At 36.8% G+C, this 69013-nt stretch overlaps 8 protein-coding genes and 1 pseudogene across 15 annotated transcripts; 7 read left to right on the top strand and 2 right to left on the bottom strand.

Annotated features, from left to right (window-relative positions):
• The first annotated feature begins 4420 nt into the window (after positions 1-4420).
• LOC103946238 (squalene monooxygenase SE1-like) lies at positions 4421-7664 on the top strand. Its single transcript, XM_009356893.2, has 7 exons — positions 4421-4975; positions 5534-5823; positions 5948-6116; positions 6220-6438; positions 6527-6802; positions 6914-7192; positions 7318-7664. The coding sequence occupies exons 1-7, from the start codon at positions 4757-4759 to the stop codon at positions 7498-7500; spliced, it is 1635 nt and encodes a 544-aa protein (XP_009355168.2). The 5' UTR covers positions 4421-4756; the 3' UTR covers positions 7501-7664.
• Positions 7665-11161: 3497 nt separating this feature from the next.
• LOC103946237 (squalene monooxygenase SE1-like) lies at positions 11162-14494 on the top strand. Its single transcript, XM_009356891.2, has 7 exons — positions 11162-11431; positions 12425-12714; positions 12840-13008; positions 13112-13330; positions 13419-13694; positions 13884-14162; positions 14288-14494. The coding sequence occupies exons 1-7, from the start codon at positions 11213-11215 to the stop codon at positions 14492-14494; spliced, it is 1659 nt and encodes a 552-aa protein (XP_009355166.2). The 5' UTR covers positions 11162-11212.
• A 2527-nt stretch (positions 14495-17021) lies between these two features.
• LOC103946193 lies at positions 17022-26463 on the top strand (annotated as a pseudogene).
• An 866-nt stretch (positions 26464-27329) lies between these two features.
• LOC103946192 (mediator of RNA polymerase II transcription subunit 15a) lies at positions 27330-32609 on the bottom strand. 3 transcript variants are annotated; one of them, XM_048572647.1, is made up of 11 exons: positions 32347-32609; positions 32127-32258; positions 31848-31959; positions 31673-31769; positions 30853-30903; positions 30724-30785; positions 30095-30169; positions 29288-29811; positions 28493-28554; positions 28134-28208; positions 27330-27859 (listed from the first exon to the last, which is right to left on the bottom strand). In XM_048572647.1, the coding sequence occupies exons 2-8, from the start codon at positions 32246-32248 to the stop codon at positions 29665-29667; spliced, it is 666 nt and encodes a 221-aa protein (XP_048428604.1). In that variant the 5' UTR covers positions 32249-32258; positions 32347-32609; the 3' UTR covers positions 27330-27859; positions 28134-28208; positions 28493-28554; positions 29288-29664. The 3 variants fall into 3 exon arrangements, with proteins under 3 accessions (XP_048428604.1, XP_048428603.1, XP_048428602.1); XM_048572646.1 differs by having other exon boundaries at positions 32127-32253; XM_048572645.1 differs by lacking the exons at positions 30095-30169; positions 30724-30785; positions 30853-30903; ... (2 more) ...; positions 32127-32258; positions 32347-32609 and having other exon boundaries at positions 29288-29655.
• Positions 32610-39476: 6867 nt separating this feature from the next.
• On the top strand, positions 39477-45202 carry LOC103946190 (KHG/KDPG aldolase-like). Of its 3 annotated transcripts, none has more exons than XM_048572785.1 (12): positions 39477-39915; positions 40639-40693; positions 41350-41385; positions 41479-41523; positions 41947-42030; positions 42556-42621; positions 42834-42872; positions 43304-43403; positions 43835-43985; positions 44352-44463; positions 44625-44698; positions 44830-45202. In XM_048572785.1, the coding sequence occupies exons 1-10, from the start codon at positions 39722-39724 to the stop codon at positions 44392-44394; spliced, it is 813 nt and encodes a 270-aa protein (XP_048428742.1). In that variant the 5' UTR covers positions 39477-39721; the 3' UTR covers positions 44395-44463; positions 44625-44698; positions 44830-45202. The 3 variants fall into 3 exon arrangements, with proteins under 3 accessions (XP_048428742.1, XP_048428741.1, XP_048428740.1); XM_048572784.1 differs by having other exon boundaries at positions 44625-44724; positions 44839-45202; XM_048572783.1 differs by having other exon boundaries at positions 44625-44724.
• A 1376-nt stretch (positions 45203-46578) lies between these two features.
• Positions 46579-49364, top strand: LOC103946189. Of its 4 annotated transcripts, XM_048572592.1 has the most exons (5): positions 46579-46810; positions 46922-46964; positions 47044-47085; positions 47959-48333; positions 48420-49364. In XM_048572592.1, exons 4-5 carry the CDS (start codon positions 47968-47970, stop codon positions 48987-48989), a joined length of 936 nt encoding a protein of 311 aa, XP_048428549.1. In that variant the 5' UTR covers positions 46579-46810; positions 46922-46964; positions 47044-47085; positions 47959-47967; the 3' UTR covers positions 48990-49364. The 4 variants fall into 4 exon arrangements, with proteins under 4 accessions (XP_048428549.1, XP_009355123.2, XP_009355122.2 ...); XM_009356848.3 differs by lacking the exon at positions 46922-46964; XM_009356847.3 differs by lacking the exon at positions 46922-46964 and having other exon boundaries at positions 46965-47085.
• A 517-nt stretch (positions 49365-49881) lies between these two features.
• Positions 49882-53327, bottom strand: LOC103946187 (cytochrome c oxidase assembly protein COX11, mitochondrial). The gene is made up of 7 exons (XM_009356842.3): positions 53071-53327; positions 52473-52809; positions 52325-52377; positions 51904-51976; positions 51669-51773; positions 50404-50484; positions 49882-50328 (listed from the first exon to the last, which is right to left on the bottom strand). The coding sequence occupies exons 1-7, from the start codon at positions 53151-53153 to the stop codon at positions 50227-50229; spliced, it is 834 nt and encodes a 277-aa protein (XP_009355117.2). The 5' UTR covers positions 53154-53327; the 3' UTR covers positions 49882-50226.
• A 153-nt stretch (positions 53328-53480) lies between these two features.
• LOC103946188 (angio-associated migratory cell protein) lies at positions 53481-58114 on the top strand. Its single transcript, XM_009356845.3, has 11 exons — positions 53481-53738; positions 53886-53915; positions 54038-54085; positions 55083-55202; positions 55354-55499; positions 55577-55724; positions 55918-56001; positions 56853-56968; positions 57075-57133; positions 57382-57472; positions 57618-58114. The coding sequence occupies exons 1-11, from the start codon at positions 53636-53638 to the stop codon at positions 57843-57845; spliced, it is 1173 nt and encodes a 390-aa protein (XP_009355120.1). The 5' UTR covers positions 53481-53635; the 3' UTR covers positions 57846-58114.
• Positions 58115-59149: 1035 nt separating this feature from the next.
• On the top strand, positions 59150-62473 carry LOC103946236 (receptor-like protein EIX2). The gene is made up of 2 exons (XM_009356890.3): positions 59150-62088; positions 62221-62473. Exon 1 carries the CDS (start codon positions 60606-60608, stop codon positions 61662-61664), a length of 1059 nt encoding a protein of 352 aa, XP_009355165.3. The 5' UTR covers positions 59150-60605; the 3' UTR covers positions 61665-62088; positions 62221-62473.
• Positions 62474-69013: the final 6540 nt, after the last annotated feature.

Below are 69013 nucleotides of genomic sequence, written 5' to 3'. Positions count from 1 at the left end.
TTATATTATACATACATAAGGACAATTGAATCACATACTGTCATGAACCAGAAGTTCATTGATTCAAAGGTTTACATGCTTTGGCATGACCGTCTGGGTCATCCAGGATCTACCATGATGCGTAGGATCATTACCAACTCTAATGGACATCCATTAGTGAGCAGACACATTGCTGCCTCAAATGATAACCCTTGCAAAGCTTGTTCTCAAGGGAAGTTGGTAATTAGACCATCACAACTAAAGGTTGATGCTGAATCCCCATCATTTCTGCAAAGAATTCAAGGGGATATTTGTGGGCCTATTCAACCATCATGTGGACCATTTCGATATTTTATGGTTTTGGTTGATGCATCTACCCGATGGTCACATGTTTGTCTCTTGTCTACTCGGAATGTAGCCTTTGCGAGACTTCTTGCTCAAATAATTAAGTTACGAGCACAGTTCCCAGATTATCCTATTAAGTCAATCCGACTTGATAATGCTGGTGAATTTACGTCTCAAACCTTTGATGATTATTGCATGACATTGGGCATTGATGTTGAACACCCTGTTCCTCATGTCCATACTCAAAATGGTTTAGCAGAAGCATTGATTAAGCGGCTTCAGTTAATAGCTCGCACTCTGCTCATGAAAACCAAATTGCCAGTCTCTGCATGGGGACATGCCATCCTACATGCTGCATCATTGGTTCGATTGAGACCTATAGCCAACCATCAATACTCTTCAGTACAACTCGTGTTTGGACATCAGCCCAACATTTCCCATTTACGAGTTTTTGGTTGTGCTGTTTATGTGCCTATTGCACCGCTGCAACGCACTAAAATGGGACCTCAGCGTAGACTGGGAATTTACGTGGGTTTTGATTCACCATCTATCATTAGATATTTGGAACCCTTGACAGGTGATATGTTTACAGCTCGTTTTGCTGATTGTCATTTTGATGAGACAATTTTCCCGTTGTTAGGGGGAGAAAAGACCGTTCCAGAAGAACGGAAAGAGCTGACATGGGTTGTTCCCACCTTGTCTCATTTTGATCCTCGCAACATTCAATGTGAAAATGAAGTGAGAAGGATCGTTCATCTTCAAAGCATTGCCAATCAAATGCCAGATGCATTTAATGATGCTATGAAAGTGACAAAATCAAATATACCAGCTGCAAATGCACCTGCAAGAATTGATGTCCCTGTTGGACAAAATAAAGTGGCAGCAAATGATTCATCTGGTGCACGCCTGAAGCGTGGTAGACCTCCAGGTTCAAAAGATTCAGCTCCTCGAAAGAGAAAGTCGAGGGCACAACTGAATCCAAATGAAATCATTCAGGAAGAGAAAATGAATGATACATCCACAATTCATAATTCTGGACTTCCAGAAAAAGAAAATGTCCTTGATGAGACATCTGTCCCTGAAGAGACAGAAGTACATGAAAGCAAAGAAATCTCCATAAATTATGCATGTACAAATGAATTGTGGGATCGGAATGAAATAATCATTGATGATATGTTTGCATTTGCAGTAGCCACTGAAATCATCTTAAGTGATGATATTGAGCCCCGCTCTGTTGATGAATGCAAACAGAGACAGGATTGGCCTAAGTGGAAAGATGCAATCCAGGCAGAATTAAATTCATTGGAAAAGCGGAATGTTTTTGGACCAGTAGTCCAAACCCCGCCTAGCGTAAACCCCGTGGGTTACAAATGGGTATTCACAAGGAAACGTAATGAGAAAAACGAGATCGCAAGATACAAAGCACGACTCGTTGCACAAGGTTTTTCTCAAAGACCTGGAATTGATTATGAGGAGACATACTCTCCTGTAATGGACGCAATTACGTTCCGTTACTTAATAAGTTTAGTGGTTTCAGAAAGACTTGACATGCGACTTATGGATGTCATCACTGCGTATCTATATGGAGAATTAGATACTGACATCTATATGAAAGTCCCAGAAGGACTTAAGTTGCCTGAAACAAGTAATAAACCACGAGGTATGCTCTCGATCAAATTAAGGCGATCATTGTATGGTCTGAAACAATCTGGACGAATGTGGTATAATCGTCTCAGTGAGTATTTGATCAAAGAAGGGTATATCAACAATGTTATTTGCCCTTGTGTGTTCATTAAGAAATCCAATTCTGGATTCGCTATAGTGGCAGTATATGTTGATGATATGAATCTAGTTGGGACTCCTGAAGAGCTCAATAAAACTGCTGAATATCTGAAAAGCGAATTTGAAATGAAAGACCTTGGAAAAACAAAATATTGTCTCGGCCTGCAGATCGAGCATTGTGCTAGTGGAATTTTGGTCCACCAATCAGCTTACATTGAAAAAATTCTGAAGCGATTTGGTATGGACAAGGCTTATCCACTAAGCACGCCAATGGTTGTTCGTTCTTTGGACATTAAGAAAGATCCATTTCGTCCAAAAGAAGATGATGAGCTGGTCCTTGGTCCATAAGTACCATATTTGAGTGCAGTAGGTGCTTTGTTGTATTTAGCACAATGTACTAGACCAGATATAGCTTTTTCAGTTAATTTGTTAGCAAGGTATAGCTCTGCTCCAACAATTCGCCATTGGAAGGGTATAAAAGATGTATTGCGATACCTTCGTGGGACAACAGACATTGGTCTCTTCTACTCAAAGAACTCCACAGATGACCAGGTCCTTGTTGGATATGCAGATGTTGGCTTCCTCTCTGATCCGCATAAAGCACGCTCACAAACTGGATATGTGTTTAAGAATGGAGATACAGCAATCTCATGGCGCTCAACCAAGCAAACATTAGTTGCTACATCTTCAAATCATTCAGAAATACTTGCTTTACATGAAGCAAGTCGTGAATGTTCTTGGTTAAGATCAATGATCCATCATATCCGGAATTCATGTGGTCTAACTTCGAAGACAGACAATCCAACTGTCATCCATGAAGATAATGCAGCCTGTGTTGCCCAAATGAAGGAAGGATTCATCAAGGGCGATAAGACTAAACACATATCTCCAAAGTTTTTCAGTGCTCATGAGCTTCAGAAGGCTAAAGTTATTGAAGTCAGACAAATCCGTTCAAATGAAAATCTGGCAGACTTGTTCACCAAATCTCTACCAAAGTGCACATTTCAGAAGTTAGTGCAAGGCATCGGATTACGTCGACTTACCAAACAGCTAAATTTGAAGAATGCGGAATCAGGGGGAGATACATATCAGGGGGAGTATCCATGATACATGCTTGTTGTACTCTTTTTCCTTCGATTAGGATTTTTCCCACTGGGTTTTTCCTATCAAGGTTTTAACGAGGCAACATAAGCATACTTGACACTATATCAACAATCCAGGAAAAGTTGTACTCTTTTTCCTTCGCTATGGTTTTTTTTTTCCCACTGGGTTTTTCCAAGCAAGGTTTTAACGAGGCAACTCATGTTGATATGTGGGCATCCAAGGGGGAGTGTTGAAAAGTCTCAAACTTCTGTTGGCAATGAATGCCCACAAAGCTAGTCATCTGCATGGGCAAAGTTTTCAATGCCCATACTGAATGAAAGTGTCAGAGGTACATTTTAATTTTCAAGATGCATTAACTGCATCAGTTCGAATTGCTCTATAAATAGAGCACTCGCATGTAACAGATGATAGATGAAGAAGAAATACAAGAGAGAAATATCAATAACATCATATTTTCCTCTGCCTTTTATTATCTGTCTGTGCTATAGTTTTTGTGTGGCATTTTACATCTACCTTGCACCTACCACTTAAAAGGTTATCTCTCAAACTTTAACCCTTTTATAACATTCGGAACATTTTCATGTATTTTAACGACCTAATTGTTTACTTTGTATGTCTTCTTTCAAATATTATTTATATAAAAAATTATTTAAATTCAAAACGGTATGACCTTTAAATTAACTTGCAGTCATTTAATGTTTCATTGTAGGAAAGCGATTCGGATCGCTTCCTCCTAATCCACCAAGTTTGAAGGTCCGAGCCGTTGAAATTTGATCTAATAGGTACAAACAAGAGGCCACTTTAAAAGATATAATAATTTTAGCGGTTGGATTAAATTTCAACGGTTTGAATCCCCGAACTTGGTGGATTAGGAGGAAGAGATCCAGAGATGATCCGTTTCCTTCATTGTATAATCTTATTCATTTATTTTTTTTCACTATAAATAAGTGATGAATTGAAATATAGACAATCCGCATTTAAAAAATAAAAAATTACTAAATGAGAACTACAAGAAACAAAATATGTAACAAAACATGTGTAAACTCCTAATACAGACCTTATATATGTATATATATAATGATTATATAAACCTTGAACATGTAAATTGAAAAAGATTAGCCGTAATCAAAATGCAATCCGAATGCAATTTAATATAATATAAAGGCTAAATTTTTTATATAACATAATGTATGATTGAGTGTGACACCATTAAATTGTCCCAAAGTGACTATCATCGTCCTCTATCCCACAATATTTTCACATAATCCGCACACTAACAAAAATTCATTCAATAAAAGAAGCACTACAGTATCAAAAATACATTCAATAAAAAAACACCCGAGGCACCAAAAATTCATTCAATAAAAAAAAGCACCCGAAACACCGCAGCAGGTGCCTACCAACTGCAGTATCCCATTCCTATATAATTGCCCTTCAGCGTCCAGCATAAGCATTAAGCACTTCACATTCACAAATCAAAATATTCACAACCAAATTCCAGCCGTAAAAAAAGCACTAACTGTAGAGATTAATAACTTAAATTAAGATGGTTTATGAGTATGTTCTTGCTGGCGTCTTGGTTTCTTTGTTGAGTTCTGTTTTCTTTGTCTTCATAAACACCACCTACGGCGACAAGAAGGACGAAGACATCTCGAATGTTTCAGCAACCGGTGTTTTTCTGACGCCGGAGATTGAGAAAAGTACGGATGTTGTCATTGTCGGTGCTGGAGTTGCTGGTGCTGCTCTTGCTTACACTCTTGGGAAGGTGATCATTATTTCTCACTTTATGTATCTTCATAATCTTCATTTTCTAGTTTTTATTTATTTTTGTTTATTTTAAGACGATCGAATATTGCCGCATGCGTAAACTTGTGGCTACAAGTTAGTTTTTTCCTTAATTAGAACTTAATTTCAGAGTTACAATTACTTGGAGCATCATTTTCAACGGGGGAAAAAAATTAATAAATCTGACTATTAGCCCTAAACTCGCTTTTAAATGATTCTCACCAACATTTGTCCAAGAGAGTAAAACTAATTAGCATTTTAAATAAACTACATAAATGAGGATTTTAGATGATTTTGTCAAAGCCAATTTATTTATTTTTTGTCTTTTTGATTTGGCTCTAATATGGCGAGCTAATTCCAATAGTGTAATCAATATTAATCTTGTTCACACTGATAAACTCTGGTTTTGGGGCAGTTTGTATTTGTCATTAGTTTGGCTAATTAAGCATTCGGATCTTGTTGTCCTGGTGGAGCTCAAAGTTGTAATTATGTGGCCTTTTAAGTTGATCAGGAGTTTTGCTTCTTGATAAATATGTAGGAAGGACGGCGGGTACATGTGATCGAAAGAGACTTGAGCGAGCCGGACAGAATTGTTGGTGAACTCTTGCAGCCTGGAGGCTATCTCAAGTTGATTGAATTAGGTCTTGAGGATTGTGCTAATGACTCCATTGATGCTCAGAAAGTGTTTGGCTATGCCCTTTACAAAAATGGCAATGACACAAAACTGTCATATCCCTTGGAAACATATAGTTCAGAGATAGCAGGGAGAAGTTTTCATAACGGGCGTTTCATCCAAAGAATGCGCGAAAGGGCTGCAGCTCTTCCAAAGTACGTAATTTCCATTTTCCTTTAGAATATAATGATGCGAAGATCATTTCCATGTTTCTTGGTTTTGATTGTTTTGATGTAATCTGTTTTGTACCTCTTACTTATCACAATGTTTTCTCTACAGTGTGAAACTGGAACAAGGAACAGTTACTACACTTCTTGAAGAAAAGGGCACCATCCAAGGAGTGATGTACAAGAACAAGGCAGGAGAGGAGATGAGAACATGTGCTCCCCTAACAATAGTATGCGATGGCTGCTTTTCAAATCTGCGCCGCTCTATCTCTTCTCCAAATGTAATTTATTCGGTCTTTAGAAACTCGAGCATTTCCTTCAAGTTTTAGCATGGATTTGTTTGCTCTTTCATGAGACCAAGCCTAAATTGTCTAAATACTGCAGATTGAAAATCCGTCCTGCTTTGTCGGATTGATCTTGGAGAACTGTGAGCTTCCTCATGCAAACCATGGACATGTGATCTTGGGAGACCCTTCACCTATCCTGTTTTATCCTATTAGTAGCACCGAGGTTCGTTGTTTGGTAGATGTGCCCGGCACAAAAGTACCTTCGGTAGCTAATGGCGAAATGGCTCAGTATTTGAAAACTGTCGTGGCTCCTCAGGTATCTATTATTTTACATGACTTAATTAAGTTCCTATTTCCAGTCAATTCGAATAAAAGGTACTAATCTGAGGAATTTCTTATTTCAGGTTCCCCATCAGCTCTTAAAGGCTTTTCTAGCAGCGGTTGATAAAGGAATCATCAGAACAATGCAAAATAAAAGCATGCCTGCTGCTCCTCAACCCACACCTGGTGCAATTTTATTGGGGGATGCATTCAACATGAGACATCCTTTAACCGGAGGAGGAATGACTGTCGCTCTTTTCGACATTGTTCTTCTAAGGGATCTCCTAAGACCGCTAAGTGATTTCAATGATGCACCTGCTTTGTGCGATTATCTCGAATCATTCTACACATTGCGTAAGGTATATAACCATAGTTGCAATATGAAATTAAATTTTTCTCTTATGAGACAGTCTGACATGTTATCAAGCATTTAAAAATGTGTCTGATGGAATTGATTAATTTCATTGCAGCCTGTGTCGTCTACCATAAACACATTGGCCGGTGCCCTTTACAAGGTGTTTTGTACGTCGCTTGACCCTGCAAGACAAGAAATGCGTGAAGCTTGTTTTGATTATTTGAGCCTCGGAGGCGTCTGTTCAAACGGCCCAATATCTCTACTCTCCGGTCTTAATCCTCGTCCGCTCAGCCTGTTTCTCCATTTCTTTGCTGTTGCTGTGTATGGAGTCGGCCGCTTAATGATTCCATTCCCTACGCCAAAACGCCTGTGGTTGGGGGCTCGATTGATTTTGGTATGTTTACTGATGATCTTCCCAGTATTGTCTCATCAGCAAGCTTGTTACTTAAGACATATTACAAATGACACAAATATGAATTTCTACTTAATGAAACTAATGTTTCGGTTTTCATTTTCCAGAGTGCATCAGGAATCATATTCCCAATTATTAAAGCTGAAGGAGTTAGACAAATGTTCTTTCCTGCAACAATGCTGGCATATTACAGAGTTCCACCCGTTCGTACAAAAATCGAAACAAGCACGAAGTATACACTACGATCAACTAATTTATATCGAATCAGCAGTTGTCCTCACAAAAATTAAAAATCAAGACGAGGGTCATTGCTGAAATTAGGAGAGAAAGCAGAGAAATTATGTTCCTCAATCCTTTTTAGCATTCATTGTTCTGCAAGAAACTTGTATCAAACTCTTGCAGTTCGTAGTTAATCTACACACAATTTTATCTATTTTTGACTTAATTTGTTATACATATGAAGGCTTCCAACTCTTGCAAGTTTCTTCAACTTTCAACTACTTTTCTTATGGACAAAATCTTGGGTAAAATCTTGGAGGCATTATGTTTTGTTTGGAATTCATTAGGGCGGTGTTCAACTATGTTGTCCACTCATATTATAATTAAAGTATCACACTTGTATTTGCTTTTTATTAATCTACTATAGAAGTGAGACATATCAATTATGTCGTTCATTCATATTATAACACGTTCATGAATGAGAATTATTGTGTTTCATAGGGAGTTTCAATGCTTGAAACTTCAAAATTTAACATGTAACATGCATGACAAAATCTAACAATTAAATCAACGTGCAATGCTAGATATGGCAAGTGGAAGCAACTTTGTTTAAGGCCTATGTAGGTGTTCTACCAATGCCTCTCACCCAAACGCTAGTACTTGGTTTCAATTTGTTTAGATTCTCCTTTAAGAAATTTATCAAAAGTCTCCACACCTCCTAGTGTTTGAGATGAAAGATGAACCCAATGGTGGAGTTAAAGCGAGTTCACTCTTTCTTTGATAGGAGGAACGAGGAGTTGGAATTTTACTCTTTTGAGTTCAAGCTTGATGGAGCTTGAACTTCTCTGTAGAAAAACTCTTTTTGGTAAAATGGGTTAGTAAGCCTTTTGGGTCATTTTGTACTTAGTCATCTTATAACTCAAATTAAACACCATGGGTTAGTGCCCTATGTGCTCAGCCAATACAAAAACTATTCTGAGACCCATTTTAAAGGGACATTTTGAATTAGATGTCTCGTTTTTAAATGTTATAGACTAAGCATCTATTCCTTTTGCAAATTTGTTAAACATTTTCTCTACAATTTTGGTCCTTTTGCAAATCAATAAAGCGCCATACAAGCGCGCGCGCGCACATACATATATTCGTATATAGGTAGAGAACTTTGGGAACTCTCAACTTTCCCTCAGCCGCTGCTTGTGAATATTTAGATTTTTAAAAATAATTTTCAATTTTTTTTCATTTTTCTAAAAAAAAAATATCCGAAATTTAACCAAACCGAACTGAAATAAAACCGAATCGCAAAAAAAATGAACCAAACCAATTTGAACCGAACCCAGCCCTGGTCCTTATCATTAAGGCAAGGGAAGAACCTTGATTTGGGCTACTTCCACTTAACGTTACAATCTCTTGGTTAGAAGTCAAGGTGCAATCTCAATCATTTAAATCCCGTCTACTAACGGCAACTAATAGTGGCACACTCACAATCATTAATTTCTTGTTCAAGTAAATTTCCACGAGACCCATGACGAATTTGGAAGGCGAACACCTACCTAAAAAATTTCTAAACTTTACAATCCACACAAAATTTCAATTGTAAAACAGTAAAATTCAATAAAAACCCAAAATCAAAAGGAGATTTGTACAACTTTGAATTGATTCTAGAGAGAAGGCTAGAGAGAGAGAGAGAGAGAGAGAGAGAAAGAAAGGGGGAGAGAGTGGAGGAGCGACTGGGCAATTACCTGGAGGAAGGAGCTTCGATCTGAGACTGCGACCACACACGCGAGGTGGAGGAGCGAATGGTAAATTACCTGAGCTGATGCGGATTAAAAACAGAAATCCTGAAAAAGAAAAAAGAAGTTCTAAAAAGCAGAAAATTGTACAACCTAACTGTATTTGTGCATTCAAAAAGAAATATACCACAAAATTTTGGATCTTTATGGAAATGCATCAACAGTCAACCCTGAAGTACAAAATTTTAAATTATCGAACGTAGTGCATATGCATAAATAAAAGTGTGCGTGTGTGTGTATCATACTTCTTAAAAAAATTCATCTTTTCTGTGGCATAATACTAGGAACAAAGCCAGAAATTTAATTAAAAGGGAATATTTAAAAAAATTTAAGCTCATTTTTTGGATAAAGATAGTATGTTTACAAATGCTGAAAAATATAGCTATAAAATGCCTAATTTTATTACTCTATTGTCTATTTTTATTTATTATTTTGATAATATAATGCTCATTCGTACTAATTAACCAATTATGCAACTCAACAAAGTTTAGACATTAGTACGAGGAGAAGAAAAAAAAGAGAGAAGGGGCATTTAAAAACTAAAAGAGAAAATTTCACTATTTTAATATGATTAATGAAGTAATTTTTAATGAAAAAAAAATGGGTGAGGCATGTGCCCCCTAGGCCTTAACTCCTTCCGGCCCATGCATAGTAGCTTGTATTTTAGGTACTAGAAGAGTCATTCTCTACAGAATTGTATTATTTGGATGACAAACAATTCTACCTAATTTACTATAAATAAAGATACAAGATTTAAAAAATCAATCCTGGTACAATTCACTTTATCTTTTATTTTGTCCTTATCATTAAAACTCAAAAATTTTAAACTCTTTTAATTAATTTTCCGTAATTTTTTATGCGTCGGTCATCTTAATGCCCTCATACCAAACTTAGACTCAATGGGAGTGCAAGCAAGCGGTCTCAGTGGCAATGCCACACTCTTTGACCCGGTCATCATGCTATGTCATTGTCATATGTTACCTTTAATCCACTCATGTGTTATTTTAATAAGTTCTAACATTTTCATGTATTTTAACGACCTAATTGTTTACTTTGTGCGTCTTCTTTCAAATATTATTTATATAAAAAATTACTTAAATTCAAAACGATATGATCGTTAAATTAAATTGTAGTCATTTAATGTTTCATTGTAGGAAAGGGATCCGGATCCCTTCCTCCTAATCCACCAAGTTTGAAAGTTTGGGTCGTTGAAATTTGATCCAACAGCTACAAATAAGAGGTCATTTTAAAAGTTATAATAATTTTAGCAGTTGAATTAAATTTCAACGGTTCGAATCCCCGAACTTGGTGGATTAGGAGGAAGGGATCCAAAGAGGATCCCTTTCCTTCATTGTATAATCGTATTCATTTATTTTTTTCACTATAAATAAGTGATGAATTGAAATATAGACAATTCAAATTTAAAAAAATAAAAAATTACTAAATGAGTACTACAAGAAACAAAATATGTAACAAAACATGTGTAAACTCCTAATACAGACCTTATATGTGTATATATATAATGATTATATAAAACTTGAACATGTAAATTCAAAAAGATTAGCCGTAATCAAAATGCAATCCGAATGCAATTTAATATAATATAAAGGCTAAACTTTTTAAATAACATAATGCATGATTGAGTGTGACACCATTAAATTGTCCCAAAGTGACTTATCATTGTCCTCTATCCCACAATATTTTCACATAATCCGCACACTACCAAAAATTCATTCAATAAAAGAAGCACTACAATACCAAAAATACATTCAATAAAAAAACACCAGAAGCACCAAAAATTCATTCAATAAAAAAAAGTACCCGAAACACCGCAGCAGGTGCCTACCAACTGCAGTATCCCATTCCTATATAATTGCCCTTCAGCGCCCATCATAAGCATTAAGCACTTCACATTCACAAATCAAAATATTCACAACCAAATTCCAGACGTAAAAAAAACACTATATCGTAGAGATTAATTACTTAAATTAAGATGGTTTATGATTATGTTCTTGCTGGCGTCTTGGTTTCTTTGTTGAGTTCTGTTTTCTTCGTCTTCATAAGCACCACCTACGGCGACAAGAAGGACGATGACATCGCGAATGTTTCAGCAACCGGTGTTTTTCTGACGGCGGAGATTGAGAAAAGTACGGATGTTGTCATTGTCGGCGCCGGAGTTGCTGGTGCTGCTCTTGCTTACACTCTTGGGAAGGTGATCATTATTTCTCACTTTCTTTATCTTCATAATCTTCATTTTCTAGTTTTTATTTATTTATTTTTTATTTTAAGACGATTGAATATTCTATAAGAAACAATTTTTTACTAGTTTTTCTTATTTCTTGTTGATTCATCTCAATATAGGAAGAAGACCAATTTAGTGAAACTTTCAGTAATACCAAAAAGTGTCCCTCTTTTTTATACATGTTGGAGAAGACATAAGAATTAAAGGGTAAAATAATAAATTAATACATTTTAATGAAATCTTAAAAGTAACAAAAGGGTTGAAATGCTTTTGTGAGTCTTCTCAGTCCTCGGAAGAGGTGGATTAACGTGACTTGCCACCACCAGTTGTCTCCTTTTTTTTTTAAAAAAAAAAAAGAAAAAAGTAACACAACTCCTACTTTGGGTAGTTATTGTAATTTTAAATTTAATTTTTCATTCTTTTAAATTATAAAAAAAAAATTGAGAAAAAATTATACAAATTTTAATTAATATTTTTAAGTAAAATAATTACAAAAGAGTTAATTGCCTCATGCAGGTTAGTTTTTTCCTTAATTAGAACTTAATTTCAGAGTTAAAATTACTTGAAGCATCATTTTCAACCATGGAAAAAATAAATAAATCTTACTATTAACCCTAAACTCGCTTTTAAATGATTCTCACTAACATTTGTCCAAGAGAGTAAAACTAATTAGCATTTTAAATAAACCACACAAATGAGGATTCAGTCAATAGATGATTTTGTCAAAGCCAATTTATTTGCTTTTTGTCTTTTTGATTTGGCTCTAATATGGCGAGCTAATTCCAATAGTGCAGTCAATATTAATCTTGTTCACACTGATAAACTCTGGTTTTGGGGCAGTTTGTATTTGTCATTAGTTTGGCTAATTAATCATTCGGATCTTGTTGTCCTGGTGGAGCTCAAAGTTGTAATTATGTGGCCTTTTAAGTTGATCAGGAGTTTTGCTTCTTGATAAATATGTAGGAAGGACGGCGGGTACATGTGATCGAAAGAGACTTGAGCGAGCCGGACAGAATTGTTGGTGAACTCTTGCAGCCTGGAGGCTATCTCAAGTTGATTGAATTAGGTCTTGAGGATTGTGCTAATGACTCCATTGATGCTCAGAAAGTGTTTGGCTATGCCCTTTACAAAAATGGCAATGACACAAAACTGTCATATCCCTTGGAAACATATAGTTCAGAGATAGCAGGGAGAAGTTTTCATAACGGGCGTTTCATCCAAAGAATGCGCAAAAGGGCCGCAGCTCTTCCAAAGTACGTAATTTCCATTTTCCTTCAGAATATAATGATGCGAAGATCATTTCCATGTTTCTTAGTTTTGATTGTTTTGATGTAATCTGTTTTGTGCCTCTTTACTTATCACAATGTTTTCTCTACAGTGTGAAACTGGAACAAGGAACAGTTACTACACTTCTTGAAGAAAAGGGCACCATCCGAGGAGTGATGTACAAGAACAAGGCAGGAGAGGAGATGAGAACATATGCTCCCCTAACAATAGTATGCGATGGCTGCTTTTCAAATCTGCGCCGCTCTATCTCTTCTCCAAATGTAATTTATTCGGTCTTTAGAAACTCAAGCATTTCCTTCAAGTTTTAGCATGGATTTGTTTGCTCTTTCATGAGACCAAGACTAAATTGTCTAAATACTGCAGATTGAAAATCCGTCCTGCTTTGTCGGGTTGATCTTGGAGAACTGTGAGCTTCCTCATGCAAACCATGGACATGTGATCTTGGGAGACCCTTCACCTATCCTGTTTTATCCTATTAGTAGCACCGAGGTTCGTTGTTTGGTAGATGTACCCGGCACAAAAGTACCTTCAGTAGCTAACGGCGAAATGGCTCAGTATTTGAAAACTGTCGTGGCTCCTCAGGTATCTATTATTTTACATGACTCAATTATGTTCCTATTTCCAGTCATTTCGATCAAAAGGGACTGAACTGAGGAATTCGTTGTTTCAGGTTCCCCATCAACTCTTAAAGGCTTTTCTAGCAGCGGTTGATAAAGGAATCATCAGAACAATGCAAAACAAAAGCATGCCTGCTGCTCCTCAACCCACACCTGGTGCAATTTTATTGGGGGATGCATTCAACATGAGACATCCTTTAACTGGAGGAGGAATGACTGTCGCTCTTTCCGACATTGTTCTTCTAAGGGATCTTCTGAGACCGCTAAGTGATTTCAATGATGCACCTGCTTTGTGCGATTATCTCGAATCATTCTACACACTGCGTAAGGTATATAGCCATATTTGCAATATGAAAATTAAAATTTCTCTTATATGACAGTCTGACATGTTATGTTGTTATATTAGGCATCGATTCTCAATCTAACAATATAACATGTCAGATATATATATCTAGGCAAGAGCTTGTTATCAAGCATTCAAAAATGTGGCTGATGGAATTGGTTAATTTTCATTGCAGCCTGTGTCATCTACCATAAACACATTGGCCGGTGCTCTTTACAAGGTGTTTTGTACGTCGCCTGACCCCGCAAGACAAGAAATACGTGAAGCTTGTTTTGATTATTTGAGCCTTGGAGGGGTCTGTTCAAACGGCCCAATATCTCTACTCTCCGGTCTTAATCCTCGTCCAATCAGCCTGTTTCTCCATTTCTTTGTTGTTGCTGTGTATGGAGTCGGCCGCTTAATGATTCCATTCCCTACACCAAAACGCCTGTGGTTGGGGGCTAGATTGATCTTGGTATGTTTACTGGTGATCTTCCCACTACTGTCTCATCAGCAAGCTTGTTACTTAAGACATATTACAAATAATGCAAATATGAATTGCTACTTAATGAAACTAACGTTTTGGTTTTCATTTTCCAGAGTGCATCAGGAATCATATTCCCAATTATTAAAGCCGAAGGAGTTAGACAAATGTTCTTTCCTGCAACAATGCCAGCATTTTACAGAGTTCCACCCGTTCGAACAAAAATCGAAACAAGCACGAAGTATACACTACCATCAACTAATTATATCGAATCAGCAGTTGTCCTCACAAAAATTAAAAATCAGGACGAGGGTCATTGCTGAAATTGGGAGAGAGAGCAGAGAAATTATGTTCCTCAATCCTTTTTAGCATTCATTGTTCTGCAAGAAACTTGTATCAAACTCTTGCAGTTCGTAGTTAATCTACACATAATTTTATCTATTTTTGACTTAATTTGTTATACATATGAAGGCTTCCAACTCTTGCAAGTTTCTTCAACTTTCAACTACTTTTCTTATGGCCAAAATCTTGGAGGCATTATGTTTTGTTTGGAATTCATTAGGGCGGTGTTCAACTATGTTGTCCACTCATATTATAATTAAAGTATCACACTTGTATTTGCTTTTTATTAATATACTATAAAAGTGAGACATATCAATTATGTCGTTCATTCAAATTATAAGACACTCGTAAATGAGAATTACTGTGTCTCATAGGGAGTTTCAATGCTTGAGACTTCAAAATTTAACATGTAACATGCATGACAAAATCTAACAATTAAATCAACGTGCAATGCTAGATATGGCAAGTGGAAGCAACTTTGTTTAAGGCCTATGTAGGTGTTCTACCAACGCCTCTCACCCAAAAGCTAGTACTTGGTTTCAATTTGTTTAGATTCTCCCTTAAAAAATTTATCTAAAGTTTCCACACCTCCTAGTGTTTGAGATGAAAGATAAACCCAATGGTGGAGTTAAAGCGAGTTTACTCTTTCTTTGATAGGAGGAATGAGGACTTAGACTTTTACTCTTTTGAGTTCAAGCTTGATGGAGCTTGAACTTCTCTGTAGAAAAACTCTTTTTGATAAAATGGGTTAGTGGGCCTTTTGGGTCGTTTTGTACTTAGTCATCTTATAACTCAAATTAAACACCATGGGTTAGGGCCCTACGTGCTCAGCCAATACAAAAACTATTCTGAGACCTATTTAAACGTGTAAATGTCAAATTAATTAATTTAAATTGTTTCAATTAATTTCTACATCTATCCAATTAATCAAATTAATTATTGCTCTATCATTTTTTGTGTGCAATCCATTATGTTTTTATCCGCGAGGAAGTGAATGATTAAAGCATATTTTTAATTCACCCTTTCACTGACAACTATTCTAATTATTGTCGAGGGCCTCACTGATCATGAGTATGCCTAGATGCATATAAGGTAGAATATATTGGAAAACCTATACAGTTGTAATTCCAATTTAATACGACCATTCTCATCCACAGTATAGATAATTGGTATCGAACCCCTAATGTGATTCAACTAACCTATGTGATTCGTTTTAATTAATCAAACTTTGACAGTTATAATATTAAAATAAAAGGTACCTGTACAAATTTTTTAAAAGATAATGTATTCTCTACTCGGTGATAGAGGTGCAACTTGGGTTTGATCAATCTGAATTTGTCCATACCCAACTTGATTTCAAATCTAATTGGGCGTTTAAAATGAAAGAAAAATCCTGCCTAAATCCAACTTGAAACTACCCGATCATTTACTGGGTTTGGTTAGGTTGATGCCTTGTCCGTCCATGTCAACCCAAACCCAATCTGATCTTGAGCCCAAATTCCCTCACGCACATATTACCCATCTCACTTCATTACACAAGTTCTGTATACGTTTAGGAATGATTATACTTGGAGCTATTATTGGTTTTCATATGGATAATGAATGATAGCGTTACTTTTGCATTTCTTTTGGTTGAAGCTTTGGTATACATCTTGTAAATTAATTACATTTTTGCATGGTTGAAACATTATAAATAGTCTCCAAGTAGTTTGCTTTAACTTTTGTACGGATGATGATGTGTAAATGAAATTTTAACTAATATTGACGTTGTTTGGTTCAAAATTTGAAAAATCAAAATAAGGTGTTATAATATGAACTCGATAAATTTGTGCGGACCAGAATCCAACATGAATAAGCCCGAACCACTAAACTTGTATGCATCCAAACCCAACCCAAACCCGAATTGTGAAGGTTGCGGCAGGGTTGGATTGACCATCCAATCCGTCCAACCTACTCAAGTTGCACCCCTACTTGGTGAATGTCATGTCCATTTTTAAATTAGAATAGCTTAGAATATTACCTTAAACAAATTTGACCAAGTGGTCGTAATGCTCTTAGTAGATGTGTAATGAAACCTAACAGAACAGATGCATAACGCTCTTAGTACTTGTGCATGTACCCAATTCAAAAAGATGTATATATGTGCCTTGATGTTCTTACCATTACTCAGTCATTTAAAAATAATCTATATGGAACCTTGACAGATTGGTTAACGTTCTTAAAAAATGTGCAATGAAACAGAATAGACAAGTAACGCTCTTACGAGATGTGAAATATACAACCACAAAAGATGCTTAACGTTCTTTAGAAACGCAAAACAACGTCTGACAGAAAAGATGCGAAACGTTCTTAAGATATGTGCAATGTACTAAAAAAAGAACAAAATAGGAACAATGTCCAATATGTGACCCAACTTCCATATTTGAACGGTATCCACACTTGGCGGGGATTTATATTTAATGACCTTGACCGGTGACAAATCTACACGTACACTAAATTTCTTGCTTGTCAAGCTTACCAACCTACGCACGTATACAGCCTATAATACATGAGAAGCACACACTCGTACACTTCACACAACGGCGGGAAGGGAAAGAGTCTTTTGAGCACACAGTCGATGATCAGTCGCCCTTTCCTCTGCCGCGAGTCCTCCGCAAAACCCTTTATCTGATTACTTCAATCTCCGATTTCGCAAGACTTTTTTAGAGACCCAAAAAAGGTATAAAATCTTTCTATAGATTTTTAATTCTGTTTTTTATTTTTTGAACTTTTTATTTGGGTACCTGCGGCTGGCTTGGGGGTTTCGTTTGTCTCTGTGAATTTGGTGAATTTTTCTGGGTGATGATTCTGTGAATTGGTTATATGTATATTGAAAATATGTATTCGATTGGTTGAACTTGGGTTTTTGTTTTTGGGATTTTTTACTGCGCTTGTTTTGAGGTTTTATTGGGATGCTATGTTTCTGTTCGTGTTAATGCTGCTATCAGTCTAGCTAAATTGATTTTTTTTATTTTTTTGGGTAAGAGCTGTTGTTGTTAAAAGTTTTTCCTGCTATGTTGGCAACTTTTCCAGTTTTTAGATTTTTTTTGTTTGTTTCGGTTTTCAAAATCAGAAAACTGTTGGGGTTTTGGAGAAGGGGAAAGCCAAAGCCACAACCCGTTTGCCAATTATTTATTTATTTATTAATTCAACAACAGAAAGCGGAGAGGAAGAAGAAGAACTGAGACTCGAGAGAGTGCATTTTAGAAAAAGCTCCCTTTTGGAGGTTTAGTGGTGGTTGCTCATCTATGGCCTTAGACTTGAGAGAGTGCAATCCAGATGCGGGGGTCGAGGGTCTCTGCGATTTAAAAAAAAAAAAAGCAAAGTGAAACTCAAAATAGGGTAAAATGCATTTTGGAAAAAGCTCCCTTTTGGAGGTTTAGTGGTGGTTGCTCATCTATGGCCTTAGACTAAATTGGGATGATTGTAATATGATATAGTTGGAAAGCCATTCACCGAGGCTTCCCTTAATAGAATTTAAACGACAAAACTCTTGCCGCTTGTATGAATTAGATTACTTTTGTTACAAGTCAAAGAAAGAGCTAGTAATACAGTAGAGAATGTTTACTGTGGACTGGCAGATTGGTTGTTAGGCATTCATGCCATATTGGTTGTACAGGTGTCTTCTTTTTAGTGGGTGTTCACTAACTAACAAGTTGTTAAGTTGTTGCTAACATACTTGTTAGTTAGTGACGCCGATGTAATAGTTCGTTTTTGAAATATAATGATTGATAGATTATTCTGCTGTTGAGTAGATGAGTCAAGGTTGAATGTTAGGATTCTATCATTGGTAATACATTGCAGAATTTGAGACACTTCTGCAGATTTGTTTTGGTTTTAGTGTAGTGCAGCACTGCAGCTTCAAGCTCGTTTTAGAAAACTTCTAAGAATTTTTCCTATGATCTTTCATATGTCCCCTTAGTTGTTTGTAGTAATGCTTTATTTTGTCATAACTCCATGCTGAACCTAAAATGCACTGTGGTTCCATGAGACAAAGTATGTAATAGTATCAGAAACTCACCAGTTAACCATATAATAATCTAATGTGGTCCTAAAATGATGTAGTCGTGGACAAAAATAAAATTTCATCACAGAAAACATAAACATAGGATGCGAACTTGTAAGACATATTATCTTAATATTTAAAAAAAAAATGAAGAATTACTATCTGCCTTCTATAATTAGAGAAAATAAAAACCAGTTGCTTCTAAGTTTTGGTCTCCCATTGTGTAGGGAGATAAATTTGGCTCCTGTCTTTCCTAAGCATGGTCTTTTATAAGTATCATTTGATTGAGGGAGGTGCAAATGGTTTTATTTAAGTCTAGTCAATGGAGATGCTTCCTATAAATTTGCTTTGTACGTGGCTTTAATTACCTGAAATCGATTAAAATGTTTAACAGAGACAAAGGCATGTATTTGTTGTGCTATAAATAACTTGTAGTTTGTCATTTGGGAGGGTTTTTTATTGAAAGTTTATTTAGTTCTCCTTAGTGTTTGCATTTCTGTATGTGCTATTTGATCTTTTAAATGTTATTGCTTGTGAAGTCCTTTACATAGCTTTATAACTAACTCAATGTCTGTTGTTTATGGATACTCATTATTAAGGGCACGCTCAAGCTGAACTCAATATGGATCCAGTCAATTGGAGAACTAAATTTCCTGCAGAGTCTCGAGAAAAAGTTGTGAATAAAGTGTAAGTTGAATTTCATTATTTTAAAGCATCAATTGAATTCCCCCGTTAGGATTGCCCTTTTTTTTTCTTTTTGATTACTTTGATTTTGTCTTATTATTACATTTTTGGATTAGTACTTTAAAACTTGTTTAAGTACTTAAAAAAATGAGAGAAAATTCAATTTAGACATGCTACGCTTTATGATGGCTGAACTTGGGAGAGCTTCAGGATGACCAATTGGCAAGCCTGGAAAGCAAATATTTAACTTATCTTCTGATAGGCTGGATATGTATTACCACTGTTGTTTCAGTTCTAATTGGTTTACAAATAAAATTAATTTTGTAATTGGTTTACAAATAAAATTCCCAAATTAATTGATCAGGCATGGCTGATACATTCTGACTCTAGAACAATTTCTCATGCAGTTTAAGTACCTTAATGAAGCGTGTTCCATTTTCTGAGCACGAGAAACATATGTCTGATTATAAGAGGATTTCTGTAAATTTCGAGGAAAAGGTTTATATGGTTTCCAGAGACCAGGTACCTTAAGTTATCAGTGCCTTCTTCTTAAGCTTATATTTCTATTCTTTTCTTCACAGTATTGCCCTTCTTGAACCTAAGAACCTCTCTTTAATTTAGAAATAAACCTAGAAGAGTCATCTTTGCAGTTCACTGACGTCTTTTTTTATTTTCATAGTTGATTAATTTTTTTTTTATCAGTCTGAAATAAACATTTCTTGTTTAATTTAGCAAGAATATATACTGCGGATCAAATCCAAGTTGGAAGAATTGGAATCTTCGTCAAAAAACTTGAATCCAGGTATGACATTATTTTGGAAACTAAATTATTGAGCTTAGCAATATCATCTTCTTCAACTTTTTGCTTCTAAATTGACTGTTTATGTGCATTATATTTTTCTCTTAAACCTGGAATGGTGTTAACATGTAGTGTGATGTTAGCTTGTTCTGTCGTTTTATATATCTTCGTTGGATATATATATACATGATATCGTCTTCCTTATCTGCATAATCAAGTTTTTAAAATCATAAAACAGAAGATTACTTATGGGTTTTTGTAGGGAAAATCTAAGAACTGTTTTTTTTTATCTTTGGTGGCTACAAAATCCTTTCTATGAACATTTTCGTTTGGTCTATGCTTGCACTACACACACACACACGCACACATTCCCATCATTTGCTTTCCACGTTTGTTATACTATTTTCCAGTAGTGACAGATACATATTGATGAATTTGTTGGTCATCATATTCTCAGAAGCTTATGCTTTCCGACACTGAGACAATAATTATTTTATATTCTAATACTTGTCGCATGTGTGCTTCAACCCACCATTATAATGCCTAACATCAGGAATCGAACTTAAAATGGAAAGTTGTAACTACTAGGATTCCGTTTCAGGATCTTTTACATATATTTCCTGTACTCTTCACCTAATTTCAATTAATTCGTCTTGATATTTTGATCCTTATTTTATAATAACATCTTATGGTATTCATCCCCAAGGTGGTGCTACAAGGCCAATCAATTTCTGTTCAATCCACAGCTCCGTCTCAAGCACATGAACAACATTCACTGCCTAGTGTTCGAGATAACATTGCATCTGGTGGAGGTTTTACTAACTTAGCATCTGCACAGCTCACTGTCAGTGTTACGCCTCAGGTTCCTTTGCCAAATAATGCTAGTGAAAATTCCAATTCGCAGAATGTCTTTGGTAATTCACAGAGGTCTGTACTAAATTTATCAGGGAGTGGGCTACCTTATAATATTACTGCCAATAATATGAGACAGGAGCAAGGGAGACAACATTCACCCCAGATTGTTACTCAGCAGAACCATGAGCAGCAAAATCCTCATCTTTGTAAGCAGGTCTGGCAGGAAAATATCTCACCCTCATATGTAACCCAGCAAAAGCAACTACAGCCGCAACACCACTACCAACAGAAACTCTTAAACCCTACTCAGCAGCAGACCTCTCAACAATCTATGTTGCAAACTCCTGTCATGCGCCCTTCTGAGACATGTTTTTCTCCACTTTCTGATATTTGGCAGGATCCGATGTCTTCTTTCCATCAGACAATACAGTCGAGGATTAAGAATCAGTCACAGATAGCCTTTAGGCAAACAAACCAATCACAAGTGATTCCAGATATTCATCAAAATGTATCATCAAGTTCACAGAACCCATTAATGCAATCACAAATGCAAGCACATTTGATAGAGAGAAAGTTGACTGCTACTAATACGCAACAGAGTCACTTAGATGGGCAACCAAATGGCGTCCTTAACTTGCAGCAGCAACAGTCCAGGTCACCATGCCAACAGAATAATGTACAACAACGGTTTCAGGTACAGAAAACAAATCTTTCAAGTGCACATCATGAGCAATTGGGCAAAAGAAACAATATTTCTGTGCTACAACAAAGCTCACCGCTGCCAAATAAAGATCAAGAACCACAACCACACTCTCTTGAGAGACGACTGAACACTCAAACACAGCCAGAGAAGTTGAAACAATTGCCAAATCCATCGGCACAAGATCAGCAGCAAGCATATCAAACATCAGGTAAAAGTACTGTGAAACTGAATCATGTTACAGCAGAAAAAAAGTAGATTTATTAAATAAGAAAATAAGTAGAAACACCTTCCTAGATACATCATTGATATATTATTGAGTTGCTAGTTTCTATGATCCTATTCCGGATGTGTGATGAACTTCTAACTGGTACGGGCTAGTTCTAATCAAGCTGATTATCAAAATTACGTCACAAATATATGCAGTTCATTGTTAAAATTAGTTCTAACTTTGTAGTAACATTTGGGATAGATACTTGAAAATATATGTTCTGACTGCCTTTTTTCTTATTATTTTGTTGATTGGTTTTGTTATCTATTGATTGACATGACTCTCTCTTCGGTATGAGCCCTGGTTGCTTCATTTGTCTTGCAGTTTTTCTGGATTCTCGTATCTTTCTTTTAGCAGCGCAATAATATATCTTCATGTGATTATGCATTTGTAGTTGCAATATTATTATGAAATTTTCGAATGATCTATTAACAAACTATAAAATATGTCCAACTATATTAGCTGGCTTCTAGGAAATATATTTATCTGCAATAAAGATATGTTACAAGCTCAATCTTTCTAAACTCATTGCCAATTTCTGGAATTCTGTGGATTTTGGAAATCATCCTTGATTGTTAGTTAAAACGAAGAAGGGCTCACTTCTTGGGATGTCTATATATCTTTCTGTATGGATATTTATCTGAAAACCCTTTGTAGAATTACATCTCATCATCACCTTATTTCCGCTTTCATCCTGTCAGATCTACTCTCAGTTGACTTGCTCTCCATTTTTATATACTCGTTTGACAGGAACACTAACTTCTACATCTGAGGGAAGGGTTTCATGTACAGATAACAGGCAAGAGGAAGCCTATCAGATGGTAATCTCTCTCTCTCTCTCTCTCTCTCTCTCTCTCTCTTTCCTGATTTTGTCAGTAAAATTACTATCTGCCCATTGTGTAGGGCAGTTAATCAAAGAGTTAAAGCTGTGACTGAATAATTTTCTGAAATGTAACTTTGCAGCTTCAAGGTCTAAAAAGCAAGTATTTAATACCTCTGGCTGATATGTATAAGACAATAACATGTAGGCTCCAGCAGGTAAATTATCCTTCACTTCAAATTTTCTGCTTTAGGTATCCAACATGAGATCAATCGCCTTGTTCTTTTACATTAAAATTCCATAGACGACAAATTTCTATGATTATTTTTTTAAAGTTCTCTTAATTTTCCAGCTCAACTCTGTCTCTCAACAGACAGAAACAGTCAGTATTGAGAAACTTAATGCATTGAGGAATAGGGTGAAGTCAATCATTTCTAATCTAAATTTGCCTAAAAGCAAAGTTGTACCTTCGTCCAAGGAGAACCTGGGTGTATATGAGAAGTTCATTACTTCTATTCTTAGCGTACGTGGAAGGGGAAATTCTGGTCCCTCACAGCAGCATGGACAACGTTCTTCTGATGTGAACTCTACCGGTCAATTTGTGCAACTTCCTTCTCAAACTCCTCCAGTTCAGACACAGCAAGACCAAAAGAAGCCAACATTTCAGTCAGCGAACTCACAGGATTCTGCAACAACAATGCAGCGGAGCAGTGCAACAAACTGGGTTAATGATTGTAATTCTGTATCTGAGTGCCCAACCCTGCAGCCAACTGAGACATATTCAGGAAAGATAGGCTTATTTAATGTAGTGCAGCAAGTCTCCTCAGGAACTTTAAATATTCCTCGAACCAATCTCCAACAACCAAATGTTAAGACCTTGTTGTCACATAGCTCGGTGCATGGACCTCAGTCAAATGTGAATGCTTTTGAGTCAAGTTGTAATACACTCCAAGAGATGCACCTGAAACAACCTAAAGAGGAGCGGGATGTGCAGACTCAGACCCTGAAGCAAGAACCTCAAGATTGGCATGAGATGCTGCAGCAATCAGTACAACAGCAAATTGAGCAACATCATAGCGGGCTGCTAAAGTTTCAATCCAGAGCTTCATTTCCTACTGCTTCGCCCAAAACTCATGGTTCTTCCTGTTCACAAGTTCCTAGGTGTTCTACTATTGACAAGAAAAATATTCTGGTGCCTCTTACAGAAGCTAGAACGACTTTCTATCCCATAAACACACCCTCTACTAAAACTTCTTGTTTGGTTCCCTTGCCTTCATCGTCTGTCCCAGGAGATTTTGAGATACCTATGTCTGATACTTCATCCCTATCGAATGCTGGAACTATTGGAGGTCATGTAGTAGATGGTGCACCAAAATCCACATCACCTGTTGCCATCAGCACTCCTGGGATATCTGCTTCACTCTTACTTGAAGAATCCGGTAACGACATTCATTGTAATACATCTACAATAATGTCTGATGAGTTGAGTGCTTGTAAGCAGCCTATTCAGCGCTTAGTTAAAGTGGTTAGTTTGAACTGTTGCAAGTTCCTCTTTGATTGTTTTAGTCTTTTAGAAAGTGTTGGATTTACTGCATAACATCAAAATTGGGATTATAAGATGAAATGTTATTTTCTTTTCCATTTCAGGTGAACATGATGTCATCTAAAGCACTAAGTGCTGCTATTTTGGACATTGGCTGTGTAGTTTGTACAACTGATAGGATATCAGGATCAGCAACACTTACTGGGATCTAGAGGTTTGGTTGGTGAGGATTTTGTGGGCATGACTAATTCTCGTTTGCAGAAGAATTATTTGGCATGGCAAGATAAGACCTTTGGAACAAAAAATATGAAACGCTGCAGAAGTACATCACCAATTAATGTTGATGCCTCAGCAACTGGAAGTATCTATGATAGTTCAAGGCTGAGTGATACGGAGATATTTGACTTGGAATCAACTGCAATATCTTATATCAAAAGGCCTAAGATTGAGGTATGATGCTACTCTGAGAGTTTTCTTTTTCTTTTCTAAATCCTATGAAGCTTATAATTTTATCTAATAGTAATGCCATCTCATGGATACTGTTTCGACAGAACAGCAATTTAGTTGAGAAACTATCATCAGAGTTATCCTTTTGGCTTTTAGGGTTCAGTCATTATTATTGCCTTCACCCTCTGATTAAAAAAAAGAATTGTCATCTCCCTCTTTGTCTTCTACTCGAGGACCCAAATACTTTTGTCTTCTATTTTCTTTCTTTCATTTTCAATAACTGTCTGACTTCTATGACAGGAAACCTCTAGTAATATCTCACATTTTCTTTAGGTTTGTTTTTATTATAGTAACCCATAGCACCTAATTTAATAAAAGTATTAAAGTTCGTATATACATTTTATGTGTTCTGTTATAGTTCTTAAGCTTAGATTCTAACAATCTCTCTCTTATCCATGTATGTTTGAAATGAAGATTAGAGATTCTTTTTCCCAGTCATCTTTGTAAAATATATATCAGTTCTCATCATTATTGGCAAATTATATTTTCTCCATATTCAAGCCAGGAAAGTTGCATTTTGTGATAGGTTTCTCAGCATATCAATTGGTATAATGTTTTGAAATTGATTCATAATTGTTTAGGCAGAGAGAGTCGATTGCTTTGTGCATCTCATGAAGTATGACTCCCGGTAGGGTTACTGGGGCAAGTCTTAGCTTTGAATTTATTAGTCGGTAAACAAATCAAAAGATCCTTACAGTTACAGTATATTACATGTTTCAGGTGAATCAAACCCTGTTTGAAGAAATTACAGCAATTAACCACCAACTAATAGACACTGTATTAGATGTCAGTGACGAAGATAACCCTCCAACAGTAGTCTCAGCTCAATTTAGAGGTGGTCAAGGAACCATTGTCCGGTGCTCCTTCATTCCCGTGACCATCAATCCCAATCTGAGGTCACAGCACCCTTCAGCTCAAATGGTATGCTTTGCTTTTACACACTAGTCTAGATGTGAATGAGAAACCATACATGTGATTTTTCTATTCCTGTATTGATTTTGCTTTTCATGTCTATGCAGCTTCCAATCCAGCCTTTACGATTGCTTGTTCCTGCAAATTATCCATTGTGCTCTCCCATATTTCTAGACAATTTGAGAGTGGAAGTCGGGTGAGACATCGGGATTTTTTCTTTGTATTTGTTCTGTTTATTATAAGTATCATTCTACATCCCGAACCAACTATCATCCTCCATGTATACAGCGCACAGTTATTAGAATGAGAACCTACCGCTAATTATTTGCCATGATTTTTCAGTTCTTGTTGTTTACAATAACATTGCCATGTTTCTTAGATTCTTGTAGTAGTTAAAGCAGGTATAGTTTCCATATGTCCTTTTGATTTAATCCATTGTTGGTATGGCAGTGATGAGCTAGAAGATCTTTCAGCAAAGGTAAAATCAAAGCTGAATATGTCGCTCCGGAGGCTGACAGAACCCTTGTCACTTGGGGAGATAGCAAGGACGTGGGACATTTGTGTGCGAGCAGTTGTCGCAGAATATGCAGAGCAGAATGGGGGAGGAAACTTGAGTTCCAAGTATGGAGGGTGGGAAGACTGTATGAGTGCTGCTTGATCAATTAATTTTGTGCCTGTTCAGATTCTGGGCTAAGTGTACAGATTCTGGATGTTTGTAATCTATTTATTTGTGTTCTTGATGAGGATTCCTCTCTTTTTTTCATGTGTTTTCAACATTTTACCTTCTGGTAATTTAAATTAAGTGTTGTTGATTCTGTCACATTATAAATCTTTGACCATCCAAGAATGTTTACAAATTGTAAAAACTTGTTTGAAGAGAAATATGAGGATGCAAAAATCACTTTTCATAAAAAGGACAACAAAAACGTGATAATCTAAACTCAAAGTGTCATTCTGGCTTAAAACCAATTCCAACGCCGTTTCATGGCTTCCACCCTAATTAGAGGATGATAACTGGATCCAAACCTTGTGTTTCCGTGTGCGTGGGCCAAAAGACAACGACTATCGTGGCAACTATGATTATCATGGCAGTTACATTGTTTCACAGTGATAATTCTACACGAAACAAAGTAAGTGGAAAGGGAGAGGGAAGAGACTGAGAATGATTTCAAGATAATTGCTTCCGACTCCAAAGCCAAAGCGGAGCCAGTAGCAGAGAATTTTTCTTTGGTTTTTGCTCTAGACGGCTGGGGATTTTTCTCTTAGGCTATGTTTAGACGAGAGTTCTCTGAGTTTCAAGGGATCTAGCTTGAGTGTTGAATGATTGAATCCCTTCAAATTACACATCTCAAACCTTTGACATGTTTGTAATGAGAAATGCTAGCAACCTTTTCACTTATCTTCTCATTTCAACCTTCTCACTTCTTTTCATGCCGCTTGTACTATACTAGCACTCAAAATTAAAATTTTAATTACATAAAAATCTCATTATTTTTCTTCGTTTGTTAGTAAATTCACAAGAACGCTTTATTTGCAATGGTAAATTCACAATAACTCTTTTTCCTATGTCTAATTTATCCAACTGTTTTCACACTCGCTTTCTCCTTCTGCACTCCTCAGCTTGTTTTGTTCCTTGATTTTCCTTTCATCATATTCAATCTTAACGCAAGAAGAGAAATATGAGAGTTCAAAAATCACTTTTTCACTATCTAAAGATGCATGTGTTACATCATTGTCTACAAGAAATTTGCTTCTAACCAGAGACTGCTTATCCTTAGAAGGGGAACACTAGATAGGGCAGTAAATGTACTATATATTAACAAGAGATTATACTAAGCTCGATAGGCCACTTCTTGATGGCGAATATGATGGGGCAACATTTGTCTTCTCTACAGGTGTAGTAGCAAATTCATACCGCGGCACATAGCTCAGTAACCCTCGCCTTCTATTTGCTCTAGTTTTACTTCTGCGGCAAGGCGTTGAGAGTATGGCTGCTGGGTGGAGTGCAAATCAGACGAGGGGATCTGCTTCCTAGGTCTTTTTGCATCAATGACGTTTAGTATCTGCTTCTCATATAAGCCCCATTTGTCTTTCAAACCAGGTGTAATGTAATTTTTGGAAATCTGTAGGGTTGATATGAGGCGCTCGATCATTGTCTTGAACATTTTTAGCTTATCACTCCGTTCTGAATATTCTGGAAGAGAAACGAGCTGCCAAACAGAGAGAACAGACACGAGTAAGCAAAAGAACAGCAATATAAGAAGTAACAAGACTTTCTAGCAAATAATGTTTTCAGCATTGATGGTGTGGTGACAATGCCATATACAGTCTAAATGGGGACGATAATTAAAAAGGAGATCCAACCGAAGGGATCTATCACAGATTCACAAAGCATTGCCATGATAGCCTTGAATGGAAAGCTACTAATTAATGGTAAAAGTAGAGAAACAAATGATGAGGAAAAACGATAAAGTAATTGCATACCAGCTGAAGTTTACTAATAATTTTCTGATGAATTTCAGTTAGCTCGGGCAAGTACATTTCCTTCATGACTTTGATCTGCATATCAAATTTAGCAAGTTAAAGATGATTAGAAACATTGTTGCAGCTGCATGCTTGGTGACAGCATAATAATATCACAACATTTTTGGGTTTCTTAGTCGCTCACTCATGCATCAATCTAAGTTTTTCTGTTTAATGCATCAACAAAAGTGCCCGGAGAAGCGAGCTTTAGTTAAATTCCCAGCCGATGATAGGCAACTTAATAAGACTAGAATGAAAATCACTATTCAAGGCAATTTTGCATCAGTATAGTTGTATGGACAACAAGCGAAACATCTTACTTTCTGAAAGACCTCCTCTTGCCAATCACCCACAGTTGCATTCCCAGTCTGGACCCTGCAATCTAGAGATGTCCATATAAATTGCAGAAATATACGTCAATGTGTGCACACAAGATTGTACAAAAACTTGATAATGAGCATTAGTCTGGGAGAAAAAGTATGGAAAACTGTCATGCCGGAATTTAAAAATGTACTTTTGTAAATAAAAGATATGAGCAGTATGCAGACAAACTAGAAACTGCACAGGCCAAAGCAGAACAGGACTAAAAATTCACTAGATTGTCAATGTTATGGTCATGGGAAACTACATTAGTAAACGACCACCAAACGCTTGATCAAAACGGCCTAATAATAAGCCTCCTTTAGGAATGCTTTATCTATAAAACAACCATATTTCACGCTATCAAAAGGAATGAAAGATATTCGGTTCACCAAGCCAAATTCAGGTCAATGTTGTTTAATATCAGAAGTCCAATTATGAGAAGATAACATTCAAACTTTGATTATTTTCCAGACGGTTTACAGCCATATGTACATGAGGCAGGCATAAGAAATAAAGTAGCCTGTTCAACTGACACAACCAGATAAATTCATATAACAATGACAACGTTAACCATAATGTAATATGATAAAACAGGCCCAAATTGAAAAGTAATATATAAGCAAAATAAAATTACAAAACGCTCATACATGATAATCTGAATAACGTGAAAGCAGATGCATAAAAAGGACAACACAAGAGCTGCATAACTGTAAAAAGGTAAAAAATTAGAAAGAAAAAGAACAAATACATACTTGATGGCGTCTCAGGAAGGGCTCTTTGTGATTGATGCAGCTGCTTTTGTTGATCCATTGAATTTTGTTGTTCAAGTGTGGTTCTTGATACCTGACATGATGCTTCAAGACATTCTTCCCTATCTCGTTTTATGCCCACGGTCAACATGTTCTTCTGTGCCATTGAAACCCCAGCTACAGAAGACACAGAATTTTGCTGCAACCTAGTCATGTTGTTCTGCAGCAATGGGTTCATTTGATTTTCAAGATGGACTTGAGTAGTGTGAAATTGTGACGGCTGCATTTTGTGTATTTGAGGTGAGAAGAGCTGCCCTTGCTTCAGAGATAAAACTGGCTTCCTTGGTCTGTTTGTATTAATAAAGTTTATAATCTGCTTCTCATAAGCACAACTTGTCCTTCAAACTAGGTGAAATGCTACTTTTGGAAACCTGCAAGACTAATATAACACGCTCTAACATCGTCTTGAACATTTTTAGCTTCTCAAGCTCCTCTGATTTTGGTTGCATTGAAAGACAATATTCGTGCTGGTATGATAACAAGACTTTTAGAAAATAATGCAATGCGATATAAGAAAGAATACAAGACATAAGTAAGCAAAAGAAAAGCAATATAAGAAGTAATAAGGCATTTTTGGTATGCTAAAAAATTTCATGTAGCCATTCCACACTGCAGCAACAGTTAAAAAGGAGAGCAGTCATTACAAGGGATCTACCATAAACCACCACGACGATAACCTTGAAGGGAAAGACTATTTAAGGGTAAAACTATAAAAGTAAAGCAACAAATTATGAGGGAGTGATTACATACCTGCTGAATTTTATTAGCAATCTTCTGATACATTTCACTCAGTTCGGGTAAGTACATCTCCTTCATGTCTTTGATCTTCAAATCAGATACAGCAAGCCAATATGATTAAACAGATACATGTTTCCAAACACCATAGCAGCTCTAAGATTCTTTGTTTCTTACTAGCTCATCATTTACCGCATCTATTAAAGCTTTTACTTGATTTTAAAAAAAAAAAAAAAACAAACCCAATATCAAGAGCTTGTGCATGCCACCATGCGTCCAGAAAGCATGAATTCACGTATAACTTATGTAACACAGTTAAGCTTCACGTGATGATCGGTAGCCAGGGCTTTCAAACTTATTTTCAATTACTAATAAAGTTCATAGTAAATTCCTAGTTTACTACCAATTGCCTGTTCTTTGGGCAATATAGAATATACCAATGCGAACTTATGAAAATAATAGAATTCTTTCATCTTATCAGCATTCCTGATAAAGCGGGATGAATCCTGAAAAGGCTGTTTCTAGTTTCCCTTTTACTCCTTCATCATGTATGAACACCAGTATATAATCCCCACCCGAGAGGAAGGCCAAAATAGCATCTTCTACATATACTAGCCATTTAGGGGCATGTCAAAGCAGCTTACCTTTTGATAGACCTCCTCTTGCCAAATAGCCTCATTGGCATGTCTTGTCAGTGCTGGGGAATCTAGAATCGGTACAAAGTTATACAAAAATATTGTAAGTCATTTGAAAAAATTTCAGAACAGCTTTACCTTCAGAACATTGGTCAAGAAAAATGCGAACCAAATGTATCAATAATGATCCTGCAAAAACATGCAATGTAATGTTTTAAAGGACCGATCTAACTCACATAAAAATTTTGAGCGCACATTGGGTGCCCAAGTGCTTAAGAAACCAGGATCATGCATGGACATTTCAGATAAGATTTTTCTCCTAGTTTCTTTAGATTTAGCGTACGTTTGGGTGAGGGACTTCCAAATTCCACGGAATTTAGGCAAAGTGAAGAAGTTATAGGTCACAAAAAGTTTAGACATGAGGAATTAGTAATGCACCACATAAGCATTACAAAATCATGTGAGAGGGATTTGCAAATGACTACTTGAAAAGAGTTATTTATAAATCTCTCTTACATACATTCGTAATCCTCATGCGGTACATTTCTAATACCTGCTATCTACCTGTCTGTGATCCATATTTCTTATTCACTTTGTCTAAATCTCTTGGAATTTGAAAATCCGTCACCCAAACATACCATAATTAATTGATGATAAAGAGTTTCAGAGGAAAAGAACTATGAAGAAAGTTGAGCAGCAAGAGAGGAACCTACGATTTAAAGAAAAGACAGAGTGTTTCTGTAAGTTGTGCACTTATGTTACCTTCGTCGTAACAACATGAATGTTTAATTATAGTTCTAATGATTCAATCGCTACGGTTAATATGTGTTCAATCTCAAAGCTGAAAATGTGTATCAAAAATGTGTCTTTCGACCTTAACCCATTATATACAAAGATAACAGTACCTCCATGTCAAAAAGCATGCAAGCAGGAAGACAAAGGGGGTGGTTTCGATTACCAGAAGAGTTAGCTTGAAAAGAAGTGTCCAATATTGTGTTCGGAGACTTGGCCTCCACAGTAAACATCTTTGTAGAAATCTTCTGTAGGTAATCCCACTGAAAAATGAAATCCATGATAAGTAGGACCCCGAGATTTATATCATGATGAAGTAACCCGGAGATTTACACAAGTACCTGGCTTGTGGCAGAAGTATAAACATTTTCCTCAAAGACTGCAGCAATTTTCATGAGTTCTGGTAATTCCTCTTGGCCAGATGAGGAAAGATGCGTCTTCAATGTATCGAATCTTTACATGCAACAGATTCGAATTAAAGTACAGTTGTATGAACGTATATTCACGTTCACGGAATTCATGTAAGTAAACGAACATTACTTAGTAGAATATTATCTATCGAATTACAATCTCAACTCCATAAACAAACAAACCAAAAAAAAAAAAAAAAAACAACTTACATCTTGATGGCAATTTCTTGTCGTGAACACGGCAGAGATTGACTCCTCCAATCGCCCTGGCCTGCTCTGAATCCATCACCTTGAGGAGGCCGAGGCTGCGGCGTCCCGTTATCTGAATCCATCAGCTCTGTTCTAAGCAGCAACCGTAAAATACATACCTTCAGACAAAATTATAAAAGTTTTGAATTGCAAAAACAGATGTTGAAATTTAAAATCAAACCTGGAAACTTGTAGAAACTGGGTTTGAGTGAGTTGCGTGCGTATCAAGCAATGAATCAAATGTGGACGGGGTGAGGCGATTGATCGTCTTGAGATCAGGTAAACGGAGACTTGTTTTGTTTTGCAGGAGGAGGAAAGTTTCCTTCCTTTATCCAAGAAATTGAAGGGAAGGTTCGAAGGTTTCCCTCTCCTCGTTTAGTGCCAACAGCTTTTTTTTTTTATTTTTTATTTTTTAATAGGTTGCTTTCCAAATTCAAATTTAATTTTTTTTAAATATATTATTTTAAAATACATTGAATTCAATGGTTAAGATTAAATATAATCAAATCTAACGGTAAAAAAAAATCTAACGGCTCAAATTTAAATCCAACGGCTAAAATAATTTAAAAAAATTATTTAACTCAAAATTCACCAAAAAACTCTATAAATACTTATGTATTTGTTCAAACATCCACACAAAACTCAATTTTCTCCTACAATTCTTCCAATTTATCTTTCTACCATTTCCAAATTGTTCAATATGGCAAAAGAGCATATTAGAGGTTGTAATTGGACCTGTAAGGAAGATGTTACTTTATATTTGGCATGAGTTTATGTTAGCGAAGATGGTGTAGTTGGCACAAATCAAAATAAGAAAGTTTTGTGGGATAAAATCATTGCAAAGTTTCAAGAAAATTGCAATGGCGGCGGAACGGTTGGTGAATTGAAAGTTGAAGGCTTGCTTTGTGGAAATTTAGTGATTTTTCAATATTTATCGGAATTTAAATATTTTTAGATTAAAATGTTCATAAAATTAATTTACAATAGTCTATATATGTATTTTTTTTTAAATTAATTTAAGGAAAAAAAATAGCCTAAGTTTATTCTTTAATAATCCCGGGCTAAAATTTAAGACCAAAACGGTTGGAACAAAAAAATTATTTCTGGGCTAAAAATTTTGACTTTTAGCCCAACCATTAGAAATGGTCTAAAGAAAGAAGACTCCAATCCATGACTATTCACACAGAGAAAAAGCCGTACTTATTTTTTACACCAGTACCACTAAACGTAAGTGCATATTCAACCAAAAAAAAAAGTAAGTGCATATACTTCGAGAAAGACAACAAACTGAAAAAAATTGTTGGTGATACAGGCCTCAGTAAAATAACTTTCTCCAAGAAAACCAGTAGAAGCAAAACTTCGAGATAAGAAAAAAAAAAAAAAAAAAAACCGTAATACATGCTTGAAATTTAACAAAAACTAACATTTCCAATAGTCTTCCATGCCTTCAATGCCGTCGCAATAATAAGACCAAAACCACAACATCATCAAAGATGACTATGCAAGTGACATTTTATCATAGTGGTGAAAAGGTATTGAGTTTTTATATGACGGCGTAGGTTTAAATTTTGTTTGTGACTAATCTAATATCTAGTCTAACAAAATCTATCGTTTGATAAAAATAAAAATAAAAATAAAAACTCCAAAACAAATTAATAGACAAAAGAAATAAGAAATAAAATATTACAGTACTCGTGTGGAATTTTAATGTAAATTACACAAAACTAGCTCAACTATAGATCACACCACAATCTCATACCTCATCTTTTTAACAGTGCAATATCATACCTTGTCTTATGAATTCATTACAATGTCAAATATCTGTTAACTTTTCTGTTATTTTTTTTGTTAAATGCTGACGTGGCGGACAAGAAGCCCACTCCTTGCCTAATTGAATTAAAATAATTAAATATTAATAAACTAATAAATTTTTATCCAAACAAAATTTAAATGAATAAAAAAAACTCACCCTCTTCTCTTTCACCTCACTTCTCTTCTCCCAGAACCAAGAACGTGCTTTTACTCGAGCCACAAAGTGGAGCTCGACCAACTCTAAGCCTAGGACCTAGTCAAGCACGCCTGACTCTTGTAGAATGTGGTGGGCATTGTCGAATTTTCAGTCGAATGCACCTCTGATGTATGTAATGGCACAGTGAGACGAAGATGAAGGTCGGGTGGTCGAAGAAGAATCGTATGGAATGGATGGAGGGAGCGACATTGAGGTGCTGTGGTGTGAAATCCCATTCCTGGATTTCACTATTATAATTTATGTATTCATATTCGCGGGATTTTATATTATTTTTTGCGCAACTTTAATCTAATTTAGTTAATTTAGAATTTTAATTACTTAGTTATAAAGTTTGAAGTTAAAATAATCATTTAAAATCCGTAGACCTTTCGAGGTCACAATTAATGTTTTTAAATAGAGCTCAATCCTACGAACGCATAGGCGAAGGTCATTCGTGAATTGAAATTATAACAAAGAAGATACGAGCAACGGAAATTGAAGATAAATATTAATTTAGGAATTTCTCTAAATAAAAAAATTATTATTTTTATTTGGAAGAGGGACCAATCAGATTGAAGGGAAAGCCCATTTAATGGGAAGGTGGACCAATCAGAAATGGAGGAGGGGTGTGAACTAATGGGAGAGGAGAGAAAGGAAGGAAAGGAGAAAAGGGGAAAAGAAGGGAACCGGATCCACCTCCTCGACCCGTTTCCTGAGTGACCCGACCCGACTGCAACCATAGATTCTGATGCTAACATCGGCGTTTCTCCTGTGATTCATAGTGAAAAAACACCTGGGGACAACTCCATAGCCTTCCCTCTTCCATTTTAATAAAAAATCTAATACAAATTGGTCTCATTTCCTGAGAATCGAAGCCGAGGGCTTCGTAGGGTGCACTGCGGCGATCCGCCGTTTCTGAAAGGTATTTCGATGATTACCACCACCAAAATGCTTCCCTTGAACCCATGAGCAAACCCTAAACAAGTATGGGCATGGCGGAGTTGCAGATTTGACGAATCGAAGCTCACCATTTCTAGGGTTTTTGCCGAATTAAGGCGTTTTCAAGCTACTTCACATATGATTTTCATCATTTCTGTGACAATGCTCTAACGGTCGTCGATTGTTATAATTATTCCTGCTTGGTATATCCGTGATAGGGGACCATATGTATTTCAAGGGTGACCATGCTTGGTATATCCGCGATGGGTGATCATTGCCTGCACGATTAAATTATGCCTATGTTTCTACTTGGTATATCTGTAATGGGGGACCATACCCATTTTAGGAGTGATGAGGATTAGTTGTACTTGGTACATTTCGATAAACGACCATATTGTAGTTAAATTTTGTTAAGTGGTCCTGGAATCCCTACTCTTGCTCATTTCCATAAGGTTAGTCCGGCTGACATGCCCCAACCCTGATGTCTTAGGGACATCGAGATGGTCACGTGTTGGCCGACACCCGAAGGGTGATGAAGCCAATTAAATTACACAAATTCTAAGAAATAAACTAAAACATGCAATAAGGGCTAATTACACAAAATAAAAGTTCAACTACAAGTATTAAAATTAGGAAAATACATGACATGTCCAGAGCATAAGTCTATTACAGAGTACAAGCATAAATTAAGATAGAGAAGTGCTATTATAATATGTTGAAGCAGAGAGAATATAGCACAAAATCACTGGTAGGGAAATGCCTCGTAGCTCAGATTATATTCCTCGTTCATAGGTACTGAAGGGGCGCAAAACAAACATGAGTGGACCAAGTTGATATATATAACAAAACAGTTATTAACGTACTAACCCCAAGTTTTATGAAACACATATATAATGATAAACATAGGTTTTCCGAAACCTAGCATGTCGTGCAATGTCTCAAATCATAACTTGTATATATAATAATCACTAGTGAATGTCCGATAACACCCCAGGCCCCATGCCGGCTCCTCGTCTCTGAGCAAACAGTCAGAGGAAAATACACTTCAGGCCCCATGCCGACTCCCTGTCCATGTGCTAAATAGCCAGAGGTAACACACTTCAGGCCCTATGCCAACACCAAACCGTCGCCCGGACGGATAGGCTTTATTCCTACGTCCCGTAGTGGAAAGGACCACTAGGTAAGTACAAAACCAGTGAACATACATATATTGAAAAGCAACTTCATAGTATAAATTCATCCATCATCTATACTATAAAGAGGTGTTCTAAACATATTCTAAATATCATATCATCATCCATCGGATATTCTATAAGAACACGGGTTATAGGAAAAATAGTAATAATTCAAACCAGCCTCAGTAAGCATGTTATCTCATAAAACGTTTCATAAAACATAGTCATCAAATCATGCTTTTCATGTATGCATTTCTACTATCAAAATATTCATTTTTAGAAAGGGTCCACTCACCGTACACCGTTGGTGCAAAGCCGAACCAAAAAGGAATAACGGAATCACTGCTATTACTTGCACTTATTCACACAAAGGATACCTTCAATCAAACTCTACTCAAATGATTGAATTTGGGAAAACGGACTTAAAAAACGGGTCCAGAATGTCGAAATTAGCCTAGAAGAAGTTCCGCAAGAAAACCCAAAAAGTCAACCCGAAGGTCAAAGTCAACAGTCAAGTTAACATTGACCGTTGACAGATCAAAGTCAATGTTGACGGGTCAAAGTCAAGGTCAACGTTGACCGTTGATCGAGTCAACGCTGACCATTGACCGAGTCAACGGCCAAAGTCAGCGGGTCATGAGTCAACTCGTCATAGTCAACCCGGGTCAACCCAGTTTAGGGTTTGGGTATTGGAAATGGGTTAGTAACTCTCTGGGCTCGGCCCAGACCCACACGACCCGAGGGCCTAATTAGAAAGGGTTTTGGGTTTACTAATATGGCCCTAAGGCCTTTGGGTTTTAAGGTTTTTAAAATAAAAAACAAAAAGGAAATGGGTTAAGGTTTTGGGCTGAAACAAAACGGGCTTAAGGCCGGTGGGTTTTGGAAACGGCCTGAAGGGCCTGGTGCGAACCGGAGGAGAACGCCGAAGCTTCTACAGCTCTGGTCAACTGCAAACGTGTACTCTAGACCCCGATCTAGGTACCAAAAGGAAGCACAAGGTGAGATGAGTGTTTTTATACCTTTAGTTCGCCGTGAAACGGCCGGTGGTGGTCGGAAATCCCCTCGACAACCACAGGCTCACCAGAGATGGGTGTGCCTTCACCCGAGCCAATCTTTCTCTAAAACCTTGGAAATAACGAGATACAACTTAGTAAATCCCATCCAGACAACAATCTAATACGGATAGAGAGAGAATTTAGGCTTACCCAACTGGAAAATAAAGGAAACTTGCAGGAGAGTTCTCGGGTTCCTTTGTCCTCACTGCAACGAGAGAAAGGGAGAGAAAGATAAGGTTTTGATCGCGATGATGGTGATGATTTCCTCGAGTAGGTGCAGCTATGGGTGTGTGCGTGGTCACATTGTAAGAGAGAAAAGAGAGTTTTCGAGAAAGAGAGAAGAAAGAGTGCAAAGACAGAAAGAGAAGAAGTCACGGGTAGGGGACAGAAAGAGAAAAGAGAGGTGAGTTGGGGTGCTGCCACGTGGCAGTTTGAGGATGACAACAAATCTCTTTTCCAGATCCTAATTAGGTGAAGGAATAAGGACTAAATTGAAAATTCTATAAATTTTTTGGGGAGACTTATAGAATTACTTTTATAAGCGGGGGCGGGTGTAACACCAGCCCTAGATTCGGGTGAATAGGAATTGCTCACAGTAGACATTGTGTTTATAAATTAGATTTATCATGTTATTACTTGGAATCCAGGTAGGGAATTATGTAGAATTCCTTTATTAAATTTTGTGAATTGATATGTGATCTTATTGATTGATTAGCGTAGTTAAATGTTAATATCATGCATCTTTGATTCTTGGGATTGATTAATTGGAGTGATTGTGGAATGATGTTGGATATGACTTTTATTACTATTATTAGATTCGTTGACCAATGTGGCTAAAGAATAATATTGTGCTTCGTTGGTTGTTTTTTTTGAGATGTTGCATGCTATAAATTGCGGTATTATGTTGAAACATAGTGATTTATATGATGGATGAAATTGAAATCTTGATTGCCATTTGGGTTTGTTATGTAGCCCACTATCTAGTAATTCATGCTTGTCAAGTCCCAATAATTGATTGAGGAATACTATGCCTTCCTGTTAAAACGCACTAGGATAAATGTCTGAGTTTAGTGAATGTTGAACTACGAATGGCTTAATTACTTCTTAGGGTATGTAGGCAATCTAACCCTAAGGTTAGATGCAACCATGAAATAAAAGAAAATGAATGTGTGGTTAAATCATTGGTTGTGCTTTGGTTTTGTCTTAGAGGCGATACATGATAGATAAACAAGAATGTAGTGACGTCACGTGTCGATTTTGGTCATATGTCAGGATGAGGGTGTGACACGCGGGGACGAGAGACAAACATGAGGGTCAGGAGGTCAAAGGAGAATCGTACGAAATGGGTGGAGAGGGCGACGTTGAGGTGCAGTGGAGGGGGGAGGGTGATGAAGGACGGTAGAATCGGCCAGTTAAGCCATTGATGGCGAGATTTGGAGATTAAAGAGGGTGAATCAATTACCTGCAAAAAAAAAAAAAATTATGGGTTTTTTTTTTTGTTTTTGGGAAAAGAGGAGAAGAATGGGGGAGTGGGATGAGTGGTCGGGGAGGGTGGGGGAATGTTGGCGTGGGTAGGATCTGTGTTTTTGGTTGTGAAGGAATGAGAGAGATGGAGGGGGGATGGAAGGATTTTGGGGGGGGGGGGGGGTGTGTTTGTGAAGGTGATTTAATTAATATTAATTAATTTTTTAATTTGAATAGGTGAGGTTGTGAGTTCCGCACTTACCATTTCATCATTTAAATGTCAAATTTAACAGAAAATTTAATAGAAGTCTGACATTGCAATAAATTCATAAGATGATGTATGACATTGCAATATTTAAAAGATGAGATTGTTGTGGATTCATAATTAAGATAGTTTTGTATAATTTATCCTATAAAAAAAATTCAAAAGTAAAAAAAATAAATTTGTTAATTAACGGAATATAAAATTATAAAAATAAATAAATGTGTTAATCTTTGTTAATTAATGAAACTTTTTTTGTCAACCAAAAGAGGGTGAAAATACTACTTAGTCTTTTATCACACAAAAAAAATGATGGGCAATAATGTAATTTTACAGGTTCAAATTTTACTGTTTTTTATTGAAGCATCATCTACGGCTGATGTTAAAATACCTCTAATATTAAAAATTTTAAAAAGAAAAAAAAAACCTCCCACTAATCCCCCACGTTCTCACTCTCTCCCTCTCTCCTTCTCATTTTCTAAACAAATGTGTTCATACATATAAAGTGTGTAGGCAAATGCTAGTTTCTCTTTAAATAAACATTCATTAATCATGTTACCACCAGGGAACACAAGTATTATCTTTTACTAATTAATACGTCCCGCCCAAAGTTATCTACTCGTGTTTTTTCACAGTTGAAGGGAGCAGTGGATATGGCGAGCACGAGTGCGAGTGTAAACATCATACGGCCTTTGTTTTCTCCTGGCCTTCAAATCCCCACCTACCACCCTCAGTGGCGGCGACCCCACCGCCTCGGCCTTCGTTGCTCGTCTCGTGCAATTTCTATTGACAAAACCTTGGCGGAGATTGAGAATTCTGGTGTCATCGCCTGCCTTCGCGCCAACAGGTGACTCACTCTCCTCATAAACAAGATAATAACGTTCAAAATATCTCTACAACTAGTTTCAAATTACGGCATAAACTCCAAACAAGTAAGATTTTCCATAAAGATCGAAATAACGAAGGCTTCTGTTACGGTTTTGACGGGATATTCTCCCTAGTTTCCCCAGAGAAGTTAATAATTTCGATCACAGCGCAGCCTGTGTTGCTATGTAGTTTTATGCATGCTCAATTGGGTCTCATATGGGATTTTTAAAAGTCAAGAGTGATTTAGAAATACCATTTTCCGGAATTTCAAACACTAGCAAATCTAATCGGATTATAAATTTTCGGCAATCCAAACAGGCAACCTTCCTCCGAAACTGCAGCATATGACTTCTTTGCACTCGAAAGACTAAGAAACAAATGGGGGCGGCTCTTTTTAATGTGTATTATATAGTAGCAAGAGTCAAATATTTGTGAGGTTTAGGGGTGCGCAGCTGACGTTTTAGCTTGTGATTCGCTTGTTTTTGAGTTTCTGTTATGCTTCTTGCGCACAGAAACCTGCTACTAGATTTACTATGCAACCTTTCCTGCTTGTTCTGCATTGTGTTTGAATGATATTTCTTATTTATCTGAAAGGATAATTGTATTCGATTTGACTTCTTTTGGTTTACTTTTTCTCTAGTCGAAAAGGAGTGAATTTTATAGCAGGTTTTCGAACTTACTCTTTGTTTTTCGCCTTCTGTAGTGCAGAACTGGCAATTGAAGCTGCTAGTGCTGCATTTCGTGGTGGCATTTCAGTTGTGAGTTCTCTATTCGTAACTTTTCTATTTTTGCCTTAAATTTCATAGATGAAGTTGAAATTGGTTTCCGTCCAAGATCTCCTCCTAAATATGTTGGGGAAAAGCTCAAGCTTTAATGAAACATTAAAATTCAAAAATAGCTGACTTAATGTTTTAGTCTATGAGTTAGAGTTATAATATTCTCATTTGTGTAGTAATCGAATCAGTTGCATCAGTTTCGAATGTCTGAAAGATATTACTAGCTCACAGTGGAATATCTGCATGTACTTGTATCAGGTAGTTAAAGCTCCCTGGTTGTGGGTATTTTAAATTCTTTACAATCCTTCAAGTACCTTGCATTTAGGGAACTATTGCCAACTTCATATGGTAATAACAATAGTTTTCTTATTCTGCATAAATATGCTTGTTGTTAGATAATGGTTGTTTTCTTATGCTAGGGAGACAAAGCATTTTCTATCAACCCCCTCTTCTCTTTCTTTTGCTAACATGACAGTAAGCATGACATTTACTGAAAAAGCACCAAGGGAGCGCAACCCCCTTGTACAAGAAATGTCTGCTGCATGTTTGCATTGTTTATAAGACTAAAGTATAGTTATTTTTTTTTATATAACCACCAATGATGGGTTGCTGATAGTTTATTATCTTTTCATATGCAGCTGGAGATTGTGATGTCGACCCCAGGTGTCTTTGAGGTTGTTTAAAGTTTTGAACTTTCTTTTTTCCTTATTAAAATGGTCACTTAGCTCTGGTGCTCATGCCTTCTTTTTTTCACCCTTCCTGCACAGGTTCTACAGCAGCTAGTACTTGACCATCCTACAAGATTCCTGGGGGTAATCATCTTCTTCCTTCTCGATATGTTGACATTTCATTTTCAATTTCTTTTGCGCTCTAGGTCATGGTGTTTGACACAATAAATCACCAAAACTTTAAAAACAAAATTACGCACTTATTCCCTCATCTGCATTATCGAACACAAATATTGGTTCATGTGGGTGAGTCTGAGTCATACATTATCCTTTTCTTGGATGTTATCTGAAATGTGACTTGTGTAGCATATATGTTCTAGATGGGAAATTTGGATTTTAACCTTGATAGCTTCTCTTTCTAAATTCCAGTCACGTCTTCTGATAAGCATTCGAAATGCAAATTCTGTATGTTTCTAGAAATGACAAGATCAAATTGTATCCCATAATAGAAACTGTAATTGGAACCATCATAAATTAGTTTCTCTGAAGTCGCCAAGGGGCCTGCAGGTCGGAACTGTACTAAATGTTGACGATGCCAAAAGGGCAATGCTAGCAGGAGCCAACTTTCTTATGAGTCCTGCTATGGTGAAGGTAAGCATTTAGAAGTTTCTGTATGCTTTTTCTTTACTTAATACTGAACTTCATAGGTATTAACCACAAAGTGTATCTCTCAACTTCCCTTATCTTCATCTAATCTAACTTTTAATTTGGAATGAGGGTAACCGGACCCATAACAATGAAGAACCTTTTATCTTCACATTAGAGCTTATCTACTAAGTTCTTGGAGATAAATGCTCCACATTGGATTCTTAACAAGCCTTGCAAGGGCTTATAGGACGTTGTCTCATAGATGTACATAGGAGTAACTTATTGTTGTGCGAGACTACCAACTTATCTTTGTAGACATGTCCATTCCTTTTGGCATAGCATACATATACTGATATACTTGGCCAAGAAAAGCCTCCTTCACTTTTCTCTGTTCTTCTCCAATCACTCTGCTTTCCTTACCATCGTATAACTTGTAACTATTTCCATTTATTATCAGTTATATTCCATGTTCATGTCTTCAAATATCTATCTCATATTACTTTTAATAACTCAAAAAATTTGCATCAGGATATTGTGGATGATTTACGGTATAGTGAAGTTTTATACATACCTGGTGTTATGACCCCAACAGAGGTAAAGCCATTTCTTATACTTAAAACTGTAACTCGCTTCAATCTCTGAAGCTTCATGGATTTACAGTTGAACCTGTTTGACCTATTTTAATTTTTAAAATCTTTACTCTTGTAATTATACCGGAAAATCTAAATGCATTTTACATATCATGGTATTGTGATGGACATTGCAAAGACTGATCAACTTTTCCTTAACCAATTTGCTAATTGCAGATATTGTCTGCATATAACACTGGTGCCAAGATTGTCAAGGTAATTCTTTGCATTCATCTTTCTCACATGGAAGTTGCTTCACGACAGACATCTTTATCATAGACTATCGGTTTGGAGTCAAACAAAAACTAGGAATATGAGAACCAAATATTAGTGAATAATCATTATAAAACACGGTATAAAGACTCAGCGAAAAAGATGTCCACCAACATTCTGGTACAACTTTAATAAAAAAAACAAAACCAAGTTAAACATCCGAGGTCATAAGTTAATTATAAGCATCTTTTAGTAGCTTCACTGAGCTTAGTGAACAAAATGTTTCTTTTCAGTTGAAAAATGAATTGTAGAGTGTAGTGAACTTTTCATGGCTAATTGTGTATTGCACTGCCCCATAAAGTTCAATTTCTTATGCATGCTTGTTCAGCTCTGTATAAGACTTGTGGAATCAACTGTCTTATATTGGTGAGCAGGTATATCCTGTTTCTGCATTAGGTGGCACACAATATATATCAGCCATTAAAAAGCCTTTTCCTCACATCTCAATGGTTGCTTCTCAAGGCATAAAGATAGGTTGGTAATTTGACTCTCCTGTTTCTTTTAAAGCTTCAGTGCAGCCATCACGTCCTGTTAATACTCGGAAAATCTTTAGCTTATGTCATATGAAAGAAACATAAGGTCCTAGCAGCTATTTGATCAATGCAAATTCAGTAGTTCCAGCACTCTGGCTGGTAGCTTTTTTCTTTTATGTGAAAAGCATACGTTAGGAGGTGACAAGAAGGTCTTTCATCATGTTAGCTGTTTTTTGGGTATACGTTAGTTAAAACTTATAACTTAAAGAGATCGAAATCTTTCAGGATTATATTTAGCTAAATTTAGTTCCAGTTATGAAATTATTACTCATATTTCAGGTGTTGTTCAACATCCTCCGGAAGTAAATGATTGGATTTGAGCAAGGACACCTGACTTATTATTCTGATACTTTGTTCTTCTGCTTGATACAGATGTAGTTGGGGAGTATATTGCTGAAGGAGCATCATCAGTTGTTTTATCAGATGCCATATTTGATAAAGAGGCCATGGATCAAACAAATTTCAACAGAATATATCAACTTGCGAAGGCCGCAGCTTTGCATGGAAAAGAAGCTGTAGACCGGTTAGATTCTGTACTCTGTTTCATAGTCATTATGTCAAGCCTTTAACAAATCAGTAATCCTTCTCATTTTAATCCTGTTATATGTATTTGACATCTGAGTGGTCCTCTTTTTCAACTTATCAAAATCCCTAGTTATCTGATCTAACTTTCCTACCAGATCACAGAGCTTCATTTTGCTTATGCTTTTATCCCTTATTCTCATGTTACATCGATCTTTAGATTATAGTCCAACATTTAATTGAATATAAAGGAAAGAATTAAAAGGTCGGACATCTATACAGGAGTCAGCAGTATACAACAAATGATCTAGATATCTCCGGATTTCACTATTTTTATTGGCCTCCAACTGCTTGTATTGTCACGCAGGAAGAAAAAGCTCATGCTGAAGCGTTCGCAGTTGGTGTTCTAAACAGCTTATTCCACAACAAACGAAGCGTGAAAAATGTTTTGACTGTGCTGCACATGTACTAGCATACTGGTAAAGTCAGCATGTACTTTCCGGTTCCATAGTAATCATGTATTTGAAGTATTTCGCTCACTACCTTGGAAGTTTAAGCATCATGAACCTTTGCATGCATTCATTAGTACTGACATTATAACTGTTAATCCAATATTCTCTTGCACTTGATTCTCCCTTAGTCTGCCGGGAAACTGAAAAGAGTTGAGATCAAAGGCAGGCATGTTCCATTTGTATAGCTTAGAGGAAGAAGAAAGTGAGCCCCGTGCAATCCCTTATTCGGTCAGTTCTTTTTATTCTTAACGAGGAAAATAAAATTGCAGTGAATCTATTTGCTCTTTTGTAATTGATATCAGTTAATATTGTTGCATTGCTCCTCTTTGGCAGGATGAACAGTTTGTTGTTGAAATGCTTTAAAGTTTAAAGTTTCAAACCCGGACTGAGAAACCAGTACTTGGCCACCTCAGAATCATTTGACAAGGAAGAAAATCGAAAGTAAGTTTGTTTCGACGGTCTAGTAATTTACGAGTCTTAGTGCATTCGAGGCAGGCTTAGAATCGCATGGTATCACCAGTACACAAAATGAGGTATAGGAGTATGGTTCTTAGTTCTATAAAAGAGAATTTTGTTGTTCCAGAAATTTGATTAAGGCCATTCTTAACTGTTTGATTAAAGTTTGACGAGGAAACTGCCGTAGACTGTACAGAAGTTGGTTCGAAGGATTTGTTAGTAATTTAAAAGAGAAGTGATTTTCACACGCTTTTTTTTATCCCTACTCAGTCATCGGCTTTGTCATCGGCTCCTTTTTCTTTTGGTGTGTTCATTCGGGATGGCTTTGACACCGGCTCCTTTTTCTTTTGGTGAGTTCATTCGGGGTGGTGTCAAAAGAGTTCACATTCGAAACACTAACATTTTGATCTTGAGAGATTCAAGATCTGTGGAGCGCTCCGCCAACTCCTCCCCACCAAATAGCCATTAATTTGCAGTTACACAAGTTTTTTCATACTTCATCTTTCCCCATTTTCATCAAATTTTTTCAGTATGCTATGCATCTTGCATTCTCATCTATTCATCTTGGGGAAGTAAATGGTCTTAACTTTTATGAACACCCAATTGCAAAAGGACTACTTAATAACTTTTTTGATAAACTCTTTCAAAAAGACATTTATGATAAGGGTGATCTCAACCCAACAAGACTTCCTTCTTTGCAAGGGTCAGAGAATGTCTATCATACGCAGTCTTATTTTTGTTCTGCAAAAAGACTATTTCCACGACTTGAACTCGTGATCTTTTAGCCACGAAGGAGCAACTTATGTGTTGTGCCAAAGCTTGTCCTCTCAAAAACATATAGGATGCAGAAGCCAATTCTTTAAAAATGTCCTACAACACAAGTTTATTGTGAAATTATTAATTTACGACCGTCTCAGGTTTATTAAATCTAATGAACTTACGAAAAATTTACCTACAACTTGAGTTTCTTAAATCTAATGAATCTAATTTGCATTGGTTTATTGAAATTTTTGGATCTACAACACATGCTGATTAAACATACCCCAATATATGAATATCCTCGAGATTTTCACATAAAACAGAGTTTCAGATGCTCTGATAATTGCTCGGAATAGAGGCTTTCAAAATATTTGCGTGGAGGGAGATTCTAAACAGGTCATTAATGTGGTTGAAGGGAGATTCAAAATACCATGGAGAATCCGATCTATCATTATGTACATTGGAAGCTTGATGTCTTCCTTCCAAAACATTACGTGGAGTCACAACTTTTGGGAGGACAATTTTCTTGCAGATGTCACTAATAAAGAAATGGGTAGCTCCAATTCTTATTTTTGGGGTTGCAATATTCCTATTTATGTTGTCCTTGCTCTTGAGTTTTTTTTTTAACAAACGATATTATTTACGTTAAAAATGAGAGGATGAACTTAGTGTTATAATGTGCTAACAATAATATTATTCATACTCGCATCTAATAAAAATCAAACATAAAACCTCTAGTATTCGTAGTTTTTTCTTTAATGCATTTATATTTCTCATGAAAAATATCATTCTGACCTTAACTAAACTTCCTGTATACGTGGCACTCTGCAAATCTACAAACTCTTACGTAAGCGTTTGGCTTTCGAGAAAGTGTCAATACTCGGGAAAAATTTTCCCAACTTTTCTCGAGAAAAATAAAACCAAAATTACAAACAGAAAACCCTAATTTCCGAAATGAAGTGTGGTAGCGGTCCTCATTCCTCATCCTAACGCCGTCTCTGCATCTCCCGGTGATCATATGCAGTGGGAATTGGCAATCTGACCGGCGAGAGAGCTCCACCACTTCAGAGACCGCTACTTCCTCCCTCCATTGACCAGGGTATCTGTCCCTTTCTCTCTCTATATGTATAGATGTATATTTGTATATATGCATACAGTATATCACTGTGTGCGAGTGTATAATATAGCTTGTTATTCTAATTGCTTGCAGTTAGGAGCTTGTTTAGATAATATGCAAATTTTCATATGAATAGGTAATGAATTTTTTCCAGTGAAAAGATTGGAAGTCACCACCAATCTATATGAATATGCACTTTACTTTCGTTTTCGCAGAATGGAAACACGCAATTGTGACCTATTTTGAGTTACACTCCTGTAAGGAAATCAAGCTCTTACTTGCTTTTCTCAATGTAGTCTGCGTAGTTTGAAGAATTGTTATTTTATACTGGACGTAGACGAAAGACTAGGACTTTGTAAAATGTAGTTGATTATTTAGGTCTCCCCATCCCTTTTCTTCTTTTCATTGACCAGTGTTTTTTTTTTTTTTTTTTTTTTTTTTCTCCCCTTGATGTCGAGTGAAAGTATCATTACCTGTGAGATTAATCTAATAGGAGTATGGGTAGGAGCAGTAAGTAGTAGTTATCATCATTATATGCTGAGCGTAATTTTATTATTTGTTGTATGATTTCATATCTCATTAATAAATAAATACAGTTTCAATAGTAGGAGATATATGTGATTTAGAAGTAAAAGTTTGATTCATAGCACTATTATTTCCTGGTACAATGGATTAGGGAACATAGTTCAGTATCATTTCCGGTCTCCTACATGGAATTGTTAATTCGTATGTGGATTTTAGTGGTTAGAGTTATCAAAATCTAGAGTCTATTTGCTGAACATATAACCCTTTGACTGACCATCATGACCTCTGGCAGACGTGTGATTGAAAATCTTACATATTTTGGTCGTTTTCTTGTGAATTAAATATATATTATAGTTGTTTTATCTTATACTAGGGCATCATGATGGCCAGTTCGGGAGATTATAAAGGTGGGTGAAAAACTGCAAGTAGTAGTTGATCTCGAAAACCAATATGCATTGTTTTTCTTTCTTTCGTGTGTTGATATGCTTGAGTTCCTCAGGATTTCATATAATTACTTACCACCTGCAAGTTTATGTTCACCGTATTTTTTTCATATAGTACCGTACTAGTTATTGGTTTATTTATTTGTTATCAATTTCTTTTAGGAGTTAGAGATGGATCACTACAACCTGCATAGACAGAGAAGGGATTTGAAGCACAAAGGAAGAAATGTTGGAAGAAACGTTGTATGGTCACTTGCAATGGATAAGTGTTTAATTGATTGCCTTGCTATTCAAGCTAGACATGGAAACAAAATTGACAAGAGCTTTAATGAACATGCTTACACTGCTGCTTGTATTGCTGTGAACTCTCGTTTCAACTTGAATTTAAACAATCAAAAAGTCATTAATCGTCTTAAGACCATAAAGAAGAGGTATAAGGCAATGAAGGATATCCTGAATCAAGATGGGTTCAGGTGGAATCCCACTACAAAGATGATCGAGTGTGACAATGAAGAACTTTGGAAGAGATACATTGCAGTGAGCGGATTTCTTCTTTATTCTTTCATTTTTCATGCTTATATTTATTGTCTGCATATTGGTGATATTGTTAATTCCATAAATAGGCACATCCTGATGCAAAAGGGTCTCGAGGAAAGCCGATAGAGATGTATGATGAACTCAAAATTGTTTGTGGAAACTATCAAGTCCCTAGTCGCTGGGCTAAGATGAAGGATGGAGGCCATCCAAGTGAGATGAAGAATTTTGAAGATGATTCTGCCTCATTTCTTTCTCCAAGCTCAGATGACCTAAGTGAGACAGATGGAACCGAGTCATATAGTGGACCAGAAGAAGAATTTACCAAGTTGCCAGATGGTAGTCAAGAACCCCCTCTGGTCCAGCCAATTAGACAACTTCCAAAACGCCCTCGCGACTCAGAAGCCCTTCAGGATGCACTGATGACTGTGGCATCAAGCATTCGTTGCTTGGCTGATGCAATGGAGCAAAGCAAATACTCTATTGATGCCTCTCAACTACTACAGGCTGTGATGGAGATTGATGGTTTGGAAGAGGCTAAACAGATGTATGCATTTGAGTATTTAAATGCTGACCCTGTCAAAGCTCGAGCTTTCATGACATACGATGCTCGGATGAGAAAAATATACTTGTTTAGACAGTTCTGGTGGTGGAAGTAACTGTCAATCCCAATTTTAGGGTCCTTAGGGTGTATAGTTCTCAAGCTTACAAGAAGACTTGTGTTTGTCGGGTTTCCGAAGGTGCATGTACAGATACAAGATATCTGCAGGTTCAATATCATATATTGTTTGCAAGAGTCATTTTCACCTTGTTTGCTGCATCTTTTGAAAGTTAAAGATTGCAGTCACCGTTTATCTGATGTTTCTTGTAAACCCGAAATCGCAGTTGTAGTTTTTTCACCCGTTTTCCCCTTATTCAGCTCTGCCATGTGTTCATTGCGTCCGCCAATACCGTCCCCTCCCCTCTCTAAAATCTGTGTATTTTTCACTTGCATTTTGTTGATTTGGGTGGTGAAGTGAGAAAAGCTAGTTGTATTTGTTGGTGTTTAATTTGTTAATCTTTGTTCATGTTGAACACTACCTTTATGTTCTGGGACGGAAGAGTTTGGGAAATGCTTTACTATACCACTTATGCTAATGCAAAAATTGGGCAAGCGAGGGCATTCCTCCTTATCAACGGATGGCCGTCATTGCCACCAAAGGCAATGTCATTTCTACGGCAAGTCCGACTTAGAGAGGTTAATATATGTCATCGCTCCTCCAAAGTCGAGCATTCGAAAGATCCTTTCTAGTTTTTACGAGGGAGACGAGACGAGACATCTCTTCATCAAGATTTTCAAAGACGGCACATTGTACAAGCAATACTTGTTAGATCGGGCCTCAGGTATCCCCCTTTCTAGGGGACCATACAAGCAATCCTTAGGGAGGCGGGAATCGGATTAGGGACCTCGACTGCAGGTGTATGCTGTCATGCAAATGTACTGACTTAAAGAGAAAGAAGAGGTATTAGTGGTAGCTATTTTCAGTATTCGACCTAAATATAACGCACAAATAGCTCATAAAACTAACAATATATTTCAAATGTGAGAAGAAACAAATGAATGTATAACCAATGTAGGGTATGTAAACCAAGACCCCTTCCTTTAAATCATTTCATCCAAATAAAACCCTGTCCTCGGTTGGTCGATGTCATGAGATTTCATGTAATAAATTGAAATCTGCTGAGGAAACATGATCTGCATTTAAATATGGAAAAGCATACACCAAAAACTGATATAAATGATCTTTTTTGCCCTATTCTTCCTCGACATTTCGAGTTTGGTCGTTGTCTGGTCGTTTCTATAACTTAATGCGAATCATGTTCGCGGTTATTGAAGTGGAAGACGGCAGACCGTCTTTATTCCTCTGAAACCTTGAAAAATGTATAGGACAAAATTATGTTATTGATACCATCCATTCTCGGATCTGTTTCAAACTCAGGGTCGATATAAAAGAACACCTGCAAAATGTAACGTGTCTTTCAGTACAGCAATTTTGCTTCTAAGCAATTAGAATTTTAAGGCACACTACTTACAGGCATGTCAATCTGCTCCCCTGGAAGAAGTCGCTGCTCCTCGAAGCAAAAGCACTGTATTTTATTGAAGTAAACTGCAGCCTGGGAAAAGGAAACATTACGTTATCAAAACCCAGACATTCTAATGTGAAGTGCATGAAACTCCTAGAAGCATGCTTTTAAGTTGTCAGATCGGAAAGGTTATCGAAAAATGTAATACCAAAACAATAGGCATGATTTTGGAAACGAAATAAAGTGAACATATATTTACACTAGACGACTCCTAAATCACATTGTACCAGCAAATTTGCCACAATCTTATACAAACTTATAACCAAGCCGATGGACTGCTAAGATGGGGTTTCTCCGGAATCAAACAAATACAACTGATATTACTGTAAGCATTAACAATCCCGAAAAGAAATCCCGGCAAAGAGTCAAGAAATCACCCTTGAACACATCCCAACAACCTTGGAAAACTGTCATTGGAAAACCATCTGGACCAGGTTCTCACTAGCCCCTACCAGGATCAAGTGCAACCCAACTAATTTCTTCCTCATGATTTCAAAAGCTGCATATTCGATGGAAACTGGCACAAACCCATGATCCCTTGGCTCATCATAAGTGCTCTTGATTTCACGAGATGCTTCTCATGACTAGTCATTTTCCCCACACAAATCTGCTTTCAATTCTAAGGCCACATTGACACATATTATCAATTGATACAGCAACAATTTGTCAAGGCATCTTTCAAATGTTTTGTTAGGCTGGCATTGATTTCATACAGTGTTTCTATTTGTTCCTTCACTATCCTCGGACCACTCTCTATGTCAAGAAATTACATCAATATAATAAACTATCTTCTGAAAGCCAAGAAAATGGAAACTTTCAATGCATTGTATAGAGCTATCTCAAGCTCATCCAAAAAAACCATTTTTTGTGTTACCACCTGTCTCTGGTTGCAAACTGTTGTAATTTTCAAGAAATCCTAAAACAACAGCACATTTCAACCTTCAGGTACCCTCTTATGACAGCATATTTCGACAGCTTAATTACCCCGAAGGTGCCATCTAAATTTAGTCAAGAAGCTTAGAACATCAAACCTCTCAAGATAATCAACATCAGAAGTAAAAATAAGTGAAAACTTCATTTCCATAAGATCTAGATAATCAAGGTTTATGGAACCCAATAAGAATAATAAATTGAGACATTGTTCATACTAGAGTCTAGAAATCCAATTCAAACAAGCATGACAAAGCACTAAAAGATAGATTATCAAGCAGTACCTTCATAGGGGTAACATTATATGTGGAGACACCAACTATTGGAGTTGAACTTCGATTTTCAGCAGTATAGAAAGCAAGTGCACTTTCTCCAGGTTTGACCCTTACCTTCCAGAAATAAAGCAAGAAGGTTACGGTAAAGCAACAAAATTGTAGAGTGAGCCTTTTCGTTGAAAAAAATGTTATGAAGATTAATAATGCATATACGAATAAATAAATATATTGTGAAAGGAAAAACCTCTCTTTGTGTAGGAATAAACTTCCATTGCATTCCATCAGCCACATCAGCATTGAACTGCACCACAATCTCCCTGCAAAAGGATGTCATATAGAAATCTAAATGCTGGCAAATTTATTCAACATAAGTCACAAAATTACACATCTTTGAGAACAACATCATTCCAAAGATGAATCCACTAATGAAATTCCGACTCATGATTCTAGAATAAGAAACAAAGGTTTTCATAATTATTTTTTTGAAAGTGAGTGAAACTCGTGTGTAATTGGGATAGGGGTAGTGACCGAAAGAATTCATTTATGAATACTTTAGGCTTTGCAGGAGGGGAAAAAGCAACAACAAAGTGAAACTTAAGGATTTACTAATTTCGTAAACATAAGAAGAGGACAAAGCTCGGTTACTTTAGAAGCAGAACGCGGACCTATTTGTGACTGTGCCATCCTTAGCATGCCGAGCAATCTTCTGTTCAACACTCTAAAGAAAGCAAAGGTGCAAACCACTGTTAAATCAAACAAATTCGGAATGAAAGAAACCAATATTACAGCCCGAAAAATCGATAAGAATCAGACCTCACGGCGTTGGATAGTGCCTCCGTACCCTGTAGCTTGGCAGAATCTTCTATAGAGAGGAACAGCTGCATAACTGGCTGCCACCATTGCAAAAACCAAACCCGTCAAGTAGTAAAGCATCTTGCGCGATTTTCGTTGCGTGGTAGCCAGAGAAGAATAGGGTCTCTGGATCCTTCTCACCAGAGACTGAGAAGCAAATGGTGAGAGTTGACTGCCACACTGGTTGAACGAGCTTAATTCAAAGCGCCGCCACATATTCTTACCACCATGGCTGAAATGCCTCTGATATGCACTAATGCTACTTCCACCTCCACTAAAATTACAATTGGGTATGCATCTGGTTCATCAAATCAATGAAACAACAAAAGATTCAAACTTGATACATGGCATTCACACAAGTTATCTTCTCCAACTGCAATTTTAATCCCGGAAGCGATTTCCGCACATTTTTTTCCCGGATTCTGCATACTGCTATTAATCCTTGCCATTTAATTGAATAATCCAATCAAGAATCAAGGGAAAGAAATAAACAGGGTCGTGCGGAACGAGAAAAATGGTGTGCGGAAATCATGTCCTTCTAAGTAATGGAGATATTTACCTGGAGTGGAGACTGAAAAGGTGTGAGCTGTTGAGGTAAGGTGAGAGGGGGAGAGTTCTCTTACAAACCCTAGACCATGACATGGTTGAAGAGAGCGGATTTCAATTGATATTCAACACTGGCAGCATCTCTGCAACCAAACAGACAGTAAGAAGATGATGACTCTGCAAAACCCTAATTTTGAAATTGGGGTTTGAAATTGGAGTTTTGCTTCAGCTCGCAGCAAAAATCGGAACAAAAAAAAAATTGAAAAAATAGAAGAAAAATGGCAGACCTGAAAATTGCCCAGAACCAGAACCGCCATCGAAATAAAAATTTAATAAAAAGGAAATATTTTACACGTGTCGGGATGTAACTGGTGTTTGGAAAGAAGGAATACAGGCCTTGAAACATTCACTTCCAACGCCGCACAACTCTTCCTCCTCCAACTCTCTCTCTCCGTCTCTTGCTGTGCCCCCGCCGCCGCAGCCCAGACGTGACAACTCCACCAACCTCCTCCGCCGTGCTATTTTCTAGAAGTTCAAGGCTTATTTACCTTCTCTTTGTCTGTGTGTTAGAGGCGAAGATGAACAATCCAGCTCATGATTTTCATGAAGAAGAAGATGACCAGGGGGACATATTTCTTGATGAAGATGACATAATCCGCGAATCCGCTGTTGATGACGAAGGTCCTCATCCATCTCTCTCTCTATATATATGTGTGTGTGTGTGTGTGTGTGTGTGTGTGTGTGTAAATGTATGTAATACATATGTATTAATATATTTTGTGTAAAGAATAACGTGTAAAATTTTTGTTAATTTGTGGTGGATTGCAGATCTTCCTGATGCAGATGATCAAAGTGTTGGTATGCTTACTTCTCTAGAACCGATATTGTCTCCGACGCTAATGATTTTTGTTTTGTTTTTCCTCGTGACTTAATTCCATTGATTTGGTATGGTATGTATGAATGTTTTATGGTGGTTTCGGATGAGCCGGATGACGATGACTCGGTGCACACGTTTACTGGCCATACGGGTAAGTGGCTCAGTTGTTGTGCTTCTTTCTGCGTTTCAGCTGCTGTAGACATTATGGGTGTGTTTGAAAGTGCTTTCAATTGACTGGAAACACTTTTGATGGAAGTGCTTCTGGGACCAATCTTTTATAAAAATGCAAGTAAATCCTGGAAAAGCACTTGAAGTGCTTCCTGCAAGAAGCACATAATTGGTGCTTCTTTCAAAAAGCACTTAGAGTCAAACTCAACCACAATAGAGGCAAATAGTTAGAGCATTAGGCAGAAATGTTTTATGTTTTTGCATTTTTATTAACTTTCTATTGTGGAGGGATGTCAGAATCTTCTATTGAAGGGATTTTCTTAAGGTGATTGTTGTAGACATCACTAAGATGAGATGCAAGGGTTAACATTTAGTTCACTGTCTAGTCGCATGGATTTTGGAACTTTAGATTATTCTGCCCCTCGATGGAGTTATTGACAGTTGCTTTCTTGTGCTAGCAATAGGAAATAAAATATATATGATATGTTACTCTTTATTTTATCTGCACATGGGTTGGTTAGGAAATAAATGTTGAGAATGAATTCCACATTGATGAGAGGAGGGACGTTGCATGTGCTTAAAGTAGTTGAACTACTTCCCATGTTGCCAATTGGTTTTATGGTAGAACCCTTGCATGGTATTAGAGCAGGTTGTCCCTTGGGTGAAGCCTAATGGTCACACTTGCTCTACGTCACCCAAGTTGCGTTGTCCACGTGTTAGGCTTGAAAATTCGCCACACATGTGGGAGCGTTTTGAGAATGAATCCCACATTGATGAGAGGAGGGACCTTGCTTATGATTATAGTTGGGCTGCTCCCATTATTGCCTATTGGTTTTATGGTGGAACCTCAACTTCTTCAATAAAATCTGTATTAGCTTTGGATTTAGCTTGATGCTTTTCCGCTTAGCTAGGACAATTCTATTTCTTGGATTACTTGAAGGTTTAGGGTGTCAACTATTTTCCTTTCCTTTCTGGGACAGGTGAGCTTTACACAGTTTTCTGCAGCCCAACAGATCCTACTTTTGTTGCAACCGGTGGTGGAGATGACAGAGGGTTTCTTTGGAGAATTGGAGTAGGAGATTTTGCGTTTGAGCTCCAAGGTAGGTGTACGAGAGAATATCTGCATACTTTACGTCCTCTTGTGCTTTTGTCTGAACCCAATTTTATTTTAGAAACCTAGCTCAAAAGTTCCAAACTATGTACTCATTGGATCTTAGGCCCAAGTTTAACTTCATCTACGCTACTCTGCAGGTCATAAGGATTCTGTTTCTAGTTTATCATTTAGTACCGATGGGAAGTTGCTTGCATCCGGAAGCTTAGATGGAACTATTCAAATTTGGGATGTAGCGTACGGAGTTGGAAAAAGAACTCTTGAAGGTCCTGGAGGGGGCATTGAGGTAAAAACATCAGGCTCTGTTTCTTACTGTGATTATACTTTATTAGAAATTTTAATATGAGCTCTGTGATTTCTCAGTGGGTCAGGTGGCATCCTAGGGGGCATCTGGTTCTGGCTGGTTCAGAGGACTGCACTGTGTGGATGTGGAATGCTGACAGTGGGTCCTATCTTAATATGTTTTCAGGCCATGGTAGTAACGTGAGTTGTGGTGATTTTACCCCTGATGGTAACCATTCTTCATCTTTGTACTGCTATCTGTCTGCTTCTCTCTTGCTCCCTTCCTCTTTTTTTTTTTTTTTTTTTTTTTGGTAAACTGTTATCTTGCATTTAATTATTTAACTGATTCATAAAGCATTTTGATGTTTTTCTTGACTGTCACCGTTGATTTACGTTTTCATGTCTTTTGCTGCTTGCTTAAGGTAAAACAATATGCACTGGTTCTGCTGATGCAACTTTGAGGATATGGAATCCAAAAAGTGGCGAAAACATTCATGTCATACAAGGTATCTGTTCAAGCTATCTTATAACTTTCCTATGTTGTTCCGCTTACAAGTTAGTTGAAGTTTTAGAGCAAAAGACAATATAGAAAAAAGGTAGCATGAAACCTTGATTGCTTTAACTTTTGAAAACACGAAGGAAGATATGAATATGCTTGATCCTTTTGCTTGCTCAACCTGTGACCAATTGATGTTGCAATGTTTTGACTTCATTAAGAAGCTACCGATTCAGAACCATAATATGACAGAGCAGAGAACTCCTATACCAAACATTGATAAGGATGATGCTCAGATGTTTAGTTGTCATATATCCGAGAAGAATGACATTCGCATTCAGTATCAGAAATTTCGGCCAATATACACAATATCTTGGTGAAAATTTGAGTTTTTATGAGGTGTCAATACAGAAAATTGGGCTGAAGCTCTGTCTTTTCATCCTTTCACCGAATTTGATTGCCTATGATGAATTTCTTTTAATCTATATTTTCATCTTCGATTCGATCAGTTAACTTACCTAAAGTACCCTATTCTATCATGATGCTAGTATCTATCATTGCTTATGTATCACGAGTTAATTCCTCTGCATCTGGGCATGCTAGTCCTGAGTTATCACCTTTTTTGCATAAACTGTGCAGACTAAATCTGTCATCTTCTACTGGTCTCAATATCTCCTTTCTTTCTGATGCTAGTGAGTTGTGCCATGTTTATCTTGCTAAAAGTTGGTAAGGTTAACAGGAAGTGAAAGACTGAACTGATGTTGTTTCTGATATCCAGCAGTTTTGTCTATTTGAAACTTGGGGCAAAAACGGTAGTTGCTTGTCCTCTTATTGAAAACTTTGACATTTTCTGACTTCTAGGTCACCCATACCATACTGCTGGATTAACATGTTTGGCAATAAGCTCTGATTCAACTCTAGCTTATACTGGTGCTGAAGATGGTTCTATCCGTATCGTCAACATAACTACCGGAAAGGTATGATGTATTTTTGTTACACTACGATTCCTTAGTTGGTTAGTTCCTTGGTTTCACATCTACAATTATCAGGCTTCTAATAGAATTCCTTTTTCCCCATCAACAGGTTGTTAACTCCCTGGCTTCACATTCAGATTCTGTCGAATGCATCGGGCTTGCACCAAGGTACATCCAAGCCTCTCGGACATTCAGATTGAACTGTAATTAATTATGATAGACTGCTGCAATTTTGGATTGATAAAAAGCTATTACGTGTTGACTTCTCACCTCCATTGTTTCCAGCCTTCGTCCTAAATACGAAAGCATGTACAGGGAAACTTTGTGTTGTTTATATCTTTGCAGTTGCAATCAATGTGACTCTAAAGCATGTAGTAATCTTTCACTATACTCATAAATTAAATTGGGTATGGCAGCTCCCCTTGGGCTGCAACAGGAGGTATGGATAAGAAGCTTGTTATCTGGGACTTGCCTTCTTCATCGGCCCGTGCTACATGTGAACATGAGGTCTGTTGGAGTTTCTTCTTGTATAATATGTACCTTTCCGGTTCTAACATTCTGAGTTGTTACGAGCATGTTTGCTTCCAGCCAGTATCATTGTAGATTTTAAATTGCTGCAACTGTCTAATGGAAAAATCTTATTTGTTGGCAGGATGGAGTGACATGCTTGACATGGCTTGGTCAATCAAATTACCTAGCAACAGGTTGTGGGGATGGAAAGGTTCGAGTCTGGGACAGTCGCTCTGGGGATTGTGTTAGAACCTTCAGCGGCCACACCGAAACTATACAGTCTCTTTCCGTCTCTGCCAACCAAGAGTTTCTTGTTTCAGTATCTACTGACGGAACTGCCCGAGTTTTTGAGATTGCAGAATGCAAGTGAGCAAAATATCCTACATAGTTTTGTAACAAGTACGGTATTAGAGTTGTGCATTACTTACTTAGAGAGTCTAGGTGTCATTTCTTAATCTTCCCAACTCCTAGTGATTTATCGAGGTGGTAGCCACAGCCTCATAGTGCCTAGGCAAAGATTTTTAGAACTAGTAGTTTTAGCTGTTCAATTCAATTTCAACAACTTTTAGATATTTTATTTTCATCTTAGATATTCATTTCGTATCATTCACTACTTCGCACTATTGAAGAATTTTCTCATTTTGTTATTGTTTCCTTTATAATTTGTTTTTCAATTCCATGGCTTGAAAATCCTCCACCCAAACAGACCGTGTCATAGATTGTTTGTGGCATGATCGGTTTTTTACTAACAATTCCCACGACAGTTAGTATTACAGACCGATGATATTTCTTTTCACTATAAGTTGAAAATATTAAATTCAAATCTTGTAAAATTGTGTGTTCGAAAAACAAAAAATAAAATGAAAATGAAAAACAATTATCCACCGAAAAGAGAAGTCAGTCTAGTAGAAAAGCAAGCAATAATATTAACCTCGATGCACTCCCGCGCATTGGCTCTTTCTTCCTATACCAATTTCCACGAGTCCTATCAGTCGTTGATTCTTTCTTCCTGTACTAATTTCCACAAGTCCTGTCAGTTTCGTGGAAAAGTGAGCAATAATGTTAACCCTGATGCACTCCCACAAATTGGTTCTTGCTTCCCATACCAGATTTCCACAAGTTTTGTCAACGATTAATCTCCCCAATTCAACGAAATTCCTATTTACACCGAAAGAAACAAGAAAACAAAAAACACGGTTTTGAGTAATTTTATCACTGGACCCTGCCTGCCTTTTTGAGTCTTGACTTTTGCTGAAGCAGCACATAAAATATTTATGCTAAAGGCCAAGGCATATACATATAACAATTTTAAAGACAAAAAATCACTGTTATTTAGTACTACAGTCTAGGGTTAGGCTACTGTATATAATATGGTTTATTCAAAAAAATAGAAAGACAAAAAATCACTGAGTCAAGTTAATACATTTCCATTTGTTGGAAATGGGAAATATTGATTTTGTTCGTCACTTGTTGCCTCAACTGGTAATTTACGTGACTGTAAACATTTCTTTGTAACGTAATTGAGACGAAATGATAAACAAAATGAAAAAACATAACTCATATTCAATCGAAACAAAAACAGTGCAAACGCGTCAAATACAAGTATGCAAGTCATAGTATATTACATTTTGATTTGGTTTATTATTTAACCAAACACATTACCAGGCCTTATTCACAGCCAACAAACGTTATTCTTACAAACTGTTGGGGGTTTTTCCATACCACACTGAGTCTTAACCGTTTGAACCACCCTAGCTGAACTAAGATGGAGGGAGACAGAATCAGGTGCTTGAACAAACTCCTTCGTGCTTTAATTCTGGGGCTAACTTTACTACAATGTGTCAACCCTTCGCTTTCCCTTGGATTCAAAAATATTTCTTCAGGAGGAGTGATGAGGTGCATTGAGAGGGAAAGAGAAGCACTCCTTGCCTTCAAACAGGACCTCGTGGATCACTACAATCTCCTCTCTTCATGGGGAAGAGAAGTCCACAAGCAAGATTGTTGCACATGGGCAGGCGTCCACTGCAGCAACCGCACCAACCATGTTACTCAACTTAATCTTGGATGGTCTTCTTCGCCTGAAGCTTACTCACAGTCACTTCAACAGAAAAGACACCCGCAGTATATCACTTATGCTTTTCAAGGTAAGATGATGAGTCCTAAACTGATTGAGTTGCATCATTTGAAATATTTGGACCTTTCGTGGATTAACTTCAATGGGACCCGACTTCCAGATTTCATTGGTTCGCTTTCCAATTTAAGACACCTCGATCTCTCTTTTGCCTCTTTTGATGGTCGATTTCCAAGTCAAGTTGGAAACCTTACCCACTTGCAATATCTTGATCTCAGCTTCAACTACTTTGCTAACGCAGAAAATCTCAATTCAGTGGCTACCTCATCTTTCTTCTTTAACATATCTGGACCTAAGTTGGAACAATCTCAGTAATGTTCCTGACTGGCTGGAAATAGTTAGCAAGCTCCCAAAACTTACAAACTTAACATTATATCAATGTGGTCTTCCTTCTCCTGCAATTCATTCCACTACTCTTTTTAACATGAATTCTTCAAAATATCTTACTCATGTTGATCTCCGTTTCAACCGACTCACATCTTCCATATTTGCATGGTTATCCAAAACCAATGCCAGCCTTGTTTATCTTGATCTCTCTTCTAACCAAATTGAAGGAGGGATTCCACAATCTTTTTCCAAGTTATGTAATCTGCAAATATTGGACCTCTCTGGCAATAATCTGAGTGGACAGCTTTCCTGGTTGGTTCAAATATTAATGTCTACATGTCCTGATCAAAACTCATTGGAGATTCTGAGCCTTTCAAGCAATCATCTTTCTGGATCAATTCCTAATCTCACAAAATATTCATCATTGAAAGAATTACTTCTCTATTACAATCAATTAAGTGGAACAATACCTGAAAGCATTGGGCAAATGCCTAATCTGGAGTGTATAGACCTGAGTATGAATGCTCTGGAAGGTGTGGTTTCGAAATTCATTTCTCTAAACTCTCCAGATTAAGGTATTTGGCTTTGTCCTCTAACTTGCTAGCTTTAAACTTCCATTCCGATTGGATTCCTCCTTTTCAGTTGGTCCATATATGTTTGAGGTCTTGCAAAATGGGTCCATATTTTCCAAAATGGCTTCGAACTCAGAACGAGTATGCATACCTCGATATTTCTAACGCTGAAATTGTGGATATCCTTCCAAGCTGGTTTTGGGGTATGACTCGTAACGTGACATATATCAATCTTTCCAATAACCAGATTGGAGAAATGTTTGCAAATTTGACAGTGGATTTCGTATATCACCCCAAAGTACAGCTGAGTTCGAACCAAATTGAAGGTCCAATTCCCCCAACTCTAGCACGTGCGTCATGTTTGGATCTCTCTAATAATAAAATTTCAGGGTCGATTTCTATCTTGTGTGAAGCATACAATGGATTATTGTTTCTTAATCTCTCAAGCAACAATCTCTCTGGAGAACTTCCAGAATGCTTGACACATTTGGACAATCTAGTCATGCTTGATTTGAGTTACAATGCTTTTTCCGGGAAAATTCCATCCACAGTAGGCTCACTATATCAAATGAAAACGTTGAAATTAAGAAGCAACAGATTTGTTGGAGAGTTTCCTTCATCCTTCAAGAACTGCACCAGTTTACAGGTTATTGATGTTGGATACAATAAATTATCAGGACGCATACCAAAATGGTTAGGGGTTAGCCTTCAGAACTTGGTTATCCTGATGCTCTCCTCTAATAACTTCAACGGAAGCATGCCGTCTGAACTATGCCGTCTAACAAACATTCAAAACTTGGATGTGTCTAGCAACAACATCTCTGGAACGATACCAAAATGCCTCAACGATTTGACTGTTCTGGCACAAAAAGGAAATTCATCTCCGATCCTTCAACATTTGTACCAAAGAGATGATTTTTTTGATGGCGTTGGTTATATGGATGATGCAACATTCGTATGGAAGGGAAGAATGCACTCGTATAGAAACACTTTGGGACTTGTGAAGAGAATTGATTTCTCGAGCAATAGATTAACGGGGGAGATTCCAAGTGAAATCACGGATCTTGTTGGGTTAGTTTCCTTAAACCTATCGAGAAACGGATTGATAGGTGAGTTACCCTGCAAAGATTGGAAAGTTGCAATCATTGGATGCACTTGATTTGTCAAGAAACCAGATACATGGTAGAATTCCAACAAGCCTTGCTCAGATATATGGTCTTAGTGTCTTGGACTTGTCATACAACAACTTTATTGGCAAAATTCCAACAGGCACTCAGCTCCAAAGTTTTGATCCCTCTGATTATGCTGGAAATCCTCAGCTGTGCGGACCTCCACTTCCAAAGATGTGTGGTGATCAACAGGAAACTCCAATCTCAAGCAACGAAGAAGAAAAGGATGAGCTTATAACATGGGGATTTTACGTCAGCATGGCGCTTGGCTTTATTGTTGGATTTTGGGGAGTTTGTAGCAGTCTGATTTTTATCAGGCCATGGAGATACTCATACTTCAGGTTCTTGAATACCTTGAATGATTGGTTTTATGTGAGGGTGATATTGATCAAGCGGCACTTCAATTAAGCAATGGTACGTAAATGTGATTTATTTTTCTTTCTTAAATTAAGCGATATGCATGCATCTCTTCGTAAGGTCTTTCTGATTAATTTGGTTGTGTTCTTCAAAACTTAATTATGCATGCTTTTTTATTTTTATTTTCAGCGCTTCTGAGACAACACAAAAGGATTCACTTCACTGGAAGAGCTTCACGGGCCTTATCTGTTTTAAGTTTTCAAGTATTGAATTGTCATAATAAAGAACTTTACTTCTAAATGTCCTTGGCAGATGATTTGTTAGTGTAAATTGTTTGTACGAAGTTTATGTTTATGTTTACTTTATCAAGACCTTTCTGCAGTATATGTTTTGAATCACGATATTTACTAAAGAAATTCAGTTAATTCTGGATTGCATATGATTGTTTTGTTTGCCGTAAATTTTAGTTCAAGGGATTGGTTGCAGTCTTGTGCATATGTCTATCAATGATCAGACGACGATCAACAAACTAATTATTATTTTTTTCATCAGAAATAATACACCAGGAACCCTATATGCTTTCTGTACACAAATTACAAGCTTCTGAATGACATCCTTCCTACCAATGTTTTTTACGACTTTCTATTTTTCCTTTCCATTTTGTCAAAGAAATTTATATACTCGAATCATTTGACGCACTGGGAAATCAATTCAAATAAACAATTCAAATACAATATATACTGCTGGTAAATGACAAAATCTAAACCGTGGAAATGATGAAGCTTTGGCTTCAGTGGTTTTAAACCTTTTGATCAATCGAAGGATACATAAGCCGAGAGCCAAACCGAGAGAAGTGGCAAACTAGGCACCTGGTCGAGCGGCCTAGATTTTCACTTCTGTCCAGCTGCTGTGCTCCTTTTGGATTCAAGCATAGTACCTCCTTAAGTGCAGCTTACGCTTCAATGTCCATTCCAAGGGCCGAAAGGGCAACAGCCTAAGATAACATGCAATGGGCCAAACGGGGGAAACTACTTGTGCTTGCATTGCATCGTTTGTAGCTTCCTGAGGCTTTGTCACTCATGAGATAAGACAGACTATGGCGGGCAAAACTGTTGGAGAAACCATTGTTCCAGCACCAATGAACTGAAAGCGAAATAGAACCGTCAGCAACGATAAAACATGCAGAGAAAGCAGCAATTAAGGATTTACTAATTTTTCTTTTCTTTCAGTTTTGTTGTTTTTATTGGTCGTGCAAGTAGAGTTACTAAGTTCAGATACTCTAAGATACCTTAAACTACCGACTTTGTTTCTTCAGTTCTTCCAATCATGAATTAGAAGATAAAATGTAACGATCGTATTCTAACTGGAAATCTAACGCCAAACAAATTCCGTACGAAGCTGCGTTTAGTAATTTATTTTAACAGGCCAGATAAAGAACATCCTATTGAAGGCCAAATTCGGAAATCAGTAGGAACATGAAAGCAACTCGTATCAAACCTCTACTCAGAATTTCCCACAAGTATCATAATAAGAACCTAACCTGTGAATAACATTCAATTGTGGTTCTGAAGTCCTAGTGCTTAAAAGCAGAATCCCCACTTTTCTTTGAATCTAATGATTCCTGCATTTGGTCAGTTCACATTTGGAACGAGAGCTGCAGTGGAACGTAACTATTGAGAAGGCTAAATATATATATACAACACAACTTATTAGATACTTCTCCATTAATTAAACAAAAATACGACCTCATTTGTCAATCCATCGTCTTCATAGCCGATATTCTCTGGGATATCATGTATAGCAGTCAAATCCCTTCCTGAGCAGGCTTCACTGAGTGGTGAAAGAGAAGACCAGGAGGTACCATGTGGGATACAAGGTACAAGGTTCTTCATTAATACAAATAATGAATCGGTAGATAGTTAGATACGAGCTTACACAAATTGGTCAGATTGAGTCCATTGAAAAGAAGATAACGTACGAATATATTGCTTACAAGACTGCACCAAAATATAGATCGAGAAACAACTACGTGAAGATTTTTAACAGTCGAACTATGCTCTCGGGGTAAAGTTGATAAAACCAATGTTGTATTTTAATATAAAATATTTTCATGGATGTCATTTGAGCACAAAAAATTAAGAAAACATGTTATCATTTGTTGCAGTCCTATTAGATTATGAGTGTGATCGTGCAAATCTTATCATATATGGAATATCTCTTAGACTAGATCTTATCCTATTAGAGTTGTAACTCTATTAGGGTAATGAATTTACATTCCCTACTATTATAAATAATTTTACTTTCCCTACTCCTGTAAGTTTATAAATAAAGGCACAATTAAGTCTCTTTTCCTAAATCACATTTTCTCCAGCTTTTTACAATCGCAACTTTGGCTTCGTCGTAAGCAGTCAAATCTATATGGTAGAAAGATCGCTTTGGGAGTCTTGAGCAATCAGAGAAACCTACCCAAAATCTCGCTCACATTGTCATTTTGCTAAAAAGACGTGAACAAAATCGACTAAAAGCGAAAACAAAATATACCCAACTAGCCCAGTTACATAACCCAAAATTTGTGAGCTCAAATTGCACACATGAGAAATTAAATTGTGAACCCAAAGAATAATTTTTCATGTTCTCGCTGTTAGGCAGCAGTGAAAGTGGCCACCATGGCCATCCGTCCTGCTCACTAGCCTTTCGGCTTCTGAGTTAATCGTCATGGTTTTGCTTTTGCTTTTGCTTGGATTCTCCGGAAAGAAAACGGGTTTAGAGATGGAGACTTTTGTGGAAAAGGATCCTTTCCGGATTCATTTTGTGGGGATCTTAGGATCTTCATATCCTATCCATTCATCGTATATTATATGATCAATTTTCGTGAGATACTATTTGTGTTTAATTTTAAATTAAAAAATTAAATAATTTATGACCGCACGATATACAATGAACTGCTAAGATATGGGGTATCTCTAGGATCGCTACAAAGTGGATCCGGATGGAATCCAACACGGGTTTTAGAGATAGTGATTAAGTGAGGGTATATGGGACTTGGATTGTCTGCCCTCCCCATCCCATACCATTCCCATCCCTTCCTATCTTTTGTGGTCACGGTTAAACCACGTCAACATTTAATATTCTCATTGTTTTTTGTTTTATTATTTCTATAAAAAAAAAAATTAATGTAAAATGTTGACGTGGCTTAACTATTACTACATAAATAAGAGGGGATGAGAATGATATGCGATGGGAAGGGCAGACAATCTAAGTTTGGGTATATGTACATCACTTTTACGCACCACCTGACAACTTTCATCATGCTTGTTCTTATTAAATACATTTTTTAAAATTTGAGGATTGTTATTAGCTATTCAAAATTCTCACTATACACTCCAAACTTTCTATATTTTGAAAGAAAAATACATTTGTGAGTAGAGACGCAACTCGGCAAATTGGGCAGGTTAGATGATCAACCCAACCCTAACCCAACCTTTCTAATTCAGGTTTGGCTTGAGTTCGGTTTCATGGGGATTTATTCGGGTTTGCGTTTGCCCAATTTTATCAAATTTAATCTTCTAACACATTACTTCATAAGATAAATCTCAAATTTTGAACCAAGTAATGCAAAACCATTAAAATTCAATTTTACACATCACCATCCATAAAAATAATAAACCAAATAGAGTGGGACACATTTCTAAAGTTTCAACCATGCAAAATTAAAATTAAATGACAAGACAATACTAATGTTTTAACCAAAAGAAACATAAAAGCAACACTATTGTTCATTGTTCAAATGAAAAGCAAACAACAAATTTCAGGTATAGCCATCCCAAACTTGTATCTAGTGTATATAATACGAAGTGAGATGGGTAATATGTGCATGAGTAATTTGGGTTAAAAATTTGACTCGGTTTGGGTTGACATAGACGAGCAAAGCATCAACCCAACCCAATAGGGGTGGATTCGAAAGACTGAAAACTGAAAATAACCGAACTTAACATCGAATAGAAACCGAAATAAACTGAATCGAAGAAAAATCAAACCAGATTAAAAAAATCAAACCGAACCGAATTCTAAACCCATTTAAACAAGTTTTATGATACTTAACTAACCTTTACTAACAAATACATTACACTGCGTACATGTGCAATTAGTTTAAGGATTTGCTATTGTTTTTTATTGCCAACTGCTTAAAGATGAAATGGATTTTGGCAGGAGCCAATTGTCACAACTCAGCCCGGGTCCCAATCACATCCTAGGCTCGATTTCACCGTAGCACGATATTGTCTGCTTTAGGCCTCAACCCCGACCAAAATCAAGACGTGCTGACCGTCACGCCTTGATTTCGGTCGGGGTGTGTCACAATTGCTTAACTAATACACGGTCTGAAATGGATTCTATGTTAATTTCCCATTGCATATAATTATTTACATTGTTTTATCATTTTTGGTACTGAAATATATGCATCTTCCCTTATTTTTGGTAATGGAATAAATATGCATATGCCCTCCCTTAGAAGTTTCAACAATGCATACATTAGTGATATAGTGTACCAAGCAACGGTGTTTGACTTATTGAAAAAGATATATAAAAATTATAACTTAAAAAAAAAAAAACGAACCGAATCTAAACTTAACCGACAAAAACCAACCTAAGCCAAACTGAACTAAAAAAATGAAAGAAAAATCAAACCAAATAGAAGCTTCGGTTTGGTTTTCGGCTTCGGTAAAAAAACCGAATAGAAATGAACTAAACCCGCTCGTACAACCTAATAAATAATTAGCTTGAGGTTGGGTTAGGTTTGGGTGGGTTTTTACTTCATTCTAACCTCTCGATCGGATTTGAAATCGGGTTGGGCATGAGCGAATTTGGGTTGACCCAATCCATGTTGCATCCCTACTGGTGAATAATGCAAAATGAAATTTTCGAAGTGCTAATAACAGTTCTCAAAATTTTTTATGGCAAATTTGGAATGAAAATACATTAAGGAGCAAAGTGAAGCCACTCAAAAAGGGGGATTTTCTTTAAATCCTTGATATTAATCTTTTAGCACAAAATCGAAAATGTTTGAAGAGCCACTATTTTTTTCAAACCTAGTCATCCTTGCATTTTAATTTAGAAAAAAATTAAAAATAAAAAAATCATTTCTCTCCCACTTTTCTCCTTTTCATATTATTATTTTTTTTAACTTTTATATTTGAATCTAGTAAATTATAAAATAAAGTAAAAGCCCATTTTGCTTCCAATTCCATTTTGTGCTTTCTTCCCCTCCCAACAATGAAAAACCGTGAGGTGAGGTTTCAAGATAGCTTCCATGCTATGTGCTCAGTTCTCCCCCATCAAGACTTAGTTTTCCCACTAGGGTTCATGTGGTGGATAAAATCTCGTGTTTAAATTTAGGTACGCTTGAGATCGTAGTTTGAAGTTTTCCAACAGTTTGGACGGGAGGAGGTGTGTGCATGCGCCGGGCTTAGCTTTTTTTGTCTTTTTATTTTTATATTTTTATTATCTTGTCTTTATTATTAAATAAAATTATTAGATGATTTAATTTGATTAAAATGTAAAATTTTGAAACCATTTTCATTAGTTTAAAAAAAAAAAATTAATGACATCACTCAAAAAAAAAAAATTGACTCCCGTTCTTTAGACCAACCTGTGCTTGACCACTATGTACCTCACCCCTGAAAGTCGAAGGTCTAAAGAGTAAATACGAGTGATGGCGATTGATACCATCCCTTCAAATCAGAGTTGTTAAGCCTTCATCAGTTAGTCTAAATATAAAAAGGAAAATTGGCACCAGGATGCACATAAATTATTCACAGTAATTAATTAAAGAATTAAACCATGATGTACATAATATATAACATGTATCAAGCGAAATGTACTTGGTTGCGCTTTGAAACGCTCCCATTCGACAAAAGGACAAGAAGCCATCACCTAAACAAGAGTTCTTCGCTAGGACTGTGGAGACGACCCTCGGAATCGGTCATTGTAGAAGAACCCGAACCGAGCAGCCTCGCTGGGCAGCCATACTCATATAACAGTACTTGTCAAAAGATGCATATGTTCCAAAACGGCAAATTTTGCACTTCCCTTCTCAAAGATGCAACACTTCTCAGACAATCTAGTTTGAGCCCCAAACTGTTGCACAAACAACAGAAAGAAACACCATGTAGAACACAAGAAACTCGGTTTGGTGACGTTACTTCTACGCAATTTTTTTAGTTCATGGGTTTTCATACAGTTTTTGCATCTATCAGAGAGCAGAAAACAAAATAAGGAAACTTGCCAGCTTCCTATCGACTTTGCACAACGAAGTTGAAACCTAGAGCTAAGCAGGAAAACTCACTAAAATATGTATGATAAACTCACTATGACAGAAAATACAACCTCGTAGCATTCTGGTACCAAAGATAATTATTCCAGAGACGTTGGACGGATGCAGTCGGCTAGAGAACAAACATGCACCATCACCTTCGAATAAAAAACCCATCAATTGACTAGAACATGGTTGGAAGGCAAATTATGAACAGGGTAATAAATGAAACATCAGTCTAAAGTATGGCAGCACCACGATGTTAAAAACAAGACTTTCGAGAATAATCGCTAATAACAAGTACGAGAGAGAGAGAGAGAGAGAGAGGAAAGAACGAATGATATTATTGACTACGCAGAGAAGAGATATACATCACTAGCCAACTGACATAATGACCTAGTATTTCAAAGTTACTTAAAACATTATCCACAAAACCTATTTAATCTTCACCTATGACCCGATTTAACTTGACACTTGGAGTAACAGCAAGTACTTCCACCCTTAACAATCATGACTTGGAAAGCGATCAAAGAAAGAAACAATTCGCAAAAATGATCGAACTTGATGCATATATCCCATAAATTTCCCAGGCAATTCACAAATACCATTTAATTAGACAACGAATTTATTCATCCAAACAGAGTGAAACTAAATACAAAGGAGCAGACCCGA

Source organism: the organism of the source record quoted next, unplaced genomic scaffold (genome assembly GCF_019419815.1).
Source record: "Pyrus x bretschneideri cultivar Hongxiangsu unplaced genomic scaffold, Pyrus_bretschneideri_v1 Contig62, whole genome shotgun sequence".
NCBI classification, from domain to species: Eukaryota; Viridiplantae; Streptophyta; class Magnoliopsida; order Rosales; family Rosaceae; genus Pyrus; species Pyrus x bretschneideri.
Note: the sequence above shows the minus strand (reverse complement) of the source record. Positions and strands in the feature narration are given on the sequence as shown.

What these genes read in the sequence shown, in the direction of transcription:
- LOC103946238 (XM_009356893.2), top strand. Translation starts at nt 4,757, where the DNA reads ATGGTTTATGAGTATGTTCTTGCTGGCGTCTTGGTTTCTTTGTTGAGT. An exon ending in GCTCTATCTCTTCTCCAAAT is followed by an intron (nt 6,117 to 6,219) that starts GTAATTTATTCG and finishes TAAATACTGCAG; the next exon opens with ATTGAAAATCCGTCCTGCTT. An exon ending in AAACTGTCGTGGCTCCTCAG is followed by an intron (nt 6,439 to 6,526) that starts GTATCTATTATT and finishes TTCTTATTTCAG; the next exon opens with GTTCCCCATCAGCTCTTAAA.
- LOC103946237 (XM_009356891.2), top strand. Translation starts at nt 11,213, where the DNA reads ATGGTTTATGATTATGTTCTTGCTGGCGTCTTGGTTTCTTTGTTGAGT. An exon ending in AGGGCCGCAGCTCTTCCAAA is followed by an intron (nt 12,715 to 12,839) that starts GTACGTAATTTC and finishes TTTTCTCTACAG; the next exon opens with TGTGAAACTGGAACAAGGAA. An exon ending in CATTCTACACACTGCGTAAG is followed by an intron (nt 13,695 to 13,883) that starts GTATATAGCCAT and finishes TTTTCATTGCAG; the next exon opens with CCTGTGTCATCTACCATAAA.
- LOC103946192 (XM_048572645.1), bottom strand. Translation starts at nt 29,570, where the DNA reads ATGCAGCCGTCACAATTTCACACTACTCAAGTCCATCTTGAAAATCAA. An exon ending in AAGAGGAGGTCTTTCAGAAA is followed by an intron (nt 28,209 to 28,492) that starts GTAAGATGTTTC and finishes TTTGATATGCAG; the next exon opens with ATCAAAGTCATGAAGGAAAT. An exon ending in TTATTAGTAAACTTCAGCTG is followed by an intron (nt 27,860 to 28,133) that starts GTATGCAATTAC and finishes TCTGTTTGGCAG; the next exon opens with CTCGTTTCTCTTCCAGAATA.
- LOC103946190 (XM_048572785.1), top strand. Translation starts at nt 39,722, where the DNA reads ATGGCGAGCACGAGTGCGAGTGTAAACATCATACGGCCTTTGTTTTCT. An exon ending in GTGTTATGACCCCAACAGAG is followed by an intron (nt 42,622 to 42,833) that starts GTAAAGCCATTT and finishes TGCTAATTGCAG; the next exon opens with ATATTGTCTGCATATAACAC. An exon ending in TTCTCAAGGCATAAAGATAG is followed by an intron (nt 43,404 to 43,834) that starts GTTGGTAATTTG and finishes TGCTTGATACAG; the next exon opens with ATGTAGTTGGGGAGTATATT.
- LOC103946189 (XM_009356848.3), top strand. Translation starts at nt 47,968, where the DNA reads ATGGATCACTACAACCTGCATAGACAGAGAAGGGATTTGAAGCACAAA. An exon ending in TTTGGAAGAGATACATTGCA is followed by an intron (nt 48,334 to 48,419) that starts GTGAGCGGATTT and finishes TTCCATAAATAG; the next exon opens with GCACATCCTGATGCAAAAGG.
- LOC103946187 (XM_009356842.3), bottom strand. Translation starts at nt 53,153, where the DNA reads ATGTCATGGTCTAGGGTTTGTAAGAGAACTCTCCCCCTCTCACCTTAC. An exon ending in CTTTTCAGTCTCCACTCCAG is followed by an intron (nt 52,810 to 53,070) that starts GTAAATATCTCC and finishes TTGATGAACCAG; the next exon opens with ATGCATACCCAATTGTAATT. An exon ending in GGGAGCAGATTGACATGCCT is followed by an intron (nt 50,329 to 50,403) that starts GTAAGTAGTGTG and finishes TACATTTTGCAG; the next exon opens with GTGTTCTTTTATATCGACCC.
- LOC103946188 (XM_009356845.3), top strand. Translation starts at nt 53,636, where the DNA reads ATGAACAATCCAGCTCATGATTTTCATGAAGAAGAAGATGACCAGGGG. An exon ending in TTTTGCGTTTGAGCTCCAAG is followed by an intron (nt 55,203 to 55,353) that starts GTAGGTGTACGA and finishes GCTACTCTGCAG; the next exon opens with GTCATAAGGATTCTGTTTCT. An exon ending in GTGCTACATGTGAACATGAG is followed by an intron (nt 57,473 to 57,617) that starts GTCTGTTGGAGT and finishes ATTTGTTGGCAG; the next exon opens with GATGGAGTGACATGCTTGAC.
- LOC103946236 (XM_009356890.3), top strand. Translation starts at nt 60,606, where the DNA reads ATGGGTCCATATTTTCCAAAATGGCTTCGAACTCAGAACGAGTATGCA.